Raw genomic sequence first — 72,089 nt, 5'->3', positions numbered from 1 at the left:
ATACTGAACATTGAAAAAGTGTCAAATCATTTCATTTCGAGTTAAAACAAGCCGCAGCTACCTCGACAGGCGCGCTTTTCTGCGAGGTACAGAGGCTACCACTACAAGCACGTATCTGATTTCTATCAAGAAGCCTCCGTCCCGTGGAAACGGCACCTTTCATGAATTTTATCGCAGAATGAAATCTATGAACAACTGATATCCAGTGTCTTGTGTATAGAGGGCGCTGAATTCATGCATTACCAATTGTATATAAGAGCATCACCATCGGCATAAAGATCTGTCAGCGTCCAGCCCCTGTCTCGTGTCAGTCCTTGTTCTGCGGCATTTCGGCCGCGTTCGCCGGTCTACACCAATTGGCTCAGTCAACAAAAGCACAACCTCGGCAGCAATCAACATGACAGCCGTTCTTCGCAACTAGTACACGAGGGGCGTTACCCATTAACGCAAGGATGAATACGTTCGGGCTGCCACCGTTAGCCCCGTTTTTAGAGGCGCCGGGAGACGCGGCAGTGCCATGGCGGCAATGGCGAGAGGACTTCGAGATCTTTCTGCAGGCGACGAAAATGGACGCGAAACCGCCAGCACAACGAAAGGCGATACTGCTACAGTGTTTGGGGGTGGAAGGTCGAAGAGTGTTTCGCACGTTGGTTCCAGAGCCTGCGGCTGCACCACCGATAACTGCTGCTGCAACTGGAAGTACGCCGGAGAAGATCACACCAAAAGGGGGTGAGCCGGACGACTACACCGATGCACTTCGGTTGTTGGAACGACATTTTACGAACACTCTGAATGTGCTTGTCGAACGACGGCGATTCATGTTGCGGCGACAGCTTCAAGACGAACCGATACGCGTGTACGTCAGTGCCCTGCGACACCTCGCGAGTACTTGCGACTTCGGTGACTTTCTTGAGGCAGCTCTGCGGGACAAAGTCGTCGACGGAGTACGGAGCGTGGAGCTAAGATAGAAGCTGCCATGAAGGGTTCACAGCTTACGTTGGGCCAGGCCATGGACATCCTACAGACGTTCGAGCAGGCAGCGGAAGGTGCCCGTGTCTACGAGGAGGGGCGTGACGCTGCCACGGTTCAGCAAATCGAGAGGGCAAGAAATCGTTCAGGAACAGGAGTCGACGGTTTTTCAACAGTTCCGGACCGCAGGTGTTACAGATGTGGTGCTTCAGGACACCTAGCCAGTGCACGGGAATGCAGAGCGCGAGATAAGCGGTGTTCAAGGTGTCACAAGGTAGGACATTTTCAAGCGCTATGTAGAAGTACCGGGCAAGAGCGGGTGCAAGCGGTTCAGGACACGGACGGAAACGAAGAGTTGGGTGTCCTAACAGTCACACAGAACGAGCGAACTACCCTGATAGTCGACGTTTGCGTCGAGGGCGAAGTGATTCAGCTTGTCGTGGACACAGGCTCGTCAGTGTCTATCTTGCCAGCAAACATATATCAAGAAAAATTTGCAAGACGGTTCGCCTTGGCTCCAGCAACGGTGACTCTGCGGGACTTTTCACAGCAAAGAATTCCAGTCTTGGGATGTTTTGTGGCTCAAGCTGCACGAGTAGGCGTGTCGTCAAACATCCGCTTCTATGTGGTGTCAAGGGGCATGGCGTTGCTGGGACTGGATGCGGTGCAACAACTACGACTGCATATCGTCGGCGCATCGCTGGCGTGCCTACAGACAACGGCGTGGCCACAACCTCTGCCCCCTGAACTTAGTGAATTTTCATTCCTTTTTGCGGGGAAACTAGGACTTGCTAAAAACGTGGTACACGAAGTTAAACTCCGCCCCAACGTCAAACCAGTATCAGCCAAAGCTAGGCGGTTACCGTTGATGTTGCGAGAACAAGTCTCTGCTGAGTTGTTAAGATTAGAGCCTGAAGGCAATATTGAACGGGTAAACGCTTCTGAGTGGGTGTCTCCAATAGTGGTGGTAAAAAAAAAAAAGACGGGAGCATCCGACTCTGCGTAGATTTACGGGAGCCAAACAAGGCCATTGTCGTTGACGGCTTCCCGTTGCCGCACACGGAGGAACTTTTGCACGCTTTGAATGGAGCAGCATGGTTCTCTAAACTGGACCTGGTGTCAGCCTTCACCAGGTCGAGTTGTCAGAAGACAGCCGGGCACTGACGACGTTTGCCACACATGAGGGACTGTTTCAGTTCCGTAGAGTCTGTTTTGGCCTTGCTTCGGCGCCCGCCGCGTTTCAGCGGATGATGGAAGAAATATTGAAAGGTTGCAAGGGCGTCCTATTGTACATTGACGTTATTATTGTCTTTGGCAAAAATAAGGAAGAACACAACCGTCATCTGCGCGAGGTCCTGCAGCGAATAGCAACCGCTGGTCTACAACTGAACACGAAATGTGTCTTCGGGGTAGAGGAATTGTCGTTCTTGGGTCACTATAAGAGCGCAAGGGGTCTCGCACCCCTCAAATCAAAAATGGACGCGATTGTCAATGCACAGACGCCAACCGATTTGGTGGGTTGCGTTCTTTTCTTGGGCTCATGGGATACTACTCTCATTTCCTTCCTCATTATTCAGAAGTGGGGGAGCCACTGCGGCGCCTTCTTCGCAAGGGCCAAAAGTTCATCTGGGACCAGCTTCGGCAAGGCTAAGAACCTACTGGCGTCGTGCAGCGCGGTATCCATGTTTGACCGGTCCTTACCTGTACAGGTAACAACTGATGCATCGGCATATGGGCTGGGTGTGGTACCGCAACAGGTAATCGACGGTGAGACGCGTGCAGTAGGATTTGCATCAAGGACGTTGACGCCACAGGAACGCAAATACTCTATGGGAGAACGAGAAGCCCTGGCATGCCTGTGAGCTTGCGAGCACTGGCATGTGTACTTGTGGGGCAGAAGTTTTGTGTTGCGAACAGATCACCAGGCATTGGTTACATTTCTCTCTACTGATGGCACCGGAAGACGGCCACTTCGGATAGAGCGATGGTGTGCAAGACTGATGAGGTACAATCTTACTGTACAATACACGAAAGGAGAAGATAATGTAGCCGCTGACGCACTCTCCCGGTTGCCCTTGCTGTCCACAGAGTACGACCCAGTAGAGGAGGTCATTGCTGTGGTGTCAAGCGTGGCAACAGAGAACCAATTGCAAGTGGAGACAGAGAAGGACGGCGTGTTAAGGTAGGTGATGCAGTATGTCGCATCTAGGTGGCCACAAAAGAAATGTCTGCCAGGAAAGCTGCCATCATTTTGGCGGATTTAAGAAGAGCTTTCTGTTCTGGAGGGGGTGCTGTTTCGTGCAGAGCGGGTGGTGCCTCCATCGACATTGGTGTCCAGATTCATCATGATGGCCCACGAATCGCATCCGGGCATCGCCAGGACAAAGCAGCGACTCCGGGAGCAGTATTGGTGGCCTGGGATGGACGAAGACGTGGAAAACTGCATTAGAAGCTGCACTGTGTGCAAGGCATCAGACAAGTCTGCAAAGACTGCGGTGGCCCCTTACAACCAGTGCAATGGCCCGAAAAGCCCTGGGAAAAGCTGGGCATGGATATTCTGGGCCCGATGGAACGAGCCCCTCCAGAGTGCAGATTTGCAGTAACTTTGATTGATTATCACAGTAAGTGGCCGGAGGTGTTTTTTGTGTCGTCGATAACTTCTCAGTCTGTGACAAAAGTGTTACTGAAGCTATTCGCGAGGGAAGGATACCCAAAGAGTGTTGTCACCGACAACGGCAGACAATTTATGTCGACACATTTTGAAGGGTTCCTACAATACAGTGGAATTGAACACTGTGTGGCCTCGCTGTACTACCCGCAGTGCAACGGTCAAATAGAACGATTTAACCGCGTCTTAAAAGAGTGTATTCAGGTGGCGGCACTGGAGCGGAGACCACTTAAGGAGGCGACTCCGGAGTACCTGAGCATTTACAGGGGAACTCCCCATGCGATGACCGGCATGTCTCCGGCGTTTTCTGCTACACGGAAGGCGGCCACGAACAAGACTGGACGTCGTGGGACTACCGGAGAGAGGGTTTTTCGATGAGCCGCGGCCTCACGTCGCCGAACTGTAACGCCGTGTCAAAGAGCGACAGCAGAGAACAAAGAAATACACCGATGAAAGACGGGGTGCCAGGCAATCCATCATTGAACCCGGCGACTTTCTAAAAATAAAGAGGTGGAAGGACCAAAAGGACAGCGGAGGTTTTCTTTGCCAATAGAAGTGAAAAACGCGTGGGAAAAAATTCCTTCCTGCTAGACAATGGGAAGAAATGGAACGCTGCCAAGTTGACAGTAGTGGCCAAAGGAGGAGCACCAGGTGCCCGGAACTTGGTAGAAAAAGTTATGGAACGACGTTGGGCGTTAATGGACCAGTTATGTGACCTGGATTCGCCCACTGAAGAGGGGGAATCACAACCGCCATCACCACGGGACGTCGCAACTGCCGGATCCCCAGAGACATTATCGCCAGGGGACGACAGCGCTACCGTCGCTACACACAAAGTGGAAGCTGCACGTGGTGCTGAGATACTTCCAGACGCTACACTTCAGGAGACTGAAATCTTGTCGACACCATCAGAGTCGGCGCCAGCTCCAGAGCAAGTCGAAGCGCAGGACATCTCCGGCCAACAGGAGTTGTTGACCACGGCACCGTCGTACAGCAGGCCTCAGCGACAAAGAAGAATGCCCGGAAGATTCAATGACTATGTTTTACACTAGAGTTATCTGTTATAGTACTTCCAGAGCTATGTGAATAACTGTATATTATTGGTGAAATGTATGTTCTAGTTACTGAATTTTTTTGTTTCGAGGGGGGAATTATGTTGTGTATAGAGGAGGCATACAGTGCATAGCGAGAACTTGGCCGATGTCTTAAAGAGTCGTTCGTCCGTCGGCGATGAACTGTGCGAATAGGCTTAGCGGTGAGCAGATGATGGAATTTTGTGCCCATCAAGGATGAGGGCATAAGAGAGAACATACCACAAAAAGGCGGATTGACCAATTAGAAGATGGCATAAGATGTCAAACCAACTTGCAAAAACAACCACCTCTGTTGGGCAGATCGCAGCGCTGGCGCACATTGCGAGCGGTGAATATTTTCACTGTGCACTCCTTCAGCTGCATGGCGACGTGATTCGACCGCTGCAGGTCCCGGAAAAAATTGACGAGCTGAACACCACGCAAATTCACGTAACACAAAACTTTGAGAGCACCACTTGCCGCTGCTGCGCCACTCGAGGTAGCCGCGATCTTGAAACTGGCGCTCTCGTTGGAGCCCCAGATCTCTCGAGAGCTTCCCGGGAAGCCGGCTAGCCCGGAACGCAAGATTACCAGCGTTGCGTGCGTACGCAATACGCTAGCCCTTCAATTACGTTCTGCTCGTGCGCACTCACGACCCGCAATTTCCTAGCATTTGCAAAGCCCTAGCGTACGGTCCACTAAATTTGTCTAGTGTTCGCATATCGTTTCGCTGTGTGCATGTACGGCGCCTACGCCGTCGCCGGGTGACGTATACGTTCCTGAAACTCTATGACGCAGGCGTCTCTGAGTCCCTTCACACAGTTTGAATGGGGGAGTACCGAGAATTCTAATCTAGTTGTCTATCATCACGCCAATCGGAGACTACAGCCGATTTCGCGGGACTCTGAGGAAAGAGGGCATGGGGATGAAAGCCAATGCAGCACCGCACGTTGATTCGAAGCAAACCCCACCAGCGGTACCGCTGCGGGGGAGGCTAACGACTCGACACAGGTAGCCTTCTGGAGACGCGAAATCTGAGGTGACCAGACGCCCGAGGCAGCACGGCCCCCAAATCCCGTGGAGTGACGAACAACGTGAGCGCCAACGCCCAGACAGTAGGCGATACCGCTCACTGTCTGGGCGTCGGCCCAGGCAGTAAGCGATATCCACATTCAAGGAGTGCAGAAACCCATCCACTGGCAATTAAATAGTGAAGGCGTTAAATGCTAAAATTATGAAAAGACAATGCAAAACTTAGGTTAGCTGGGCCCCAGACCTCCCGTGAATAAATGGGAACAAAATAGCACACGATACAACACGGTGTATTCTTTCATCGCCCCATAATACCCTCGGCTATAGTGGCACCTCCCAGTGCTCCTCAAAAGAATAAGACCCATTAGCACTTAAAGACGCTCAGTGTAAAGCACGCCGGCCGCGTCTCTGAGCCCTGCTCAAGAACGACTCTCAATCAATACCAGAATAAACGTACGACCGCTCTGATGCCTTAGGAGATAGCTATGGTTACAAAAAGATTGGCTAAATACGAGTGTACCAAAAGTGAGAGAGCGGCCCGTGTAACTGCGTTCCGGCGAAAAAACAGCACGGGCTCTGTCTATGCAACAAATACCGGAATTTGCGAACAGTGCTAAGCAGAGGTCAAAGAAGAACGCATCTACTGGAAATTCAAGCACACCTCCACCAAGAGAACTGAAGTCTTCGGTCGAGTAGCAGCGAACCATGGTCCAAGAAGTTGGGAGAATTGAGCAGGGCCCTCCGGGTATTTTCCAAGCACCTCAAGGAAATTCTCGACGCCTCCTGTGCGTAGTAGATGAGGCTCACCTCACTCACTTTATCTAGATCCCATCACCCGCCCAGTAGGTCACCATTGGTTTAAGCGCAGCCTCCAATTCCTTTTTCCTTATTGTTTCAATGTATATGTTAAACAAAACAACGTCCCAATGTGGAGACGGCGAAGTGATCGTCGGCAGAACAAGAAAGCATAAACGATAGTGAATGCGCTCCTAGCTAAAAGACAAGAATACGTAACAAACAATTCTTGGTTTTTAATATGCCATTTATAAAGCTCAATAAGCTCGCAGAGGTAAGGAGTTCCACCAATAATTGCCACAAGAAAAAGCAACGGCCAAGTTTAAATTAAATCCGTATTCTCCGAACAACAGATGATCTGTGAAAAGAGTAGCGGAACGACGAACCTTTCAATCATTTTTTTTATAGAAGGTATAAAGTTAACGAAGAGGCACATATGTCGTACACATTACAATTATCTGACCAATAACCTTCTGTTTCAGGGCCGCGTGTTTACCACCGAAAGGACCACAGACCAGTCGGTTGTTCCAACTAAACACAAATCAATCGTATTGTTTTGGCGAGGGAGCATCGAAGAACAATTTCAGAACATCCGAACGTGAAGAACACACTTGCGTTGGCGTCGGACGTGCTATCGTGGCAAGGTATGGAGGGCGACAACTGAAAACACATTTAGTCGTGCCACATCTTTTGAAACTATGGTGGACAGCAGACAAACTTACTTTTTGTGGAAAGCATAGAATAAGGACAACAATCAAACCCGTCTCGAATGTCATCGTCCATCCGCGAGGAACGGCAAATTGACCAGTAGATGTGAAAGAAAAACTTGGAAGATGTGCTAAAATGCATGCAGCGCGATGCAGCCAGTTCCTACTGAACGAAGATTTATATGGTCTATGAATGGAAGCAACAGTGCCTGATCAAATCAAATCCTTGAGTCGGCCAGAAATTTAATTAGTCCGGATGTTTGGTGCGACATATATTATTATAGCAGCTGCAAGCGTTGTGAACGAAGCAGTTTTATATTCATGCACCTTTCTTGCAATGTTTAGATAATTCCATGAAGAACAGGATTTTAGTTATTCAGAAATTTAATAATAACACACAAAACAATCAGCGTACTCAAAGTATAGCGTCGTCGCCAATGTGCTTGCACCGATTTGACCGAACACTAAGCTCGTCGCGCACCTGAGTGCGCTAATGTAGCGTAGGCTATTTTCGAGAAATTTGTGCGTTCTCAAAAAATGTTTCCACTCCTCCATGGAGGATTCCCGATTCGCGGAAAAATGGCTAAATGCAGACGAGCGCGTTGAAAAAATGCCAGCTCCAAGGACCGCGGCTGCGACCGCTTAGGCGATGGTCGTGAGCGCGACGTCGCCGACAACATCATGACTGTGAGTTTTTACCAGAGGACGACATTGCATGCCTAAGAGAATGTGTTGTCGCAAACGGTTTGGAAAAACCAGCAAGCTGGCCAATGATCGATGACAAATATCTACTTGCGGCGAGGAAACATTTCCCAACGTAGGAACGGTATGCGATTCTCAGTACAGGAGACCACTCCTTCTGAGGCAACGCATGTTGACACTGCCAGTTGAACGCTCTAGTCCTATTCTTATATTCAAATTTAAATGCTACTCCTGACTGTTGGGAAGTGACGAGTAAGCGAATAGTCACGACGGATCAGACGTCATGACATCCGCGCCTTGACGCCGCTGACCACACAAGTTTGTGTGATCTTGTTGCTTTTTATCTTCGGTATTTTAGTTCGATGTATTAATGGTTCCGTTTCTGCCATGCTGTCACACGGCCGGTTGCTTGCACTTTGCTACAGTGGTGACGAGGATGTGATTTACAAACCGCAGGCACTTGTCCATCGAGAAGCACGCATAAAAAAGGCTATTTTACGACGACCGCCGACGTTGTCTACGCCGTTTCATCCTTCAGCGACGAAACATATAAGTGGTTCCCCTACTACATCCGAATTGAAGCCGTTTTTGAGAATAACTCTGTGATCGACTCGGAGTACAAGCGAGCTTTGCTTGTCTTGGCTCTAAGCAGAAGAACAATAAAAGTGTTGGAAGTGTCCTGCGCACCGAACACCGTAAACAAGCTATCGTACGAGGAATTGGTGAAGGCGCTAGGCTACGACATTTTACCGACTTGTAGCGAAATTGACGAACAATTCAAATTCTACAAGAAACATCAGGAGGAAGGTGAAACCGCACAGCTACTACTTGTGGAACTTTGACGACAGATAGAGAAATACAATTTCCGCAATATGCTGAATTCAATCCCTCATGATCGGTCGGTTGGCGGAGTTTTCAATGAAAACGTTTAGAAGGCTTTTTGTTTCAATGTGAAGTGTCGCTCAAGAAAACATAGTCTATCGCTGTTGCAGCCAAAGCGGCCACCAATCATTTTCCGCCATGAAGTCGTCAGGGACTGAAGCTACCGATATTTCAACCAGTCACTACAGATGGATGGCACAAAGAGAGGCACAAAAATGTTTTACACAAAAAAATAAACTCAAGCTTTACAGACACCCCTATTAAGCTATGTAGATAAAGGTCGCATGCAGTGGACTCGTGCAAGTTCAGATCGCTCGAATGCTTTCGCTGGTGGAGACAAAGTCATTTGTCGCTAAAGTGCAACGGCCGAGAAACTGGGGACTCGACCAAGGGAGGCACTCGAGCGACCTACGAGAAGGCGCGTAATGCACTAAAAAAATGGCAAGCTCATCAAACATCGGCGAAGGCCACGTGCTAACTCTGGATTGCAAAAACACGGAAGACGCCAATAATGTCTGGTTCGTTAACTCATGCGCAGTGAGTCCGTGTGGGGAAGAGTACCTTTCATAATGCAATTTGACACCAGTTCACCACTCAGCGTCGCGCTGCAGGACGTCTACGATAAGTAGGGGAAATCATGGACTAAGCCGAAGAACTTCGCGATACGTATTGTCTTCTCGAGAAAGTACCGGTGCGTATGGAACCTATCAGTGTGTAATAAGTAGAAAATATTCCGTGCCCCTATTTAGCAATTCTACTGGACACAACCTAGGAGTGCATTGGGGCAGTTGTGGAATACTTTAAAAATGGTGCGCCCAAGTTTTAAATGCAGGGCACTAAGAATTCGCATGTTTATGCATGAACCGTTCCATGTCGTGGTGGGGCTGTTTCCACATCTTATGTGGTGTTATTAGTCACATACTAACACCCCCTTGTTGTCACTGAAGGGCACTTCCAAAATCGAGCACTCAAGTTTCAATCACGTAGCTCCACTTAATTTCACGACCGTGGTTTCCTCGGCCTAACAGAAACCTAGATTTTTTTTTTGTTTTTATCGCCCAAAAACCTTTCAAACATAATTGGCAAAAACGTATTGTTTAATCGTTTTTATTATCAACAGTCCCATGTTTTTGTTTTAACGTGACCTCATGGTGTGACGTGACGACCCGCTCTCACGTGACGACACAGTGTCAAGTGATGTCATGACATCATGTGACTGATGGTGTAATTTGACGTCATTAACTCGCGTAACGTCACAACGTGAAGTGGGCAAGGCAGCAGCCGAACCTTGCGGCCACGGACAAACATGTTCCTAATTTTGACACAAGTTCTTGCTGCTGGTATTGACCAAGTCACCTACGAAGATGTCACCGGCGCGAGCGATATCTGCTGCTGCAAGTCGCAAGCTCAATTGCTGGGGATAACCCGCTAGAACGCTGACAAGACATCACTGAACGGAACTTACGACCATGGCCATGAGCGGTTTTCGGTCCTGCACGGAATTCATCGGGCAACATTGGTAACTGGGCTAACGGGCACAGCCCCTCAAGTGTTCTTCGTCACTGGGGATGGAAGCAGCCGAACCATGTGGCCACGACTAAACTTGTTCGTCTTTCTGATACAGGTTCCTGCTGCTGGTATTGACCCAGTCGTCTACGAAGATAGCATACGGCGCGAGCAATATCTGCTGCTGCAAGTCGCAAACTCAATTTCTGGGCATAACCCGCGACGACGCTGACAAGACATCACTGAATGGAACTTACGACCGTGGCCATGAGCATTTTTCGGTCCTGCACGGAATTCATCGGGCAACATTGGTAATTGGTCTAACGGGCACAGCCCCTCAAGTGTTCTTCGTCACTGGGCATGAAAGCAGCCGAACCATGTGGCCACGGTTAAGCTTGTTCGTCTTTTTGATACAGGTTGTTGCTGCTGGTATTGACCCAGTCACCTACAAAGATGTCATCGGCGCGAGCGATATTTCCTGCTGCAAGTCGCAAGCTCAATTGCTGGGGATAACCCGCGACAACGCTGACAAGACATCACTGAACGGAACTTACGACCGTGGCCATGAGCAGTTTTCGGTCCTGCACGGAATTCATCGGGCAACATTGGTAACTGGTCTAACGGGCACAGCCCCTCAAGTGTTCTTCGTCACTGGGCATGGAAGCAGCCGAACCATGTGGCCACGGCTAAACTTGTTCGTCTTTTTGATACAGGTTCTTGCTGCTGGTATTGACCCAGTCACCTATGAAGATGTCATCAGCGCGAGCGATATCTGCTGCTGCAAGTCGCAAGGTCAATTGCTGGTAATAACCCGCGACGACGCTGACCAGACATCGCTGAACGAAACCTACGACCGTGGCCATGAGCATTTTTCGGTCCTGCATGGAATTCATCGGGCAACATTGGTAACTGGTCTAACGGGCACCGCCCCTCAAGTGTTCTTCGTCAGTGGGCATGGAAGCAGTCGAACCACGTGGCCACGGCTAAACTTGTTCGTCTTTCTGATACAGGTTCCTACCGCTGGTATTGACCCAGTCATTTACGAAGATGTCATACGGCGCGAGCAATATCTGTTGCTGCAAGTCGCAAGCTCAATTGCTGGAGATAACCCACGACGACGCTGACAAGGTATCACTGAACGGAACTTACGACCGTGGCCATTAGCATTTTTCGGTCCTGCATGGAATTCATCGGGCAACATTGGTAACTGGTCTAACGGGCACCGCCCCTCAAGTGTTCTTCGTCAGTGGGCATGGAAGCAGTCGAATCATGTGGCCACGGCTAAAATCGTTCGTCTTTCTGATACAGGTTCCTGCTGCTGGTATCGACCCAGTCATCTGCGAAGATGTCATACGGCGGGAGCAATATCTGCTGCTGCAAGTCGCAAGCTCAATTGCTGGGGATAACCCACGACGACGCTGACAAGACATCACTGAAGGGAACCTACGAACGTGCCCATGAGCAGTTTTCGGTCCTGCACGGAATTCATCGGGCAACATTGGTAACTGGTCTAAGGGGCACAGCCCCTCAAGTGTTCTTCGTCACTGGGCATGGAAGCAGCCGAACCATGTGGCCACGGCTAAACATGTTCGTCTTTCTGATACAAGTTCTTGCTGCTGGTATTGACCCAGTCACCTACGAAGATGTCATCGGCGCAAGCGATATCTGCTGCTGCAAGTCGCAAGCTAAATTTCTAGGGATAATGCTGTAATGTTTGGAGGTGGGCTAGTCGGTGATGCATTGTAAACATAAAAATAAAACAGCGCAAACGAACACAAGGACAAGTAGAAGAAGGGACACAGACACTGCGCTGACTCACGACATCCTCTCTGTCATATGCCATCTGGGGAATTTTTTCCAGAAACTATACATTATATACCATTACAAAAAAAAAGTAAATTGTAGGAAAAGATATAACTATACATCATTCCACCTCAGGTCTGAGCAAAGCCAAAAACCACAGCGCGAGCCCTAATGCTCTGTGCGTACCTGTCTTGCACGCGGCCTCTTGGTATGTCGGCACCCCTTTCTGGCTGCATGTAGGCACGCGCCTGTGGTTATATGATCCCTCCCATGGAAGCAGAAAGAAAGTATTAAACAAACGTGCCCAAATTCCGAAGAAACTCGAACTCTTCACTGTATAACGTCACTGACTCTGAGCTGACGCATAGATCGGGACCGTGTCGTCGAATGTAAAACGCTTCATGATTTTCCCTTGCCATTTTTTGTGAACGTTTAACCGAAATTTCAATGTCACTTAACCGAGGGGAACAACCACACCTATCACAATGAATGGCTAGGTGACCCTAAGGTGAAGACCTCAAAGACAAATAATGCTCCCGACCTCGAACATTAATACATCTGCCCCTGTGCCCAATATACACTTTACCACATGAAAATTGTATTTTATAAACGACCCCCACAGCACAAGCTGCATATTTGATGCGATGGTTTATTCCACACCCTACACACTGAAGTCCTGCTCTCACCTTCGGGTCACCTAGCCATTCATTGTGATAGGTGTGGTTGTTCCCCTCGGTTAAGTGACATTGAAATTTTGGCTAAACATTCACAAAAAATGGCAAGGAAAATTCATGAAGCGTTTTACATTCGACAACACGGTCCCGATCTATGCGTCAGTTCAAAGTCGGTGACGTTATACAGTGAAGAGTCCGAGTTTCTTCGGAGTTTGGGCACGTTTGTTTAATACTTTCTTTCTGCTTCCATGGGAGTGATCCTATAACCACAGGCGCGTGCCTACATGCAGCCAGAAAAGGGTGCCGGCATACCAAGAGGCCGCGTGCAAGACAGGTACCCACAGAGCATTAGGGCTCGCGCTGTGGTTTTTGGCTTTGCCCAGACCTGAGGTGGAATGATGTATAGTTATATCTTTTCCTACCATTTACTTCCGTCTTTTTTTCAATTTGTTTTTTTTTTTTGTAATGGTATATAATGTATAGTTTCTGTAAAAAATTCCTCAGAAGGCATATGACAGAGAGGATGTGCTACATGCTGGATTCTTCTTCTTTTATTTTTCATTTCTTGTTTTCTTATGTTGATATGTTTTAAAAAGATGAGAAAGAACGTAAGTCGTGAGTCAGCGCTGTGTCTGTGTCCCTTCTTCTACGTGTCCTTGTGTTTGTTTGCTCTGTTTCATTTCTATGTTTACAATACTGGGGATAACCCGCGACGACGCTGACAAGACATCACTAAACGGAACTTTCGACCGTGGCCATGAGCATTTTTCGGTCCTGCACGGACTTCATGGGGCCACATTGGTAACTGGACCAACGGGCACCGCCCCTCAACCTTTTTTCATGAGTGGGCAAGGCAGCAGCCGAACCATGCGGCCACGGTTGAACTTGTTCCTCTCTTTAATACAGGTTAGCAAAACGCAAACCGGTTGTGAATTGAAAAGCGATTTGATGTGTTGGTTGTGCTGCCTTGCCGAGGCGCGTTATGTGATTCTATTTTGAGTTGTTTTGTCGCATTCTGCATTATTGTTTTTTTCTTTAGTGGTGATGTGGAAATGAACCCGGACCGGAGATAGCTTATTAACTGTCAGCGATTCATGAAAAAAAGTAGGCGGACATTAGAGACCTAAAGGCCATCCAAGACAAGTTAGACTCTCACAAATCCGATACAAACAGAATAATGGCTTCAATCCAAGGGAAAATTGAGTCATTCGCACAAACCGCTCAGACAAAAGAAAATTGTGAGCGTTCGGTTAGTGTGTTTGAAGAGGAAATTGCATCTCTAAAGTGAACAGTTTATTATCGAAAAAACCACAGTCGAAGTAAAGTGATTGCTTACGGCGTCAATGAAAATGAAACGGAAGAAAACAATATACCCAAGGAAGATGCTTTAACAGAAATATTTGAACAAAAGCTTGGAATCAAAGTGAACAGCCACGAACTTATGCATCTTTTGGGGAAAAAAGTGTGAACAAGACACGGCCTGTCATTATACGATTGTTCTATTTTAATGAAAAAAATGGAGCTGCTAAGGAACGTATACGAACTAAAGGGTACTAGATTATTATTATCGGAAGACTTCTCGCCTAAAGTTCGTGAATACAAAAGTTGTTATGGTTGGCTGTGAAGGATCATAGGAAACCTGAAGATTAAGTGTATCTTAATTCTGATAAGTTGGCAATCAAACAGGAGACGTAGGTGTGGGGCCAGGCAAAACAAATCGAAATCTACACTAACTGGTCGTGAGCGGGATGACGGGGCCGAGTTGTACGACATGGTTATACTTCATTTTTCTAGAAGAGATAAAAGCGGGAGCAAAGGGAAAAGAACTAATGCGATACCGGCTTGACAAGCACGACCGCTTCAGCAACTACGTCTACTTTGTTTTAAGGCTCAAAGTATTTTAAATAAAGTGACTGATTTTGAAACACTTCTTATTCCTCTTGACCCCCACGTTACGTTACTGACTGAAACATGGTGGCATGCAGAAGTGTTGAACAATGAACTTATTCCACCCTCGTGCAGAATCCTCAGGTGTGATGAACAATCCCGCGGAGGTGGAGTGCCCATAGTAATTAGAGAAGATGTGAACGTAATTTTGCTATCAGGCATCTCTAATCACAAAAGTGTGTTCTGTGAAATAGAATTCTACGGTAACGCGATGGTAATGGGGGTGATATATCGGCCGCCAAATGCAAATGTAGTTTTTCTTGAGGATTTGTATGATTACTTACAAAGTTTTTGGGGTGACCAAGTGAAACTTATATTAGTTGGTGACTTCAATTTACCGCATATTGACTGGTTGAATATGAGTGTCATGGGTAGTAATGTAAAGCATTCCGAACTCCTTATTAACACTGCCTTCTCATGTGACTTAGCAGAAATCGTTCCTACACCTGCCAGAATCGGTGCTTCATCAAGCCATATTCTTGATTTGCTTTTTGTTAGCTCTGCAATTAATTGCACCCGACTTAATGTCATGACCGGCTTATTCGACCACAAACGTGTGTTTGCCACATTTTCTTTTTCGAAGAGCGCTGATAAGAATAGATGTCCACTGTTGTACACGGTTTTAATAAAACAGATAGCGTGAGTCTTTTAGACTACTTGGAAATGCGTTTGGATGATTTCTCTGTACATTAAACTGTAAATGTTTTGTGGGGTAAATAAAAAAAAAGTATTTTTGATTGCATATCGAGGTTCGTTCCAAATAAGATAAAGATAAAGAGAAATATTATAGTGATTATCAAAGAAATATTTACCTTCAAGCGAAAGTTAAAACGGATGCGACGATCACCATGGCGCCCGGAAATGAAAATTAATCAATAAGCAGTGAGCTTAGGTGTACAGTTAGAAACGCTAAAGAGGTCGTTTTTTTTCTGTGGGTCTCGGTAACGTTCTGAGGGATGCACCATCTAAATTCTGGAGGTTTCTGTCTGGAAGCAAGTTCAATCTTATGTCTTTTACTATTGACGACTCACAGGTCACGGACGCTAAAGCTATTGTCGATCAATTTAATAAATACTTCCACTCAGTTTTACAAAAAAGACTCGAATCATATTCTTTAGCTTGAGAGTTGTGCTTCATCAATGACGGACTTGATAATATCTCAAGAAGGAATATTTCATTTACTACTTAACCTTGACGTCAAAAAAGCCAAGTGGTCCAGATGGCATTCACAGTGCTTTCCTTCTTCGCTATGGTAAATTGGTCTCGCATTACTTGTATGACGTCTTTACTGCATCATTATCGCAATGTGAGTTTCCCTTTGACTGGAGAAATGCTCGCATCATTCCCATTTTTAAAGCAAAGGACCTTTGGAGCACGTCGAACTATCCTGCAATATGGCTGACGTTGACAAGTTGCAAATTTTTAGAGCACGGGGTCTGTCGGCATCTCACGCAACTCTTAGAAGAAAACAAGTTGTTACCAGACGCTCAACACTGCTTTCGGCGCGGAGCATCAACTATAACGCAGCTGATTACGACGTGTAACAACTTTGCATTTGCAATCAATTCCAGAGATCAGGTTACCGCAGCGTTCTTAGACTTTGCCAAGGCCTTTGACAAAGTGCCGCACAATAAACTCTTGTAAAAGTTAAAGAGATTGAAATTAACATTAAACTTATCGATTTTATTAGATCTTAGCTAGACACTCGCATTCGGTATATGTATCCCAAGGATCAGTTCTTGACCGATTTTGTTCTTACTACGTGTCAGGGGTGGCCAACCTGCGGCTCCCTCCCCAACCCCCCCCCCCCTCCCTCCCCTGCCTTCCTCTCGGTCACACGAGCACTTCCCCAAAAAGAGAAATGGAACGCGTTTTAAATCGAAAGACAGGTTGCGGTTTGCTAGTCTTGTGCTACTGCTACCTTACGTACAGCTGGACTGCTTTAGAATTGGATAGAAAAAAAAATTGGGTTGTGTGTGTGTTTATACAGCCTAGAACTTGGTCTGCCTCACAGGGGCGACGAGTGTCCCAGCTGTAGATGAGAAATTTAGCCAGTGCGATACAGCCGCTAGCCTGGGGTCTTTAACGTGCATCACGCAGTAGTGATACACGACCGCACGCCGGTACGATGCTCATCCAGATCGAAACGGGCAGGGGTGGGGCTCGAATCCAGGATCCCTGGGTTCTGCAGCGCGAGCTTTCGCTCCACGTGCTCCGAGCTGGTGTGCGCTAGACCACTCGGCCACCGATCCCCCATAGAATTGGATAGACTGAAAGTGGTTCGAGTTTCGATCATTGCATTGTCACCCCCCCCCCCCCCCCCCCCCACCCCCGTTCCCCGCGGCTCTTGGAAGTTTCGTGCTTATGTTTGCGGCTCTTAGGCCGGGTCAACCTGGCCACCCCTCCTATATGTCAACGACATAGTAGGCGCTCTCGACCCTGAAATTAAAGTTAAACTTTTCGCTGATGACTGCGTTTTATAAACCCCAATGAAATCACAAGTTGATCAAACTACACTCAACGACAATTTAGAAAATATTCTAAGTAGGTGTGTCAACTGGGGAATGGTTCAAAATGTAAATAAGTGTTCCGTCTTACGCGTATGTAACAAAAGACGACTTGAACTGTTCATAAGTCATTGGAGTGGAAGTAATTACAAAAATTATCTGCAGTTAAATACTTAGGTGTTATGATTAGAGAAGACTTGAGTTTGAACGAGCACATCGATAATGCTTGCTCAAGTGCTCTTAGAGCCCTATGGGCCCTTTGACGTAAGCTCTCAGGCGCCCCTACGCAGGTGACGCTTGCAGCGTACAAAGTTTGGGCAGACCTTGTCTAGAGTATGCGTCAAACTTGAAAGAGAACAGAGGACTGCAGTCCGATTTATTTACAACCGGTATAAAAGAACGGACAGCGTGAACGAAATGATCATTTTTTTTTAACTCGAAACGCTTCGAACCCGGCTCTTAGAAAGAGTTTAAAACTTTTGTACTTAACATATAATTATTTAGATCACCTAAAACATTGCCCTTACGTAACCCAAGTATCGCGCGCAAAAGACTCGTTTTAACAACAACAAAATGAATCGGGAGTTTCGTGGGCATGAAAGTACGTTTAAATTTTGATCTTACCCAGGAAAATAACCGCATGAAGCCAGCTGCCAGAAAAAAAGCATAGTAGACAGTGTCAGTGTCGAAGAATTTAGTTTAAATTTGAAAGTTGCGCTCATGCGATTGTTTTGTAATGTTTTTTGTTGTTGATGTTTTTTTCGAGATGACTTTGTCGCTAGGTCTTGCCGCTGGTATTGATGTCTTCTCGGTGTGGTATATCATGTTTATATTTGCGATGCTCACTCCTGTGTCGACTGTAACATGAGTCTGCAGTATTTATGAATAAATAACTTGACATGAAAATGTCACGTGAGGATGTCAACTGAAACAAGGCTACGTGTGACCTGATGCGCGGCTTGACTTCAAGGTGATGGCGAACGGAAAGACGTCATTAGCGTGTCGTCGGTGTGGAATCTGATGGCGAAGTGTCAAAAAGTTCCAACATTTGATGAGGAGCTTGGGATACGGTGCGAAGCCAGAGGAGTATCCCACTAACTGGCATCACAGTACAACAACTAGCTTCAAATCACTGCGCTTGTGCAAGCGGTCAACGCCACGTTTTCCGTATTATGCTTTTCTTTTTAAAGAACACATTGACATAACTGAGGTGTTTGTTCGAGCCTTCAAAACGGACAAAATCACTTTATTCACATTATGTAGACATAGCCTATGAAAAGGACCAAGAAAAATGTTAAACACTTTTTTCAATAATATAAAGGAACATCTGCGTTTTCAATACTACCTGTTATATTAAAGAATTATCAAGTTTATATGAAGTCATCCATTAAAAGTGTTCAACCTATATATAATATTAATAATATTAATAATAATAATAATAATAATAATAAGGTTTATTTTTCCACGTTGCATGCTTGCATCCTAAAATAAAGGCACCAGGAACATATTTCGCGAATCTACACAAAAATCAAATTTCGGTCAGCAAAATGAAACCATTTGGTCTTCAACGACGATTCTCTTATCACAGGCGTGCGAGTATCACAGCGATCTATCGGGCAATTATACTTCGGGTCCTGCGCACACAAGGCTCGGCATTGATAGTAACGCCAAAACTGCAATCACTTATGACGGTCCTGACGAAATTGAGTGGAAGGTAAGAAGACATTTGTAATCATTTCATAGCGTTCTGCAAACCGCATTGTAAGTAGCACAGCGAGCTATATTCTACTCTAGAGACGTCATAAGGAGATGGAGTGTAAATCGGCATACAGTCACAAGGTAGAAAGATACTTTGTTACGGGCTTAAGCTGAGCAAGTCGGCGTATTGCTTGTACATGGGGCCAGCTGAACATAAAAAAAGAATACTGCAAAAAAAAAATTGAGCATTTGGAACGCTGGACTACAACATTTAATAATACGTCTTTTTCCTTTTCCGCTAATCTTTGATTTTGCTTTTTTTTTTAGATCGGGGTTAAAGAAGGTGGCCATGAGTTCAGGGGGTAATTTGTAAAGATGAGACTTTTTAGGTGAAAAATGAGCAGTGCTTGTCTGACGATAGTACGGTACAGCGAGAGCAATAGCTATCATATGTCAAGGCGAATTTGTTGGGCATCGGTGTCTCGTTCCCACAGCGTGGGGCCGTTACGGCGAAGACACAATTGGCTTTGTTTTCATGAGAATGCAGCTCACGTTTCTCCCTGCGACGAACGGCGAGACACTTCAGCGTCGACGCCATTGCGTCTTTCAGCGTTTCACAACAAGGGCGACGCAAGCACGTGGCGACGCCAAGACGAACGCGTCCGCCGCTTTGCGCCATGTTCTTGCAAAGCATCAACTCATTTCCGCTTGGGACCGCTCAGGAACCAACTAACGACTTCCCCATTCGCAGATCTTGTCTTCAGATTTGGGCTATGGATACCGCTGAAAACTTTGATTCGCGAGGCGGCAGCTTGTGCGGCATAAAAGAAGCTATTATTTAAAAACTTAAATTTTGAAATATTTGAGAATAATAATTCAAAACAAATATATCGGGACGACAGGGAGAATGTGGCCGTCAAGCGCAGGATATAATGAGGCATAGGCAGTAGTGTGCTTATTAAACTCCGAACACAAATACTGTCAATGCTGCGCCGTAGCTCTGCGGCTGGGTGTAAGATCGTGACGCACGGGGTTTAGCACATATACAAGTTTGAAACGATTGACTCCTTTCGCTTCCGCCCAAAAAGGTTGCTTAAAAAGCACAGGAAAAACTGTGTTACATGTGCTACTTGATTCACATGTGCTACTGGATTTCCTTTGATTGGGGTCTGCGCTATATAGGTCAAACGAAGGGTTGTCTTAATGAAAGACTAGGCGAACATGAACGATGTGTCAAAAACTAGGATCAGTGTTCCCAGGTATCCAAGCATATTCAGGAATGTAGCAATTGCGTGCCAATACGGAACTCGACAACCACAACTGTAGCAGAAACAAATGTCCACAACTGCCTGCTGAAAGAGTGAATCTCGATATCTAAGCATGGGAATGCAGTGAACAAGCCCTCTTTCTTGGTTGAAGCAGAATGGAAGCGGCCTCTAAATCTCTAGTAAAATGTTTAGACTAAAAAGGTTTTTTCCTTACTTAGTTTTTGCGATGACCTTTTTTGCCTCCTATGTGTAGACTTATAGCTGACTCCCTCAGTAAAGGATTCAGTGGAGTTTGAACCTCTGCCAACGTTGTTTTTTTTTTGTGGTCGATATGTCTTTTTTGGTGCGATCAGGTGGTTTGTTATTTTGACGCCATTGTCAGAGGTCCGGTGTCGTATCGTTTTCTTGAGAGAGGTGATGTGAAGAAGGGTCCCCTTTCTTTGCTTCTTTTTCAACTTTACATAAAGGGTTCTGTCCTCAGTAAATTCTTAGCTGTGTTTGAGACATGCTCCTTCTCTTCCTTCTCTTCCTTGTCGTCGTCTGTCAATAGATCAGTCTCGGGTTTTTCACAAAAATGTTTTATATACACCAGCTCAACTGCGCCCTTACGTTCTCTTCGTGAGATAAAGCGTGGATGGCCTGTGGAATGTGTCCGCTCCCGCAAATACAGGAAGATCGGGTATTTTCACCGCGTGATTTCAAAACATTATAACAGGATGTTTATTGATCTCGCCATTGATAGTGTTAAACTTTTAAATAAGGTACGATTCTTTTTAGAGCGCATCTCTTAGGGGCCCGTTTCCGGCTTGAGCGGCGTCGGCGTCGCCGTCGCCGTCGGCGTAACCGCCAGGTCACGTGACCCCCCGAGGTCACGTGACCCACCCAGGTCACGTGACACCCCTAGGTCACGTGCCCCCCAGAAGTCACGTGACCTAAGGGGGTCACGTGACCCACCCAGGTCACGTGACCCCCCGAGGTCACGTGACCCCCTGACGTCACGTGACCCCCTGAAGTCACGTGACCCCCTGAGGTCACGTGAACCCCTTGAAGTCACGTGACCCCCTGAGGTCACGTGACCCAATGAAGTCACGTGACCCCCTTGAGGTCACGTGACCCCCTATGGTCGTGACCCCTTCAGGTCACGTGACCCCCGAGGTCACGTGACCTCCTGAAGTCACGTGACCCCCTTGAGGTCACGTGACCTCAAGGAGTCGCCTATCCCTCAGTACGCCTCCATCTTCCTCCTCAAGAGCTGCGCTCTAACCGGCGTTACAGGGAATTATAAACGGCTTTCATTTTTTTTCCCGATCTTGGTTGCTTTTGAAGCCAGACTGTAAAAATATAATGTCGAGCTTTTCGAATGAGTGTTTTAAATTGCTAACATGTTTTGAAACGAAGAGGGGGGGAGGTTGATTTTGCGTCCGCTCTGTGATTAATAAACTGCAATCGGAAAGGGCTCTCTGTCTTGCCTACGTACTGCGCGTCCCAAGTGGATTCTAAACCGTATACTAAATTATTGGTGTCGCAATTCAAGTTGCCATAAAGTTTGTAGGTAAAGTTGTAGTTTGTACTTTCTACGGAGTTTCTCGGTGTTACGTGTGGGCACAACCCCACATCCCGACTTTCCGCAGGGCCGACTCCCAGTTCCCTCGTAACAGTTGTCTTGGACCTGACTATTCGCGACACCAATTCACTGTAGACACAGCGACCCTTTTTTTTTTTTAATGACAGGTCTAGTGGGGGTGGAGATCCGTGCAGCTGCTGAGCCTCTTTGTTGTGTTGGCTTTATTGAGTGACACAAAGAGTTTCTCGTATTACGAGGAAGCTAAATAAATATAGGCGTTGGTAACCTCTTTATCCTAAAAACAATAACGGTGTTTAACGTAATATTTACGCCAGGAGGTACACTCGTGTGCGATATGAAGGTGAACAGTCCTCTTCTTTTTTGGACGCTCCTGCAAGTTTTGTATCAAGCTCTGTTCCAGGAAAGGGCTAGAACGCAAAGTTTAGACCCCCAAGCCACGTACCATTTGAGACGTTGAGAGTTAATATAGCTTTAGCGAGCCGTAAAACAGGCAAGAAATCAGGTAAGGTTTTCACCTTCATATTGCCAGCGGGTGTGCATTTTAAATTCGGAGCGAAATTGAAAGTAACATCTATCTTGGATTTATTTTTTCTCGTTATAGGCCTTAATTTCGGATGCTTTCACAGCTCAAGATGTGTCTCACAGCGTAGTTATTGAGCTAAAAAAGTTGTTCGCGGAAACCTTATTTTGTGACATAAGTGTCCGATCCAGGCACTTCAAAATATTTTGGAGATTTCCGTGTCCCTTTAAAGATAGGCTCTTTCAAACACCTTAGGCCTCACGCACACAGCCGGCGCTTCTCCCATCCCGGCACCGTCACGGGAGCACGCCGGGGCGGGGACGCGACGGCAGGGTGTACGAACAGGCCGCGCAAGCAAAGCGACGGAGGCCGCGACGGCAGGATTGGATTGGATCGGATTGCGACAACTGATGAGTGCTGAAGCACTCGATGAGTGCTTCGGCATCAAAGTAACGTCGCTCGGCTCGCTCGGCAATGGGGGCTGCCATTTTGGCGTATGCTATTAGCAATTCCCACCGAAAAGAAACAACAAGAACAACACAACAAGCGTTGGTTGACTTTTGGCCACCGAACGAAGAAAAATCTTCCAAACTTAGTGAAACTATTCTATTTTTTTTTATTGGTCGGTTTTCGATGGGAGCGGGACGCCGTCATTCGCCTGGTCGCGGGGACGCTGGTGCCGTAGAGCAGCTCCCTACGTCGCCCAGCACGGGGTGCGGCAGAGCTCTCCGGCGAAAACCGGGCCGAAAAGGCTCTCCCCTGCAGGAAACGACCATCACAACGGTGCTGGGATGGGACAAACGCCGGCTGTGTGAATGAGGACTCAGAGGGAACAGATTATTGCATTTGTTGAAGAAGTCAGGGCTGAAATGGGGACGTTCTCGCTGCATTTTCTCGCTCGGATTATTGTCATGCGAAATAATAAACTGCGAGCCTTCTAATGGGTTTGGCGTATTAGATGACTAATTGCGTTAACACTCCCAGCACGATAGTATGAAAAAAAAATCGCATTTTTACAGTATCTTCCCAAAATATAAATTAAGAAACGCTGTTCTCACTACAAAAACACAAAGATGGAATCTGAGACAGACAGCAGAAGGATGTGTTCTTTAAAGCAACACGTGACGCATAGGACTTTGTATCGCATCCAGTGTTTGACTGTCTGCCTATCTTGATAACGATGTAAGAGTTTTTCATATCCTCAAAACGAAAACAAAATGATACGGTAATGGAAAAACTACTACGGTTGAATTGCGTTTTTTTGTGATCGTCGCATTAATTGAGGGCGGGGCATACATTGCCGCGAAGTAGTAGTAAATATGTACTGATTTGGCCACCTGTCGCTCAACGCCCAGGAGGGCTGAGCCAAACCCGATCCAACCAATCACAGCGCAGCAAAGAGGGGCCAACCCCAATCCGACCAATCACAGAGCAGTGGGGCGGGGCCCCTTCCCTCTCTTCCATCCCAGTAAACAATGTCATCGATGGCCCCGCCCACAGGGAATTAGCCAGTGACCAATCGGAGCTAATCGATGTCCCGCCCTCTAGTCACGTACGCGGCACGTGCCTCGTACGCGTAACCACCAGGTGTTAACAGCCGATGTTATCAGTCACGTACGCGGCGCGTGTCAGAAGCGTGGAAAAGACACGTACAGAGATGTCGTCACCACCACGTGATTTTCCCCGGGTTCGAGTTGCGTCCGACAGAGAGCGCTCACATGATGTCACACAGGGTTCGAGTTGCGTCCGACAGAGGGCCCCACGTTATTTTACACAGGGTTCGTGTTGCATCCGACAGAGGCGCTCACGTGATGTCACATGATGGTCACGTGATATTATTTGAATCGCTGCGCGGTAAGCGACTTTTATTCGCTAAGAAAGGCTCTGCGGCGGCTGGGAACCGACCTCGCTACCTTGTGCACAGTAGCCCGACACTCTAACCCCTACGCTAGAAGCACATTGCTTCCCAAAGCGGTTAGCTCGTCCTAGTTGTCCGTGTATGTGTGTGTGCAAATCAGATCACGTGTTATCCTGATACCTGACTTTTGCTACACGGTTAAAAACCAGGATACGTCATTTTCGCAGGTCATGTGACGATGGTCATGTAATATTGTTTGCATCGCTGGGCGCTAGCGTTGCTCGTCTTCTTATCACGTGATTTCGCGCGATTCAAACGGGGCTTGCGGACTCGTAGCCTCATGGCGCCCCCTTAGCTGATGCATTTGGGGTCTTCGACCCGCTAAATTTGGGCATCATGTGACGGTCCCAAATAGCAGCAGCTGGGTCCTGCTAAAGGGGGGGGGGGTGGTTGAGGTGACGGTAAAAGTTTGGAGCTCGCGGATCGTGATATATATTGATCCAGCGTAAAGCTTTAAAGTAGCCCTGCTAAAACTTGGGGCCAGCTCGTAAAACATTGCAAAAAAAAAAAACTCCAGCGGATCTTGGGAATAGGCGCCATCTAGTGCTCAAATAGTGAAGTGGTCGTCGTCAAAATGTGGTGCCATCTGGTGGTAAAAGCTTTGACCCGCTATAAACTTTGGACGTCATGTGACGCTCCAATTATCATGAGCTAGGTGCCGCTAAATTGGGGGTGAGGTGACGGTAAAACTTTGTAACTGGCGGACCGTGTTAAGTTTTGGTCCAGCGTAAAGCTTTGAAGTGGACCTGTTGGGGACAAAGTCTTGAAACTCACAGACCGTACTGCTGGACCCAGTGATTTGTTTTAAATAGACACCATCTAGCGTTAGAACTTTGCAGTGCTCATTGCTAAAATTGCTGACATCTGGTGGTAAAAGCTTCGACCGGCTAAATTTGGGCGTCATCTGAAGATTGCCTTAGCACCAGCTGGGTGCCGCTAAATTTGTAGCTGGGGTCACGGTAAAACTTTGAAGTTCACAGGCTGTGCTACATCTTCGCCCCAGCGTAAAGCATTCAAGGGGCCCTGCTAAATATTGGGTTCCAGCGTAAACTTTGAAAAGCTCACAGACCGTGCTGGACCCAGTGAATTTTGGGATAGCAGTCATCTAGATTTAGAAATTTGAAGCGCTCATTGCTAAAATTGCTCACCTCTGCTGGTAGAAGCTTCGACCCGGTAAATTTGGGCGTTACGTGATGGGTCCTTAACACATGTGGCAAGCTGTATCCATCTAATTTTGAGGGGTGACGGTAAAATGTTAAAGCTCACGGACCGTGCTAAGTTCAGACCCAGCGTTGTGAAAGGTGCGGGCTGTGCGTGCGACGGCTATGCACAGATCATAGGCGCTCGCGCGCCACACACCGTGCCGGGCACGGAGTTCATGCGGGACAATGCGATGGGACAGCAGAGCGTGCGCCAGGCCGGACACGAGCGAGAAGAAGGAAGTTAGGACTCAAATGGTTGGAAAATAGCTCGGTGGAGTGAATTTATGTAGAATAAACCCCTAGACCCTAAAAAGTGGGGGCCCGTCCTAAGGAATTACGAGTTGACATGGCAGCCAACGGAAATGTAAGCGCGCTTTCCGGACAAACGACGCCAGGCAATGTTGTTCAGGAACTCCTAGCCCTGACAAGCGGGTCCACAATGGAGCGCGAACGGATGGCTGTACACTGTACAAGTACAGGATTTGCTCATGAACACGCCGGTAGCATCTCCAGAAGATCGTGCTTCCCAGCAATGGTCCATGCCGTGGAAGTGCCTAAATTTATTACTCTCGAAATTCATCGGCTACGAAGATACGCAAACGCCTAAAGAATTCCTGGAGAAGCTAGAGACGTTTTGTTCGCTAACTGGGGTACCTCAGGACAAGCGCCTGCGCCAAGTGCTGCCCGCTGCACTCGAGGGAACTGCCAAGTTATGGTGGAAATTCACGGGTGGATTCGACAACTGGGAGTCTTTTGTCCAAGAGTCCCAGTCGGAGAAGCATAGACTGAAAGAAGAGCTTGAGAGACGAACCCAACACCCGAAAGAAAATCTGCAGCACTTCATTCATGTGATTGCAGAATTTTATGATCGCATTGGAGAGCCAGTGCCCGATTGTGAAAAGGTGGAAAGAGTACGCAGACAAATGCATTCAAAGTTTCAAGATCTCTCAGAACACATGGTCTTCGCAGATCTCCAAGAAATGGCAAAAGCGGCAGGATCTATCATGGAGCGCGCTTGGCATCGCCTCCGGTACGTTCCGCCACCAACCAATGGAGATCAGGTTGCCAAGGACCTGGCTTTCGCAGAACACCATGACCCTTCCACCAAAGTTTCAGCAGTACACTGTACACAGACTGCTGTAACCGCAACACCGGGTGCCCAACAAGAATGGCCCCTTCACCCCACAGCAGTACTCGGATCATACCGAGATCAGGCAGTACTGACAGCCCCGACATTAAACCCATGGTCAACTCAGTGGTCTCCGCCTGTGGAGCCAGTACCCACGTGGCCACATTCCGCCGGGCAAGGATGCCAGCGCTCCGGCGGCGTCGGGCATGCCGCACGTCACTGCGCCACAGGAAGACCTCGTAACCAGCGCCGGTGCTACAGATGTAACCAGATGGGCCACATACAAGCTAACTGTCCGGGAAACGGACAATCGTAGAGGTTGCCCCGGCCAATCTCTACAAAACCACGCTGCACGTTGCAGCAACCGCCGGAGGGAAGGAGCCACTGCTTGAAGTCACCATCGGTGACAAGGTGTTTTACGCCCTCCTGGATACTGGGTCTAGCACAAGTCAGCTGGGAGATACAGCAATGGGAGCTGCCAAATCAACAGTGGTTTCAACACGTGAAGCGACTCATTCCCTTCGGCTGGCCACGGGATGGTCACAAACAACCGCGTCTGTGAGATGCAGAGTACGTTGGTCTGGTGGGTCCCGCAAACAGCGCATCCTGCACATGTCGGGTTTGTGCCGAGACGTTGTACTGGGCCGGGACTTTCTGACGGCTACGGGCATCTCTGTTCATGTGGGCTTGGGTGGCTGAACAGTAGGAGTGGAACGACAAGAGGTAGTTCGATTCGACAGGGTGCCACGAAAGAGCCTATTGAACAAGACAAATGACCTATCCACCTATTCGTTGGAGGCCCTGTTTGCCGAACCACCTGACAGCAACACTTTAGACATGACTAGTCTCCGTCATAGACACACCTGGGAATATGTTTGAAAGGACCCACGCATAGCAAGCTTGCTCGACAGTTATAAGCACATTTTTGTGCAGAGCCTGGTTGCACTTCCTTGACGGAGCAGAAAATAAACACTGGCACCAACTCTCCAGTTCGCTGTAAACTGAGGCCAACGAATGCTCAGAAGAGAGCGATAATCGATCAATGTGTAGACGATCTTCTAAACCAAAGCCTGTTAGAACCATGTCAAAGCTCGTGGGCCAGTGCACTTGTACTGTTGGCCAAGAAAACTGGAGGGTATCGCTTAGCCATTGATTGTCGACCTTTGAACTTTCGGACAGACATTCCAGTGTATCCCATGACTCAGACGGACTGGGTACTGGCTCAGCTGGGCAAGGCTGGGTGGTTCACTAGCTTGGATTTATCGCAAGGGTTCTTTGAAATCCCACTGGCAAAAGAAGACATCCACAAAACGGCATTTATTTGCCATAAAGGTATGTTCCAGTTCAAGCGTATGCCCTTTGGCGTGGCAGGAGGTCCGGCCACATTCCAGGCCTTAATGGACAAGGTGCTGGAAGGGGTAAAGCACACATACTGCATGGCTTTTCTAGACGACGTCCTCATCTACTCTGAGTCCTTTGATGAACATATCGAGCACATGAGAGAGGTTCTGAACCGAATCTCTAATGCAGGTCTCACAATCAACCCCACCAAAGTACAGCTGTGTAAGCGTTCCCTGAAGTTTCTAGGCCACATCATTGCTCCCGGGGAGTGTCGCCCAGATCCCGAAAAGGTAAAAGCTGTGACAGAATTCCCAGAGCCAACTTCAGTGAAGCAGCTTCAGGCCTTTCTTGGACTGGTGGGATATTACCGGACATTTATTCCTCGATTCTCGGATACGGCAAAGCCCCTTACGTTGCTGCTGAGAAAGGATGTCCGCTGGAGTTGGAAATTCCCTCAACAGGCCGCCTTTGACTGCCTAAACGCCCAGCTGACAGCCAATGCAGTCGTTGCCCTTCCGGGCCTGAACAAGTTCTTTGTGATTGAGACAGATGCCAGTGGTGTGGGAATTGGCGCGGTGTTACTTCAAGAAACTGAAGGACAGCTCAGACCCGTCTCATTCATTAGCCGGACTTTGACCCATGCAGAGCAAAACTACACAGTCCAAGAGTGGGAGTGCTTAGCAGTCGTCTGGGCACTTGATAGGTTTCGTCCATATATAGAGATTTACTGCGACCTTTTTTGCCTTTTTTGCCCTCTTCGAGATTTACTGCGACCACGCATCACTTTCATGGATGTTCAGCTTTGAGCAGACATCTAGTCGGGTGAGAAGATGGGTTCTTCGGCTCCAGGGTTTTAACTGCACTATCAAGCACCGCCGAGGAAAGGCCAATATTCCTGCCGATGCACTGAGCCGATTCCCCGTGGTCACCGCCAGTTCGTCCTCCCAATGTGTCGCCGAAGACTGCTTTCCTATCGACGCAGAAGAACCGGAGCAGTCGATCCATTTCGAAGAGACTGCAGTGACCGAAGAGGATGACATCTCCCAACTAAGCGACGGCACCAGATTGGTTGCTGAGCAAATGCAAAACCCGTTATTGAGTAACATATTCTTGTACCTGAAAAACAACTGTTTACCGGCTGACGCCGGTGAAGCACGTCAGGTGCAAGACCTTGCTGGTGACAATGAGATCGACAACGCCGGGGTACTCATGTACGTCAAAGGAGAAAAGAGAGTGCCATGGCTGCCTACGCATTTGCGTAATCTGGTTTTAAGGTTATCTCACGACATCCTCTATGCGCCCACGCCGTCTTTTTTAAAACAATGCGACGTACCCAAGACCAATTTTTCTGGTTGGGGATGAGAGCAGATATCTCTCGGTACGTTCACTCCTGCCGCCAGTGCCAAACTCTGAAGCCACGGCGACAAAAACCGAAAGGCATAATGGAGAGTACTTGGGCTACAGAGCCCATGCAGCCACTTAGTGTCGACCTGATCGGACCCCTACCACCAACAGCCAAGAAAACAGGCATATTCTAGCTGTGATCGACAAATTTACAAAGTACATAGAGTTATTCCCCATCCGTGCCCCAACGTCGAGGACTATAGTAGACAAAATGGTGGAAGTTTTTTGTCGGCACGGAGTTCCACAGAGCATCTCGAGTGACAACGGCAAAACCTTCGTGAGTGCCCTGTGGAAAGGTGTTTTACGTCACTGGGGTATCGTTGACCGGCACACAACGCCATACCGACCATCTGGACAATTGGTAGAACGCCACAATGCCACCGTCAAGCAAGCCATAATGGCATACTGTGCGGCGGATCGTGACTGGGATAAACGACTTCCCGAAATAGCTTCTGCCATGAGAACCAGCGAAAGTGTTGTGACAGGTTACACGCCAGCCTTCTTATGCTATGGTCGAGAGCTCCACACTCCGTGGGACTCAACATCTGCCCAGGACACAGAGGCCTCATCCTCTGCACCCCACGCCTTTGCAGCGGAACTGGACCAGCGCCTACAGGATGCCCTGGCCTTTGCGAGAGCGCACCAAAACAAAGCCCAGGAAATTCAGCGACGACAATACAACTCAACCCGACAACCAGGCCACTTTGATGGGGATGATTTGGTCCTAAAAGGCTTGCATACTCTGAGCAATGCTAGCAAGGGAATCGCCGCAAAGCTTGCTCCTAAGCGATCTGGACCCTTCACTTTTACAGCTCGAGTCGGCCAGAATGTCTATAAGCTGAAAAACACATCCACAGGAAGAGCATGCGGTTTGGCTAATGCAGACCAACTTGCCATCTTCCACAAGCCTTGGGTCTCCTTCACAGAATAAGGAGGGGGGTGTTGTGATGGCTGCGGGCTGTGCGTGCGACGGCTATGCACAGAACATAGGCGCTCGCGCGCCACACACCGTGCTGGGCACGGAGTTCATGCGGGACAATGCGATGGGACAGCAGAGCGTGCGCCAGGCCGGACACGAGCGAGAAGAAGGAAGTTAGGACTCAAACGGTTGGAAAATAGCTTGGTGGAGTGAATTTATGTAGAATAAACCCCTAGACCCTAACAGCGTAATGTTTTATAGCAGCACTGGCCATATTTTGGGGGCTAGCGGCGTGGGGGTGCGACCTTGCGACATCTTTTGCGGAAAAGGTGAATTGCTTGTATTTCTAAGGTGTGCTCATCCGTATTTCCACGCTCGCGCAAGTCCGGGCTTTGTGCGGCTAAGTTCCCAATTCCGTTTGTACATGGTGAACGTTAGCAATATCGCGCGATATCTCTCGTTAATTTTAGCGTCAGCTTGGTAGATGACGTCAACTCTCTCTCGCGCGCGCGTGAAATCTCTCGCTAATTTTAGCGTCATCTGTCTGCTGAACGGAGCAGTGTTGAAATGGAACGGAGCGTGGTCGCACCCATACGTGCTAAAGAAGAGGCTGATATGGTGTTTCATTTTTTTTTATGCTCGTTCGCTCTTAGAACACGCACACTTATAAATTTAAATACGGCGTTTAAATTCAATCTACGCAACAAAGACATCATTGGAAATACTTTACACAAACAATGTATACAAAAGAAGCAGTTTCAAGACAAATCCGAGGCAAAAAAAGTCTGAAACGGCATCTCACGAGCAACGCGCGATACAGTCCAAAATATTTACGAGGTGAGGATCTTCGACGAGGAGAAAAATCGCTCGCTTCCGTACACTATCGGATTGTACAGAAAAAAATGTACAACAATACAAGATGTTTCAAGACATGCTGACGACGAAAAGTTTGGGAAATGAGATGTCGCGAGCAAGGCGGTATACAGTCTAAACAAATATTTACAAAGTCAGGGCGTGCGATGAGGATATGAAGATCGCTTGGTTCCGGAAACGCTCTTTTGGCAGGCGCAGCTTTGTGGGGGATCCTCTCCAGCCTGGACCGACAGATGGCATACCGAAAGCTGTAAAGAAAATCCGATAGGGCGTGCAAGTTGATCGGCTTTTCTTTGACCCACCGAACGCATTGACATTTTTCCGCCCTTTTTCCAACCAATGTCGCGAACGCGTTTCTGCCAAGTCATCCTTTAGGTACAACAGCATAACGTTCTACACGGATTTCTCACCGATGAGGAGATGACACGAAGTATCAGCTGTCATTCGCTGTCCACATAGTCATCCTCCACACCACTATCGTCATCTGAAAAAAGAAAAAGAAAAGTGGATGAAGCTATCAAGCTGTACATACGTGACACTCCAGTCCGCACTGGCAGCAGGTGCTCAGCCGCTATCAGATGATCTCGCACAAATTCGCGCACCTGCTGCGTCGCCTCGGCCGCCCCGGCAGCCCCGCGGGATTCACTTAACCCAGCCCAAAGCTGTAGAGTCCGGAAGCGGGCTATCAATTGTTGTACAAGGTCAGAGGGTGAAAATACGATAGAAGCATCCCACAAGGGCAGATATGCTCACCGAAGGCGACCGCTAGGATTGCCAACATTTGCATCGCCAAGTATGCAAATAGAGGTGGTTGTATATCTCTCCCGGGATCAACGTCTTCCTCGTCCCAGTTTTCTCCTTTACCCGAGCCGTAGTCGTGGAGGAGTTGCGGATTGACAAACGCAATGATCTCCTCCAAAGACCGAGGGTTTCTTTGCCGGAAACGCTTGATGAAGTGAGAACGTACAACATCAAAGACTCGCTGTCCCTCCTCTGCCATCTTTAAAACGACGGGGTAGTTATCGGTCTGCCTTTGGGTAGTGCGACAGCGAGTCAGTTTCTACCCCTATTTTATACAAACCTTTTCCTCATGTGCAACTATATTTAATTTCAGATATGCGTGCGTACAGCGCTTATATTAATCTTTGCTAGCCCGCGGTTTTAAACGGAGTTATGAAATATGCACAAACAAATTTGTTTTTCGACGTCCTTCTTGGAAGTACCTGCAAATCAGATCGAGATAGTTAACGTTGCATGAAGGTGGTTAACGTCTCACACGTCTGCTAGAAGCGTCCATCGAGAAAGCCAGCGCGCGGCATATCTCGAAATAGCGACCTCGAAGCGGTCTGACTGTCTTTTTGCTTCTTTCCAGCCACTGTCTCGTTTAAGCTGGTTAATGGCTGCGTCGGCGGGCGTCCGCATCCCGCAGTAATTGCTTTTAGGAAAATATGCGTTAACCATTGCGACTTCACCGTTTTCTGTGATTGCACAGCATATGTTTCTTTGTGTGTACACCAGCTTTGGGACTCTATAACACTGATTCGCAACCGAAATACCCGACTCACGCATCGTTTTCCCCCTGATTTTCGCACTGCAGTGTGAGCAGACTAAAAGCCTCGCGTTTTCCTTGCTAATAAGACATTTTGTAATGTAAGTGCCGTCGTATGTGCACATCCTACAGTAATTGCCTAGAGGAAAATCTGCGTTAAGCATTACCACTTCACCGTTTACTGCGATTGCACAGAATAGGACTTCCTGGGCGTACTCCAGCTTTCGGACTGTATAAAACTGCCTCGCACTCGAACAACCCGACTCGAACATCGTTTTTCTCCTGATCTTCGCGCTGCAGGGTGAGCAGACGGAAAGCGTCACGTTTTTCTTGCTAATAAGAAAGTTTTCTTTAGAGTTTGGACATCAACAGGAAGAAAAATTACCTCGGTCCGGCATCACACCGTTCTTGCACAGCAATGTGAGCAGTCTAAAATCCTGGCGGTATCCTGGTTAATAGGACTTTTTTTTTTCGATATCTGAAAGGCTCACACATGCATTCCGCTTTACGAAAGTGTGTGGAATGCAAGGATTGGTGTTCCACGCGCTGCACGCGCTGGCCGCAGCTGTAGTAACTTTTCTAAATCAAATTCCCAAAACAAATGGCATCCTGCACGTGCGTTCGTCAACGCTTTACTTTGGTCATTTACTTCAAATTTTTTACACGGGGAAGGCGTGCACGTATTGCATGTGTAACATTAGTCCCTTTCTCTTTAATGTTTGGGTAATTTAGCAATTTGTCTTGTGAACAAAGGCTAAGTGAACTTGCAGCGCTTTCGTGAGGCGGAATGCATGGCGATGGAGTCACGTTGTGAACTAAGGCTAACTGAATTTGCAGCGAGTCTGCACTGCGGGTCCAAACCGCGTTTGTGGACGGTCAAATCAGTAGTTTGATGCAGCGAGTCTGCACTGTAATAATGCTGTGATTATTACAGTGCAAGAGGTGGTTAACGTGTGAGACGTTAACCACCTTCATGCAGCGTTAACTATCTCGATATGATTTGCATGTACTTCCAAGAAGGACGTCGAAAAACAAATTTGTTTGTGCACATTTCATAACTCCGTTTAAAACCGCGGGCTAACAAAGATTAATTTGCGCGCCTTACGAACGCATATCTGAAGTTAAATATAGTTGCGCATGAGGAAAAGGTTTTGTATAAGATAGGGGTAGAAACTGACTCGCTGTCGCACTACCCAAAGGCAGCCCGATAACTACCCCGTCGTTTTAAAGATGGCAGAGGAGGGACAGCGAGCCTTTGATGTTGTACGTTCTCACTTCATCGAGCGTTTTCCGCAAAGAAACCCTCGGTCTTTGGGGGAGATCATTGCGTTGGTCAATCCGCAACTCCTCCACGACTACGGCTCGGGTGAAGGAGAAAACTGGGACGAGGAAGACGTTGATCCCGGGAGAGATATACAACCACCTCTATTCGCATACTTGGCGATGCAAATGTCGGCGATCCTTGCGGTCGCCTTCGGTGGGCATATCTGCCCTTGTGGGATGCTTCTATCATATTTTCACCCTCTGACCTTGAACAACAATTGACGGCCCGCTTCCGGACTCTACAGCTTTGGGCTGGGTTAAGTGAATCCCGCGGGGCTGCCGGGGCGGCCGAGGCGACGCAGCAGGTGCGCGAATTTGTGCGAGATCTTCTGATAGCGGCTGAGCACCTGCTGCCAGTGCGAACTGGTGAGTCACGTGTGTACAGCTTGATAGCTTCATCCACTTTTCTTTTTCTTTTTTCAGATGACGATAGTGGTGTGGAGGATGACTATGTGGACAGCGAATGACAGCTGATACTTCGTGTCATCTCCTCATCGGTGAGAAATCCGTGTAGAACGTTATGCTGTTGTACCTAAAGAATGACTTGGCAGAAACGCGTTCGCCGACATTGGTTGGAAAAAGGGCGGAAAAATGTCAATGCGTTCGGTGGGTAAAAGAAAAGCCGATCAACTTGCACGCCCTATCGGATTTTCTTTACAGCTTTCGGTATGCCATCTGTCGGTCCAGGCTGGAGAGGATCCCCCGAAAAACTACGCCTGCCAAAAGAGCGTTTCCGGAACCAAGCGATCTTCATATCCTCATCGCACGCCCGGACTTTGTAAATATTTTTTTAGGCTGTATACCGCGTTGCTCGCGAGATGTCATTTCCCAAACTTTTCGCCGTCGGCATGTCTTGAAACATCTTGTATTGTTGTACATTTTTTTTTCTGTATTATCCGATAGTGTACGGAAGCGAGCGATCTTTCTCCTCGTCGAAGATCCTGACCTCGTAAATATTTTGGACTGTATCGCGCGTTGCTCGTGAGACGCCGTTTCAAACCTTTTTTGCCTCGGATTTGTCTTGAAACTGCTTCTTTTGTAAACATTTTTTGTGTAAAGTATTTCCAATGATGTCTTTGTTGCGTAGATTGAATTTAAACGCCGTATCTAAATTTATAAGTGTGTTCTAAGAGCGACCGAGCATAAAAAAAAGCTGAAACACCATATCAGTCTCTTCTTTAGCGCGTATGGATGCGACCACGCTCCGTTCCATTTCAACACTGCTCCGTTCAGCAGACAGATGACGCTAAAATTAGCGAGAGATGTTACGCGCGCGAGAGAGAGTGTTAACGTCATCTACCAAGCTGCCGCTAAAATTATCGAGAGATGTCGCGCGATATTGCTAACGTTCACCATGTACAAACGGAATTGGAAACTTACCCGCAAAAAGCCCGGACTTGTGCGAGCGTGAAAATATGGATGAGCACACCTTAGAAATACGAGCAATTTATCTTTTCCGCAAAAGATGTCGCAAGATCACACCCACGCCGCTAGCCCCCAAAATATGGCAGTGCTACTTTAAAACTTTACGCTGGGTCTAAAATTAGCATGGTCCGTGAGCTTCAACATTTTACCGTCACCCCTCAAAATTAGATAGATACAGCTTGCCACATGTGCTAAGGACCCATCACGTAACGCCCTAATTTACCGGGTCGAAGCTTCTACCACCAGAGGTGAGCAATTTTAATGATGAGCGCCTCAAATGTCTAACTCTAGATGACTCCTATCCCAAAATTCATTGGTTCCAGCATGGTCTGTGAGCTTTTGAAAGTTTACGCTGAAACCCAATATTTAGCAGGGCCACTTGAATGCTTTACGCTGGGGCGAAGATGTAGCACAGCCAGTGAAGTTCAAAGTTTTACCGTGACCCCAGCTAAAACTTTAGCGGCACCCAGCTGGTGCTAATGGAATCTTCAGATGACGCCCAAATTTAGCGGGTCGAAGCTTTTACCACCAGATGTGAGCAATTTGAACGATGAGCGCTGCAAAGTTCTAACGCTAGATGGTGTCTATTCAGAACAAATCACTAGGTCCAGCAGCACGGTCTGTCAGTTTCAAGACTTTGTCCCCAACAGGTCCACTTCAAAGCTTTACGCTGGACCAAAACTTAACACGGTCCGCCAGTTACAAAGTTTTACCGTCACCTCACCCCCAATTTAGCGGCACCTAGCTCATGCTAATTGGACCGTCACAGGACGTCCAAAGTTTATAGCGGGTCGAAGCTTTTACCACCAGATGGCACCACATTTTGACGACGACCACTTCACTATTTGAATACTAGATGGCGCCTATTCCCAAGATTCGCTGGGTTTCTTTGCTAAGTTTTACGAGCTGGCCCCATATTTTACCAGGGCTACTTTAAAGCTTTACGCTGGATCGATAAATATAACGATCCGCGAGCTCCAAACTTTTACCGTCACCTCAACCCCCCCCCCCCCCCATTTAGCGGCACCCAGCTGCTGCTATATAGGACCGTCACATGATGCCCAAAATTAGCAGGTCGAAGACCCCAAATGCGTCAGCTAAGGGGGCGCCATGAGGCTACGAGTCCGCAAGCACCGTTTGAATCGCGCGAAATCACGTGATAAGAAGACGAGCAACGCTAGCGCCCAGCGATGCAAACAATATTACACGACCATCGTCACATGACCTGCGACAATGACGTATCCTGGTTTTTAACCGTGTCGCAAAAGTCAGGTATCAGGAAAACACGTGATCTCATTTGCGTACACACACACGGACAACTAGGACGAGCAAACCGCTTTGGGAAGCAATGTGCTTCTAGCGTAGGGGGTAGAGTGTCGGGCTACTGTGCACAAGGTAGCGAAGTTGGTTCCCAGCCGCCGCAGAGCCTTTTTTAGCGAATAAAAGTCGTTTACCGCGCAGCGATTCAAGTAATATCACGTGACCGTCATGTGACATCACGTGAGCGCCTTCTGTCGGATGCAACTCGAACCCTATGTAAAATCACGTGAGCGCCCTCTGTCGCAAGCAACTCGAACCCTGTGTGACATCATGTGAGCGCCCTCTGTAAGACGCAACTCGAACCCGGGGAAAATCACGTGGTGGTGACGACATCTCTGTACGTGTCTCCCACGCTTCTGACACGCGCCGCGTACGTGACTGATAACATCGGCTGTTAACACCTGGTAATTGCGTACACGGCACGTGCCGCGTACGTGACCTTACACCTTACACTAGAGGGCGGGACCTCGATTAGCTCCGATTGGTCACTGGCTAATTCCCTGTGGGCGGGCCCATCGATGACATTGGTCACTGGGATGGGAGAGAGGGAAAGGGCCCCGCCCCACTGCTCTGTGATTGGTCGGATTGGGGTTGGCCCCTCCCTGCTGCGCTGAGATTGGTCGGATCGGGTTTGGCTCCGCCCTCCTGGGCGCTGGGGGAGAGGTGGCCAAATTCGTACATGTTTACTACTACTCCGCGATGTGTATTAATAATAATATGACAATCAAAATATTTGAATACGTAATTTTCCAAGCAGTAATATAATTTGTTGCTTATGATCTAATTTCAAACGCGCGAACAAGTATGACAATCAAAAGTGTGCTAATTATTATCACTGGTACCAATTGGAGCATTTTTAAATACCAGGTTATAAAATAAAATAGTCTACAATCAATGGAAACATTCTAGCTCATTCCCGATATTCATGTAAAATTGCATTAATTGTGGGTCAAGCATACGGTGCTAAAAAAGTCGCGGCTTTTGACAACCGGCAAAACTTCCGCAGTCGCCGCCAATATTTTTCAAGACCAAATACCCTCCCCCCCAAAAAAAAACAATAACAACAACAAACAAACAAAAAAAAAATCATTTTAAATATTAATCTTTTTATACCATTTTGTCACTTTCATTTTATGCGCGCCGTTTCTTTCCCGATCTCAGCCTTTCCGGCTCTAAGGAACGTCTTGTAGGGACTGGACGCACCGTCAAGCGAGTGCAGTCTCGGCACAAGAAAAGAGAAAAAGACGCGAGCGCTAGCTTTACGCTCTCGCGCTCACGAAGGGCAGTTCCTGAAGAGACACCACTGCAAGGAGCAAGGAGACCACAGTCTCCTTGCTTCCACGTCTGCTCACTCAAGCGCGTTTCGTTGGCTTTGGAGCCGGTGAAAGAGCAGTGAGCTTTAGTGTTGCGTATACGAGCGAACGCGAGCGCTGTGTGTTTGTGAAAGCGTTGAGTGTTCCACACTGCTCGTGCGCCTAGCCCTGAATCGCGGTCTTGGATTGCCCCATGGCGATGACGCCCATGCACAGAATGGAGCACGCACCTCTTACGCAAACGCGCAGCGCTTTCTTTTGTACGCAGTACTAAAACTCTCTAATAAGGTACAATTTCATACCGCCTGCCGCACTACGTTGGGACTGGGAAGAGTGTTGTTTTGCATTCGGAAATGACATTTCGCGAGCCATGATCGCGAAAACTTTCGCCGGGCCCACTGAGCAGGAGAATCGGGGCACCCTCCCTAGAGCGCTTCCGGTTCCCGCCGCGGGAGGGCCAGCAACGAGATGGAGTTGCTAATAGAGCCCTTAATGTTGCCTCGAGCGTCTGTACACCACACGTGGGAGGGTAGTAAAATGTTTTCGAGGCGTTCACTTTGTTGTAAAATATCAAACTCTTTCCTTAATATGGCGGTGACCATCGTAGACTTGTTGGTGAAGGTCAGCACGAAGGTGACCTGCCGGCTTGTTTCCGCCTGGGAACGCTGTAGCCTAACAAAAGGCCGCACTCAAGGCCGCCCGCCTTATTTTTTTGTATCATTTATTATTTCTTTTCTGGGTACTTCTGTTCTTTTAAAACCTTGCGTAAATATTAGTCAAAATCATCATTATTTTACCATACACGCTTAATCATGTGAACCTGGCTGTACGGAATACTGGTTCTGGTCGAGGATGACAACGGTCGAAGCGCAAATACTTTTGGCTCTTCAGGAGCTTTCGATACAGTTGACGTACCAGAGTTGTGACCTTAATTATTGCACTAACGTAAAACAAAAATTCAATTTCCGAGTAACTGTTTGAACCGAATGGAAGGGTGCGTCGTTTAAAAATCCGTAATAAACTTGAAAAGCTAATTTTCTGCGTATGACCAGATAAAAAAAAAACACGTCATCAGTAGACCTTCTGTAGAACATCGGTTCGAGCGGGCAGGACGCGAGAAAAGTCGAGTTTAGGCCGCCCATAAATATAATTGCAAAGTTCGGGGCCAGTTTTGAGCCCATTGAGGTATCTCTCTTTTGAAGGAAAACTTTGCTGGGCGATTCAAAGCTATTTAGCTCAAGGACCAGTCTCGAAATCGTAGCCAGAACGTGGCACTCCGAGAAGTCATCCTTCCTGAGGGCTTCATATGCCCTCACAAGCGCCTCTATGCCGTCTTAATGTGGAATATCGGAGTACAGAACAGTTACATCCATTGTCCCTAGAGAAGCGTCCTTGCGTATTTTAATTTTAAAAATTTGTTTGAGGAAGTGAGTCGTGTCACGAATGTACCTTGGGGAGGTAAACGGAATGTGTCAGACGACGTTTGTTTTGTTTTTTTATTTATATATGCTGCACGCGAGAAATGGCCCAAAAGGAAGGGGAACACGCAGGTGAAAAAACACTCAATATAAACACAAAAGCTGCTATAACTGATCACGTCATATGATTCAGACAAATTGCACGCATGAGCGCACTTGGCACTCGCACTGTACCATTTCTGCCACAAGAGACACACACATTCACGATTTGCATGAACATTGTACGTCACACACTCACATCAGTTTTCGAAGATAACTATCTGGCACGGCTGGATATCAGCTCGGTGAGCTGATATTCATCCTCATCATCTTGGTGAGTGTTCCTTAGCCCGATATAATGGGGTGGCCGGGATTCCCTTTTTTGTGAATTTTAGGTAACATATAGAAGCGGGCGTGTTTAGCAGTTAGTCCCCGTAAAGTGTTTTCGGTAATTTTGCCTCGTTACTCTAGCTGGATAAGTTGCTCGTGTATATTGTAACGAGTGAAGAGTGATAAGGCGATCATAACTGATGAAACTAAACGTTTATTGCGGCGAGGTTGTGCCCAAAAATAACAGGGGAAAAGAACAAAGCAGAGCGTCGTGGGCGTCAAAGTCGGCCTGACAGCACAGTCGAACGCTGGGGCGAAACTGGCTCCGGCTTGCCACGCAGAGCCCCTTTTGTACACGCGCGGGCTTTTGTAACAATAGGCGTAGAAGGTTGGTCGTGTCGAGTATTCTAACCTCGAATCAGCAACGCGGTTCTCGAATTTACAAGAACATTACGTTAGAATCATCAAAAGTGCGTCTTCGCCTCCAGGAATCGAACCCTGGTTTTCTGCGCGGAAGGAACGCGCAAAAACCGTTAAGGCCATGAGCGCGCCGCCTGCTTGGCAACCTGCGCTCGCGGCATTACTCCCCTCTTTAAAAATTGCGTCACCCCGATGCAACGCAAAACAAAACAAGGCACATAAAAAAACCGGCGAACTAAGGAGTCTTTTGGCCCACATAAGGTCGAGAGTCCTATCGACCGTAGTACAGCTTCAGACAAATGACGTGGACAACTTCAGGTCGTGGTGGGCGGCGTAATGATGTTCGTCCGTCGGGTATCACCTCGTAGCTCAGCTCCCCGAGGCGACGAAGTACCTTGTACGGTCCACAGTATCGTTTCAGCGATTTCTCACTGAGGCCGCGGCAACGGATGGACGTCCACGCCCACACCCTCTCTGCGGGCTGGAAGTGGACGTCCCTGCGACAAAGGTTGTAGCGGCCTCCGTCGACGCATTGCTGGTCTTTAATCAGGAGTCGGGCGAGCTGGCGGACTTCTTTGGCCTGTTGAGGAACTACGTGGGCGTCGTCGCTCTAACTGTTAGCTGGCTCATGTAGTTGTTTCTTGAACCGCCGTATTGTACGCGAACGTGACGTAGGGTAACACCTCGTCCCACGTCTTGTGCTCCACGTCGAAGTACATGGAGATCATGCCGGCGATTGTCTTGTTGAGTCGCTCCGTCAGCCCGTTGGTTTGCGGGTGGCACGCAGTTGTACGAAGATGGCTGGTGGGACTGAGTCGGAGAATTCCTTGGGTCAGATGTGCCATGAACGATGATCCGCGATCTGTAAACAGAACTTCTGGAACCCCGTGCCAGAGGACGATGGCCTCAATGAAAAACTTTGCGACTTCCACAGAAGTCCCTGAAGGAAGAGCTTTCGTTTCGGCGTACCGCGTGAGATAATCTGTGGCAACGATGATCCAGCGCTTCCCCGACGTGGACGGCGAAAAAGGACCAAGTGGATTCATTCCGATCTGCTAGAAGGGTGCATTTGGAAGAGAAATTGGCTCCAGGAGTCCGACCGGCTTGGTCGGAGGTTTCTTGCGTCGCTGGCACTCGTGGCATGATCGTGTGTATAGGTGGACGGTCTTGGGGAGCTTGGCCAGTAATACTTTTCACGAATACGGGCCTGTGTCCGGACGTCGGGTCGTCGTGGCAGGCTCGGAAGATCATCTCTCGAAGGTCGGACAACATTATCACCAGCCACGACAAGTTGTTGTCCCTGAAGTTCTCTTTGTAGAGCAGACCATGTCGCATGACGAAGGTCGAGAGTTCTCATGAGAAAATACGTGGCACGGCACTCCCGCGCCCTTCCAGGTGCTCTATTAGTGCGCGCAGCTCAGGATCGTCTCATTGATGTCGTGTCATCTCGTCAGTGTTCACCGCGCCTAGAAAGCACACGTCTTTATCGTCGTCGCTGCTGCCGGAAGGTGTTTCGGCGGGCACTCGAAGCAGGCAGTAGGCGTCGCTGTGTTTGCTGCCTGACTTGTAGACCACAGTCATGTTGAACTCTTGTAGTTGGAGACTCCATCGAGCAAGGCGTTGTGACGGGTCCTTGAGGTTGGCAAGCCAGCAGAGCGAATGGTGGTCCGTGACTACGTGGAACGGGCTCCCGGACAGGTACGGACGAAACTTTATGATTGCCCAGACGACCGCAAGGCATTCTTTCTCAGTCGTGGAGTAATTTTTTTTCGCCTTGGATAGTGTCAGACTTGCGTAGGCAATGACTCGCTCGGTGCGTTGTTGTAGTTGAACCAGTACCGCACCAAGTCATGAGTTACTTGCGTCGATGTGTATCTCGGTTTCCGTATCCTGATCAAAATGTCCAAGAACAGGAGGAGGCTGGAGTTGTCGCTTCAGCTCGTCGGATGCCTGGTGCTGCTCTTCGGCTCACTCGAACCTTTCGGCGTCTTTCGTGATGTTTGTGAGCGGTGCCAAAACCCTAGCGAAATCCCGAAAGAAGCGCCGATAGTACGCAGATAGTCCCAGGAATTTTCGCACGGCCTTCTTGTCTGTCGGGGCTGGAGGTGCCGTGACGGCGCGAATCTTCTCTGGATCTGGGCGAACGCCATCATGGCTAACCACGTGTCCTAGGAACTTCAGTTTGTCATAGGCGAACCGATACTTCGATGGCTTAATGGTGAGCCCGGCGGTCTGAATGGCCTGGAGAAGAGCTCGGAGTCGTCGCATGTGCTCGTCAAAGTCCCTCGAAAGCACTACGACATTGTCAAGGTAGACGAGACAGCTCTACCATTTCAGCACAGCCAGTACGGTGTGCATGACACGCTGGAAAGTTGCTGGCGCCGTGCATACTCTAAGAAGAAGAATTTTGAACTCATACAGTGTGTCTGACATGACGAAAGCTGTCTTTTCTCAGTCCCGTTCGTCGACTTCAATCTGCCAGTAGCCGCTCTTCAGGTTCATAGATGAAAAATATCGAGAGTAGCGCAGCCTGTCTAGCTTGTCGTCTATGCGGGGGAGTTGGTAGACGCCTTTCTTCGTCACAGCTTCCAGCTTTCGATAGTCCGCGCAAAACCTAAGCGTTCCGTCCTTCTTCTTAACCAGTACGACCGGAGAGACCCATGGACTGATGGAATGCTGAATTATGTCGTCGTTCAGCATTTCTTGCACTTGCTCCTGTAGACCTCCCTTCCCCTATACTGAGACTCGGTATGGCGATAGATACACAGGGAGCGCGTCGTCCTCGGTAACAATGTGAGGCTTCGCAGCGGCGGTCTGGCGCACCTTCGACGACGTCGCAAAGCAGTCGCTCTATTCGGCGAAGAGGTCACTCAGCTGCTGTCGTTTTAGGCCCGGAAACTTGGGGTCAATCTCGAGCTGCGCTGGCGACGTAGATTTGCTGAGGCGGCGATGATTCTTCAGCAATTGCGGCGACTTCGGCGGTGTTTCGGAGTTCCTCGACATGGCCCACAGCTGCCCAATTCGTGAGGTGTTGCGTTTCTTGCCGGAAATTCGTCACGAGGACCACAGTGCGCCCATTCTGAAGTTCACCTACTCCTCTTGCGACGCCTATTCCTCTTCCCAGGAGCAGTTGAAGGTTACCCACCAGAAGAACTTCGCCGCGGATAGCTGCATCGGTCACGACGGGTATGACAACACTTGATCGCGGCTGAGATTCACGTGGTCAGCAGCGACTCGGACGGCGGCTGACGCAGTTTGGAATTTCTCTGAGGGCGCAACAGGTGTCCGCAGCGTCAATCCGTTTTCTTCAAGGTCGATGACGGCGCCGTATTCGCACACAAAATCCATGCCAAGAATAACGTCTCTAGAACTGTCTCCTAGAATGACGACTTTCACAGGACACATCTCGGCGTGAATTTCGACGCGAGTGGTGCACCTTCCGACAGGTGTGATGAGGTGTCCTCCGGCGGTTCGTATCTGCCGTCCACCCCACGGCGTCGTGACTTTTCGAAGGCGGCGGGAGAGCCTCCCACTCAAGACTGAGTAGTCTGCTCCGGTATCCACGAGTGTGGATGGGTCGCGGCCGTCGATGACGACGTTTAGGTTGTTGGACACCACTGCAAGGGCGTCGTTTCTGTCTCTGGTAGCGTTCGAGTGGGGGCCCTCTTGACGTTCGTGAAGGATCTTGGGGTCGGTCGTCTTCGGCAACTCCACCTCCAGGGGTTGCCGCGCCTAGTTTCCCCGGCGTGGAGCGAGGGGTGACAGGCTTTCACGTCGGGGTCGGTGCATCGGCGAAGCTGTACGCCGCGGCGAAGGCGACTGGAACTCTCGCTTGGCCGGGATGTCTTCGAAGGGGTTCTCTTACGCTTATGGGGTACTACAGAAAAAAAAGGGAAGCAACAAGAATGAAACAAAACTAAATTGCAAGAACCCGTGGTGTGTGTGTCATTAACGCTTCGCTGATAGAACTTTGCGTCGTGCAATCATATCCGTTACATTCCTCCCGCCTAAGAAGAAGAAACATCGCATGCAACAGTAGCGAAAATAAAAAAACGACACGTAACGCTCAACACGGAAACTTCTTATCCCAGCGAAAAGAATCATAAAAAATATATAAATATGTGAAAAAAGATACCGTAGGCATTGCTCGTGAATCAGCCATATACTAAGCCGAAAATGAAACACAAAAGCAACAACAAAATATTTGAAACTAAATGTTCAACAGCAAAGTCATTGCAACAAAAACCAACACAAGCAGCGGCTATGAATCAGTAATAAGCAGAGAAGCGACAAAATTGTTTCAGATGAGTGACAAGGCGAGATCATGGATAAAATATTAGGGCACACTTCCTAATTCAATTCGACCTGCTTTGACACCATTCAATATTACTTTTTTATTGTACGACTGCTTTTCGTGCAAATTGCCAGGAAGTTCATTAAAGAGATTTGGAACATAATATTTTTTATTGTGTTCCATAATTCGTATATACTCTAGGAATATCATATTTCTCGGTCCTCCTAAGCTGTTTTTGTATGGTTGACTTTATCTGTAATCAGATGTGTTACCCCGCACCTCCATCAAAATGGGCTTCTGAAACAATCGGCGTAGAAGGTTCGGCGTGTCGAACATTCAAACCTCGAATCATCAACACGGTTTTCGAATTTACGAGAACATTACGTTAGAATCAACAAAAATGCGTCTTCGCGGCGGGGAATCAAGCCCTGGCTTTACCTCGTACTTCCATCAAAACAACACGAATGAAGAGCGATGAGGCGATTGTAACTAAAGAAACTAAACGTTTAATGGGGCGAACTTGTGCCCAAAAATAAAAAGGGAACAGAAGAAGGCAGAGCGCCGCAGGGGTCGAAGTCGGCGTGACAGCAGAGTCGAACGCTGGGGCGAAACTGACTCCGGCTTGCCACGCGGAGCCCCTTTTCTACACCCGTGGGCTTCTGGAACAATCGGCGTAGAAGGTTCGGCGTGTCGAACATTGGAACCTCGAATCATCAACACGGTTTCCAAATTTACAATAACATTACGTTAGAATCAACAAAAATGCGTCTTCGCGGCCGGGAATCGAACACTGGTTTTCTGCGCGGAAGGCACGCGCAATAACCGTTAGGCCACGAGCGCGCTGCCAGCTTGGCCACCTGCGCGCGCGTCAATATATACTCGACATGTTGACTAGTTGGATAGTTGTTTAGACGACGGCAGAGTCTGGCATCGTTTAGTTATTTGGTTTTTTTTTATGCAATCCGCGATGTTTAGTATAAATATGGCGCCCCCTTCTGAGCTGGTTAGATTATTATATCTCTTGGTGCTACCTAGATCCTTGAGCGTTTTGAGTTCGGTAAGCGAGAGTTTATAGCGCTGCTCTTGCTGTTTTATATAAGCTGACACAATGCCTTTCGTGACTGCCTGAATATCGAGGTGTAGTGCTTATCTCTGTTGGGACCGGGAGTCCAGCAGGACGATGTCGAAGGCAGCGGAGATGCGCTTTGGTTGGGCTTTTCAAAGAAGAAGTACTGAAGCCGAAGGCTGTGTGCGAAATTATCGAGATCCTGGAGGAGCGTGAAATCGTCGTACTGGCCTGTGGTCGGGCAGAAGTTAAGGCCTTTTGAGAAGAGCGGCTCTTCGTCCAAAGTTAGTTCAACAATGGATAACTTAACTATGTTGCTACGACCAATAGCGTTATTCTGCCTCTCCTGTGCACTCACCATCTTCAGGGAATATTTAACATTACCTCTAGCTAGTTTACTATTCTTCACCTCCCTGGTGATCCCCCGTTTCTTTACTTCTAATAATTTCAGTGCTGCGGTGTCATGCAGTGACCGTTCGTTAGCGCAAAGCAAATTACTTTTAACCCTTTGAACATTCCCCCAAGTGGTCCGACGGTGGTTTTAACTAGTTTTGCTAAATCGAGAAAACCATTCGTGAGCACCGCATTCCATGATTTTTTTTTTCAATCGCTTTTGGAAAGTTATTTTATATTAGGCGGAAAAAAATTGTAAATCCCTGGGAGCAATGCGCCCGTCAAAGGAAGTCTCAAGTTGTGCGGCATGTGACTCGTGGCGTAAACTTTTTTTCGGTAACTTCCTAATTTCTGAAACAACTATGGGGAAAAGTTGACAAGTATCTCACACAAAACAGTTGGAGCTTGTGATGTTCGAGGGGAGACCGCCAATCCTGCTGCGAGGAGAGAGCCTCGCTGTAAGGTTTGCGCAGATTGTAGTGCGCTTGAGGGGCAGGCTTGGCGATCTGGCTCATCTGTCCGGCAGAGCGTCTGCCGGCGTCAGGGGCGGATCCAGACCTCCATTTTACGGGGGGCGGTTCCTCGGTGTAAAACGGCGGGGGGGGGGGGGGGGGGGGAGTGTTTATATTTTTTGTGGAGTTATGGTTTTTGCTAAACTCTGATAACATAACATAGATCTTGAGACGTTTTGTATCGGTTTACCTGTCGGGGATGAACTCTTTAAATTAAAACCTTTCGGGTGACCACGCTAGAGGTAAGCATCTAGAAAATTGTGGTGGCATTATCCTTTCTGAACACCATAACGCAAGGAATTTTGTAGTTTATAGGAAACAGGATTATTCCATTCGCGTGGCAGCGCGCTAGAAATAGAAAAAGAAGTTGAACTACTGCGGATGAATGTTTGGTGCTATAGCGGCTGTGACAATTGCAGAGAGTGTAACTTGATGGCTCAGATATTCCCGGCGGGGCTACAACTTTTGGGCTCCTTTTGCTTGAATATTTATATATTTTCGTTAAACCCGCAGAGCATGTAAGGAGAGCCAGCCTTTGACAACTATACGGAGGAAGCTCATGCAGCTAATGACAATGCGAAAAACGTTTTAATCTAAAACTCGGCTGTTTTTTTAGATTAAGCTTGGCACAGTAGTCAGAACTTTATATTCAGTGCCAAAATGCAGAACGTGGTTTTAAAAGATACTTTTCATTGTCGCCGGTTGCTTCAGTGGAGCGAGTACGTTGCAAACAAGCGACAAAAATGGCCCGGCGGTTTCGACGCTGCTCGCGGCGTCAAAACGCTGTTGACGCAGCGAGCGAAACGAACGCTGCCAAGCAAGTTTGTCGGTTGTTCGCCGTATATTTGGAATGTCGAGAGCGCAGCACATGCGGCATTGCCAACCAAAACTCGTGTTTTCACGTGTTCTGCAACTCGAGGGAACGAAAGCGAATAATTTTTGAATATTTTTGAAAGCATGTTGCAGTTCGGCAACTATAACTTTTAAACTTAGACAAGACCTTAAACCAGCAATGGATCCTTCCAAATTATATTCAGTTTCACTTCTTCTGGATATTTTTCTGTATGAAAGCAACACTTACTTGTTTCTGGAAAGTTAGCTCATTCGTCACGGTCGAGAGGACAAATGCAGAGATATGAAGGGGCAGAGCGATTTTGCGGTCGGCGAATCTCAACTGGGCTAAAGGCCGATCACGACTGCAGCATGGATGTTTGAAAGTCGGTGTTCACTAAAACGGGCACAGGCACTCTCTATTTAATTTATGTATAGCCGCATCTTTGAAAGGGCTCGTTTTCCCCAAGTTCATAGGTAGGAAATTCGAAGCCGCAGTTGCAAACCAGCAAGCCCCGCCTCTGTTCCGTTCGACACAAACACAATCGCTCCTGCAAAGCCGCGCGAAAGCTCTGCCGTCAATCCACAGAAGCCGCGTTTAACACGAAAAGTAAAGACGGCGCCAAGGGGAGACAAGGGGTAATGGCCGCCTTTCCTAAAATATGTCCCACCACCTTAAGTTGAAACGGCATTGTATACAAATAAATGTCTACGGCGTCGGCTTGAGGACCCCGTGTAAGCAGCCTCCAGCCTTCAGAGTGCTCGTACCGTTTATGCTTCTTTTATTAGCTTCCCACCACGAGAAGTCGTACCGCAGGCCGTATGAAGCCCATTAGAGGAAACATCGCCCCTTCTGCCGCTCGTCGGCTTCTTTCTGTTTTCCGCGCTGCGGCGCTGATTCTCAGTGAGGGATGGAGGCGAGGACGAAAGCGGGCTTATGTTTAAGCCAAGGTCGTGGGGAAGTCCGGAGCGTCTTCAGGAGAAACTCAGACCCAGACTACACTGTACCCAGAGCATTTGCTTCCTCTCTCAGTTGAGAAGAAAAGCAATTGTTCACCTGGTTGTACAAGCTGCATCCCCCCCCCCCCTGGAACGTCTCCTCCTGGTACGTCCCCTCCGCACTTCCCTTGGCAATGAGCACACCGTGCGTGCCAATAAGATACCTTTAGTGAGCCCGTGGGCGGCAGCATCTCGAAGCAAGCCAAAAAGGACATGCCAAAAGACAAACCCAGAACCACGAAGAGACCATCAAACAAAAAGTGATGAAAAGGCGGCCGCTAGAGAGGAATGATAATCCGCTGTGCATAGGATGTACCCTTGAGGAAAACTGCTTGGCGTCTGCGTTTGGGAGCTTTCAGGGCTCAATTTTTTTCGCAGACAACCTCCAAAGAGAGAGAGGGAGACAGAGAGAGAGAAAGGGGACTAGATATGTTGAAGGTATTTTTCCCCCGTGCTCGACGTGCTGGCCTTGTTTGGAAGTGTGCCTGCAGTCGAGGACCCTGATATTTTGTGCGCCTCCCCACTGTCTTTCCACTTCGAAACTCCTGGCGCCGTCCCTGTTGGGAAGACGTACCGTGACCTTGATGGAGATAAACCCCACTTTGGATGCGCCCAGCAGGCGCGTCCACCCACCCCTGTTTTAATTTTTTGTCCCTCGCGTCGATTGCTTACGGTTTTTCTTCGAGCTGACAAAGAAACCCGGGGGGGGGGGGGGGGGGTTTGCCTGGCGAGGCGTTGGGGGGGGGGGGGCGATCGCCCCCACCGCCCCCTCTTGGATCCGCCACTGGCCGGCGTCGTCTTCTAATCGCCGAGAGCTGAAGCGTCATGGTGGCCGAGCGGCCGTCGAGAAATCCAGGGTATGGCTGTTGCGTTGACTCAGGACATTGCGAATCAGGATTCTGCGTCTCCTGATCTTCCAAACAAGAGGCTTTCTGTTGAATATCCTTCAAGGTGATCGCGCCGCCGTCCCTCACCTGCTCCCGAGAAGCGACATGGTCATGCCAAACGTCAGTACTCCGGTGGCGTCAACGGGTGAGCAGGCGATGCACGTTCCAAGATAGGTAGGACGCGCCGACCAAGTTGGCGTGCACTCAATTGGCTGCCTTGACCAGACGTGCAGGACTATGGCAGAAAAAGAATGATCAAAAAAGAACGTGCCTCTCGCCTGATGGCACAACCCGAGGAGGTGGGGGGGGGGGGGGGGATTAAATCCGCCGAAGAACCTACAGTTAGAAGAGCTGCGGGGCTGATTGGGCGTGCGCGGCAGGACGAGGGTAGCATACACGCTTGTGATGTTGGAAAGCTGCTCTCGAATGTGCTCAAGAATGCCGTTGTCGTCGGCAAGCGCTTCCCGGTCACTGGCCGTTATAAGGTCATTGATGCCCAGATGAAAATCAGCCGGTGGAGTGCACGCCAGCTTCATCGGCGACTCCTACCTGCCTTCAAACGTGCATCGGCTGCTCTCCGGCTGCCGCCGCCGGAGTACTGACATTTGGCGTGACCATGCCGCTTCACGGGAGCACTTGAGGGACCCCGGCGTGATCACCATGGTGGATCTTCAACAGAGAGCCTCTTGTTTGGAACATCGGGAGACGCACACTGTGCATTCGCAATGTCCTGAGTCAACGCACCAGCCGGACCCTGGGTTTCTTGGCGGCTACTTGGCCTCGGTGACGCTAACCCCTCGGCGGAGAGACTCGCTCCTCGAGAAAATGACGCTGGGCCTACGTACCAGCCGGACCCCGTGTTTCCTGGCGGCCATCCGGCCACCGTGACGCTCCAGCCCCCGGTGGAGGCACCTACTTGCTTAGAAGACGACGCCGGCGCACGCTGTGCCGGACAGAGGAGCCAGATCGTCGAGCCTTCCTCTCAAGCGCGCTACAATTTGCGCAAGCCTTACAGCTAGGCTCTCTGCTCGCAGCAGGATTGAAGCTGTCCACCTAGCGTATCACAATCTCCTCCTCTTTTAAGTGAGATGCCTGTTAACATCTCACAACATTTTTTTGAGCAATTAGGAAGTTAGTGCACATAAGTATACTTCTCGAGTCACATGTCGCTTACGTTGAAACTGGCCTTGACGCGCTTATTTTTCCCAAGGGCTGAAAAATATTTTTTTTACCTAGCGTGACAAATCTCTCCGAAAGTGATGTTTAAAAATGAAATGCGGTGCTGATGAATGCTTCCCTCATTTTAGTAGTTTTAGTTTTAGCACGCTACTCTGTGGAATTACTCGGGCGCTTCCTTTCGAGTAAATGTCTGGCGGCAGTGCTCGAAAAATCACTGTGAGACAACTTCGACGACTGTTCAAAGCGCTGAAAGTAATGTGCTTCGCGCTAACGAACTGTCACTGCATAAAACCGCAGCACTAAAATCATCTGAAGAAAAGAAACGCGGAATCACCAGGGAGGTAAAAAAATGGTAAACTAGCTGGGGATAATATATAATATCTCCCGACGACGGTGATTGGACAGGACATGCAGAATAACGCTATTGGTCGTAGCAACAAAGTTAATTTATTCCTTGTAGAACTCACCCTAGACGGAGTCGCTCCTCAAAAAATCTTAACTTCTGCCCAACCACAGGCCAGTACGACAATTTCAACCTCCTCCAGGATCTCGCTACAGCCCCAACAAAGTGCATCTTTGCTGCCTTTGGCATCGGCCGGCTGGACTCCCGGTCCCAACAAAGATAAGCACCTAGACCTGTATATTCAGGAGGTCCAGAAAGACATTGTGTCAAATTATAGAAACCAGCAACCGCCACGCTATAAACTCTCGCTTCCCAAACGAAAGGCGCTCAAGGATCTAGGTAGCAGAACATATATAATAATCAAACCAGCTGAGAAAGGGAACCCCAGACTTATACTCAACATTGCAGATTACATAAAATAAGGCTATAGCCCAATAAACGATGCCAAAGTATGTCGTCATCTAAACAACAATATAGCTAGTCAGCACGCCGACCGTACAGACGAGCGACTTATCCAGCTGAAAAAAACAAGGTGAAATTACCGTAAAACCTTTACGGGGGCTAACTGCTAAACACGCCGTACCTGCGCGGTTCTATATGTTACCTAAAATCCACGAAGGGAATACCGGCCGCGCCGTTGTATCATTCCCACGAACGCAAACCGAGTCAATTTCTAGTTTCGTTGATAACCTCGTCAGACACATTCCGCCTACCTTCCCGTCGTACATTCGTGACATGACTCACTTTCGCAAAGACATTTCTAAAATTAAAATCCCCAAGGACGCTTTTCTAGCGTGCTTGGAGATTTAAACGTTGCTATGTAGACCAATTTTTCCCATAAGGACGGCGTAAAGGCGCTTGTGAGGGCATATGAAGCCCTCAGGAGGGATGACATCCCGGAGGGCACCGTTCTGGCTACCATTTCGAGACTGGTTCATGAACTAAATAGTATTAAATTTTATGGCACATGTTTCCTTCCTTCGAGCTAGAGGTACCGCAATGGGCATAAAAATTGGCCCCGAACTCTGCAAATATATTTATGAGTGACCTAGAATCCAACTTTCATGCATTCTGCACACTCCCACCGATGTTCTACAACGGGTATTTTGGTGACGTAGTTTTTATCTGATCAACGCAGAAAATGAGCTTCTCAGGTTTACCGCAGATTTTAACTCCGCGCACATTTCCATTCGCTTCACACACAGTTATTAAAAAATAAAATTAATTTCTTAGACGTTATAGTAATAATGAAGGACACAACTCTGGTCACTCAACTGTATCGAAAGCCCAAGAACAGCCAGAAATATTTGCTCATCGACCTTTGTCATCCTTGACCTTGCAGACTCAGTATTCTGCACACCAAGGCTCACACGTTTAAACGCGTATGTTCTAATAACGATGATTTTAACTCCAGCACTAATCAAGTATTCGAGGTTTCAAAAGAACAGATGTAGCCAGAAAAAAATTATCATTGCCGTAATTAGTAAGGCGCGCACCCTTGATCAAAACCTCTTCTTAGGGGACAGCGGTCCCCAGGTGGATACAAGCCGACAGGCCAACCTCGTGCTCACCCTCAGCAATAAGACTGCGAATGCCACCACGATATTAAGGAAGCATTTTAATAGTGTACAACAAAATGAACGCCTCCCGACATGTATTAGCACCGCCCCTCGCGTGGTGTGCACACGCTCGCGGAACATTAAGGATTCCATATTAGGTCCGAAACAACTCTTACTGAGAGCAGTGGGAGTCGGCAATGCGGAAAATCGTGTTGGAGGTCTCTCACACGTAACACCGAGAGAATCCATAGAAAGTGCAAATTCCAACTTCACTTACAAAATTTATGGCAACTTGAATTGCGACACCAGCAATTTAGTATGCCTTCTACAATGTAGCACTTTCGGCGCGCTGTACGTGGGCAAGACAGAGACGCCTTTCGAATTGCGGTTCAGTATTGACAGAGCACACGCAAAATCAATCCTCGAACTCTCTATATCAAAACATGTTAGCAATCCAAAACAATTTTTCGATAAGCTCGAAGTCATCTTTTTACAGTCTGGTTTCAAAAGCAACCAAAATTGCGAACGAAAAGAATCGTACCTTATTCAGAGGTTTAACTCTACCAAAGACGGGATCAATAAACATCCCGATATTATGTCTTCCATTCACGCGGTAACATACCCGATCCTCCTGCATTTGCGTCTGCTTACACATCCCATATTGGCACGCGACCCATTCAAGCTTTATTTTTCGTAGAGGCGCGTTCTAATTTTTTGAACTAAAAAGGCTGTTGGCGGCGTGTTTTTTTTTTTTTTTTTTTGACAAAAGTTGTATTTTATTATAGATTTTATGGCTTTGCGTTTTCTGACCTTAAGCTTCGCCGAGCATTTTGTGCCTGCTGTTTTGTGCCTGCCTCTCCGTTTTTGTTCACTCAGATTTCCCTGTGCTGTACGGGTCTTTTTCTCCCTGGCTACGTCTCAGCTGGGAGTTATCTTTCGGCCTTGGCCCCAAATGGTCGACGTTTGTGGCGATAACTGTGTAGAGTCTGTCGTGGGGCTCTTGGAGGAGCCAGGTACTTTGAATTAACATAATCCGTTGACGTCAGGGGCCGCGTGATGTAGCCAAGGTTTGTCAATATTTCGTCTAATGTAACCAGTCTTGAAAATTGCCTGTCGCAGGCAGAAACGACGACGAGCTTTTCGAATATGTTATAGAACTTCAAACACCCGTTTCAAGTACGTTTCTCTGCGGTATATATATATGCATAGCTGAGGAGTGGGGTGGGCGATATGTATGTATGTATATACATATTTGAGGACATAGAGCACGGAGAACGTTGCGACGTGATTGACAAGATGAAGGTTCATTGGCACGCGCAGCAGCAGCCTCAGCCGACAGCGTCTCTGTCGTCCAGACGGTGAAACATTCCAAAAACAAAATGATATCTGGAGTTCACGGCACCGCGGCGCGAGCTCTCTCCTTTCAAGGCGTCTGCTTTTATCTTGAAGGACGCAGGCTTGAACACCGTGTCAGATATCTCCCCACTTTAATGCGTTCAAAAACGGTTGTTTGCGACGTTGAGGCCCAAACTAATATCTGTAACAAACCAGTGCATGAGCAACACGTGTAGGCCAAGATGAAAGTTTTAAATAACCTAGCATGCCAAGAAAATAACTTAAGAACAGGCCTTTCTCCCATAGGAAAACATAGCAAACCGGGCCCGCGACAGGCTTCCGGTTACTTGGTTGCAAACGGCGCCCACAGATGTGTCATCTGGGGGCGCCGTTTGCAGCCAAGTCGACAAGAGGATTTCTTCCGCCTGCTTCGCGCGGCGTCTTTACACGTATATAGATCTTACGCTGTGCTCTGTGGTAACGCGCCCCCTTTTCTGGCATAGGAAACAGGTTCCATTTATGGGACCGCCGACTGGGGTAGGGGATTCTTTTTTTCAGACACTTATCGGGATCGACGACAGGCGTAACAAATAATTTTCCATTACTTCTTTTTGCCAGGCGTAAATCTTTACGACTGGTGACCACGGCAGAGAAAAGACATGTGTAAGATGCGGTGTAGAAACATTAGCCAGAAAATTTGAGTTTTTAAACGAACTCTAAATGTTCTGTTCCGTCTGCTTTGTAAGGTGTTGCTTGAATAACAAGAATAGTTAAAAAGTGACTCAATGTTGAAAAGTCTGTATTTCTATTATGGTATATTCATATTAAGAATCTGGTATACTCTCGCCGTATTCTAGAATAGGCCGAATTTTTTCGATATTCTCACTTTTTCTAACGTTTGGAGCCTAACGAAGATAATGATTTGAGTAATACAGAGGTCTATTACAATACTACGAGACGGTTAGTTACGCTATAACTACGATATATATGTCCACATGAAGACTAATATTTTGTTTACAGGAGGAAACATAGTATATACAGCTGGAGTCCGACTGTAGGAGCAGCTAAAAATATGTCGCGTTCTTAACAAAATATGCTTGCAACTAGAGAGAATAAGCTTCAGAAAACAACACATGATCACAATTTTTTATTGATATTTTTGGTAGATTGATATAATCAGTTATTCTTTAAATAGTTGCTGATAGAACATCCAACCTTCTAAAAAATACGACTGCAGCAAGATACACAAGATTGCTGAATAATAATGCAAATCAGGAAAAGTAGAGGACCAGTGACAGAGCTCCGTCGAGAAACTAAAAAGGAAAAATAGTTCATAATTCACTAGAATTTCCGACAGTGTATTGGGTTCCGCCTGAAAGCCAATTTTTCCTCCAAAGAATGCTCTCATACAATTTTGAATGAATGAGTTCATGAAGCCCACGCTTTTGTCGTACGCGGTCAAACGCTTTCAAAAAGTCAAGAGACGCAGCGTCATTTAAAGAACCACTGTTTATCATACGTGAATGTCATTTTCAGAGCCTAAGCGATTAGTTTTACGTAAATTTTCCTTGGGAAATCCATGTTTGTGACTCCAGCTCGGACAGTTCTCCTGTATAAACCGCTTGCGCTTTGAATAATTGTGTACGAGCTTTTTGGAAGCTATTAATGTAGTTAGTAAAGGCCAATAGCTTAAAGGGGACTTTCGATCATGTGGATTAAAAGGGCAGAACTATTGTGCCGACCTTCCAGTGAGTAGGGGTTAATATGCAGCCATTGATTGTAAACAGATCTTCGACAAAATTAACGCTCCTGACGACTGTGAAAGTTGCAGGAAAACCACTTCGAATGAAACTTTACATAGAAGCCAGCGTCTCCACTATCGGACAAAGAGGTTTCAAGACCAATAGACTACTTCCGTAAAGCCCTGCATGCAACACGGCGCGCGTTGCACCCTGGGAACTAGTTGGCCATGGAGGAGAGTGGCATGGTTTCGGTTTCGGTCGACACGTCGACAAGAGATTATACCCAGAGCGTGGGCCATTACGCCCGTTATCATATGTTTTCTGGTTCCGAGAGCGTCATTTGTGGTCTCTAAACTAACCTAAATGGCCAGACCTTTAAGTTTTAGCACGAGCCTGAGACGTATAGCTTGTCTTAACACATGCTTGTTGTATTTTTGTACTTGAGCCTTCCTGTTAGCGTTCCAATCGAGGTACATGTTGACGAGCCAGTGCTGGGAATCTCGACGCTGCGAAGCTCGGGGATCTTGCTCATGTACGAATCAACAAGCTGTAGCAACCAATAAGTATGCATACATCGAGCTCGCGCCTTTACTTTAGAGTTGTTGATCAAGAAGTGTTTGTCTCGTGCTTCCATAGACGAAATATTACTTTTTGCAATTACTGTTTTTCTTCATCTGCCTGAGTATGCAAGGTAAAACTCGGAGGCGCCATTGAAAAGCTCAATTTTAACACACTTCAAATCTCTTATCTGTACTGACCCGCAGCACTGCACGATGTGAAGTCCCCGCCCGCTTACATTCCCCTGATATTCAACATCGCGTATGCGCATAAAGTTATCCTGCAATCATATAAGCAAATTCGCACATACAGGCCGTTTTAAGAAAGCAAAAGTCGAGCACTTGTGTGAAGAATGTCGCACCGTGCGCCAGAAGTGCGCCGGACGGGCATGAACCCCTATGCGGTGCGCCAAACGAACGAATTCAAAGCGCGTTCGACGATTGCTAATGGCCATAATATTTGTTATGTGTTAGCTTTCTTCCTGCCTGAGTATGCCGAGATAATTTCAGACACAGCGTTCAGGCACAGATCTTGGGCGTCAGTAAAAGCTCCTCCAAAAAGGCTTAGCGAGGAGTAGGGGACGCTTTGGGCCTCCGACGTAGCTAGCCGATCTCAGCGTTTGCGAAAAGTTAATCTTCTATCAGCATAAAATTTGAGTGGGAGATATATGATGACACGAGGAAGACATCATAGTAACGTTTGTACAGTAGTGAGGTCGAATTTATTGCGTTTCCTTAAAAGTTCATGCGTAAACGCTGGGCTCAACTTTGATACCCTGTGAGGATGCGGCTTGCTTTTCGCCCAATCAAGTAACAATACGCGGCCGTTTGGCAAACAAAATACGTGAAAGGCTCCAGATGAACAAATTTCAGTTGTAGTTCACTGGTACTAGACGGGATTATCGAAATTGAGCTCAAACATGCACTCGTGGAGTGAGGTGACTAAGCCACGACTTACTACGTTTGCATACGTTTGCACAATATCCGGTGTTTCGGGAACGAAGGAAAGTGCCCCGGTCTTTGTTTTGTATCGCTTGAGAATTAGTGTATCGTACGTTCGTGAAAAGTCAGATAATCGAAAACGCAAGCAGCGCGTTCGGTCGCGGCGTGATAGCATGAGATGCAGCTGCTCAGTCGAAACCAAAACTGAGTAGCCAACTAGTTCCCAGAGTGCACTGCGTGGTATTTCGCCGCGATTGGGCGCGTCGGTTTTGAAAGAAGTCCATTTCCCGAGCTTCAGCGCGAGCCTTCTGGCGTCGTCTTAAGAACTTAGAGCGGTGATTTTTCTAGGGTTCAAAGAAAGGTATTCGTGTCCGTCCGATTCCCGAACGAAGTACGTAAGCTGCTTTTGCACGTGCACGTGATCAGACGTTTAGACAATTAGGAAACGAATGAATCAACGCCCTTGAAATGAGCTTAGGCTGGGTCAAGGAGCTTACTTATGCAGCCGTGATGAACTCTATGCCAGAAAATCACAAAGAAGCCGTTGCTAACCCACTTGGTACGCACAAAGGTGTGAAAACAAATATCACCTTTCAAGATGGTAAAAAACACGTCTTTCTTTCAAACCGGGCGCAATGGCGTTTGCGGTACTGGACAAGGTAGCTGAAGAACTGCAGCGACTCCAACGCGATCTAATTATCTGTCCTGAAAGAACATTCAAGTGGGCCGCACTTATCTTGACTCTTCTAAGGCTGAACGGGCGCGTAAGGATTTGTGGAGATTTTAAGGTAACTGTAAATCCTGCAGCTATTTTGGAGAAATACCCAGTACCCGAATCGAGGGATATGTGAGAAAAACGTTCGGGTTCCGTCAAGTTCGCTTAACTGGCAAAATCCTCTTGACTGGACTCGACTACAAAGACAGTCTGAAAAGAAACTTTAAAGAATTCGACAGCGTCTAGAGGAAGTCGGCCTCAAATTCTAACTAGAAAAATGTGCAATCATGGCCTCTGAATTTGAATACCTCGGTCATGTGATATAAGTGAAATTACTAAATCCAACGCTACAAAACTTACAAGCTGTCGTAAATCCTCCACGACCAGTTGATTGAAGCAGCTTCAAGTTACCTTGGGCTCATCAACTACTACCGGCATTTTCTTATCAACTTGTCCCTAATTCTTCAACCGTTTTGTTACCTCCGCGTTCTTAATACAACATGGCGATGACAAAAACAAACGGAAAACGCTTCTCAGAAGAGCAAAGGGCTGTCCCCTTCAGTCCAAACGCTTCAGCACTTCGATCCTAGCAAACAGATCATCTTCAGCTGCGATGCATCACAATATAGAGTCGGATCCGTACTCGCCCATCGAAATTCAAAGTGAAAGGAACGTCCAATAGCCTTCGCCTAATTGTTTCTCATTATCACGTGTAAATCGGGCATGGGAAACGAAAGAACAGCATCATGCAAAGCCTGTTGCAGTATGTGCAGAAACACGTCGACAATTAATTCATGTTACTGGAGCAGCCAGCAGCCTTGCTTCCAGCCTTACAAAATTGTTAATTCGCGTGGTTCTATATATCAAAATTACGCGATTAAGCCAATATATTTTTCCTCTACACATATTAGACGAAGCTGAAGTCAGTTAAAGGCTATGAACTCTGTAGATGAATCCCATCCAACAAGACATTTTTGGCTTTGATAGCACGCTTTTCCCGGCGCAGCTAAAACCCGGTGGAACGACTCGCCCACGAACTGGAGGCAGAGCTTCTGCACGGCTCTTAACCTGTTGGTGACTACAAGGCTTCTTTATATCCGACGTTGAAACTACGTGAATACCACAGAATAAAACAATTGAAGTATACTGTTTCCTGCATTGATTCAAAACATTTTTGATTATACTTATAAACCTTTTAAACATGCCACGCACAAATGCTACGAATATATAGGCTCATTTTTGCATACAATAATATCGTTTTTTTGTATCTGACTCTACAGATCTGCAGTGCAACGAAGAGATTCCCAAATATCACATTTGGGATGGCTCTGTTTAACATGGAAGCCGAAGACACCACAAAGAAATGCAGTTCGAGCAAACACAGCTATTTCAGAAATGTGGCCGGTTACTGGCGATTTTCTCGGGTGACAGATTACTTCAGAAAAACTGTGATGCATCCGAACTTTATGCAGACTGGTGCAGCATGCAAAACACCGTACACTGTTGAGTAACTGTTTCAAATCGCAATAAAAAGCATTTGACTGCTAGTGTTCATTATATATGCTCAACTTTCACTCAGGTGTGGGATGCGTTTAGACCAAAGATGTTTGGTCATTTGGCGAATTGGTAAATATATTCCGCGAAAATCTCTATTATACTAGTTGAATCTGCTAGTGCTGTCTTAATTTTTTGTTTAATTTCAGAGACCCTCTTGTTCAAATCAAACAAAGAACAGAAAAACGGTGAATGGAACAGATAACCAAAGAAAACGAATCACAATACGAGTTCGCTGCCGTAGATGCTTTCGTTTACCTGTGTTGCACTGTGTTCAAGATTTGACCAGTAATATTTTGTTTCGCAACACAACTAAATTATATTGATATTGCTTTTGTTGTTGTCATCTGTTGTTACCGTTGTCACGAATGACAACGGATGACGCGATGATAACTGAAAAAACTAGACGTTCAATGGGGCGAACTTCAGCCCAAAAATAAAAAGAGGAGACAGAAGATAACAAATGAGCGTTTCGGGCGTCGAAGTCGGCGTAACAGCTGAGTCGAACGCTGGGGCGAGACTGACTCCGCTCGCCTTGCGGAGTCCTTTATGTACCCTCGTTTGTTTCTGGATCATTCGGCGTAGACCTTTCGGTACGTAGAACAATGGGAACACGATGAGGCGAGAATGTCCTCGAACTTACGAGAAGGCGAGTTAAAAGAATAAATAAAATGACAGTCCGCTAACTGGAATCGAACCTACACCTTCCGCGCGGCAGTCAAGCGCGGTAACCGCTCGGCCACGCACGCGCTTGCTCGCCAACGTGCGCGGCATTACTCCCCCCCCCCCCCCCTTTAAAAGCGCATCGTCTTGATGCGACGTGCCAGGAAACAAAAACAGCAAAAGAAACAAAAATAATGGCAAACTACGTAAACTTTCTGCAGCACAATCCTGTCGAGCATATTACAAAACACAATTCACAGCCCTCGATCGTAGTACGGCTTGAGGCGCACGACGTAAACGACTTCCAGTCGTGGAGGGTGGCGTGATGAAGTCCGTGTCCTTTCGGGCATCACCTCGTAGTTAAGATCTCCAAGTCGACGAAGCGCTTTGTAGGGCCCCAAGTAGCTATTCAGGAGTTCCTCGTTTAGGCCGCGTCATCGTATCAGGGTCCACACCCACACACGTCCTCCGGGTTTGAAACGAACGTCGTTCCGGCGAAGGTTGTACCGGGTAGCGTCGACACCTTGTTGATCTTGAATTCGGAGTCGGGCGAGCTAGCGAAATTTCTCGGTTCGTTGTGCAACAATCTGGGCGTCGGGGCTTCCATCATCAGCTTGTCCGTGGGGTAGCATCGCACCAAAATGAGTTGCTGGGCGAGTTGGATAGACATCTTGACGTAAACAGCGCAAATAAGTTACGTAAGGAAGAGACAACAGGAAGGAAAGAGCGCTGACTCACAACTGAGGTTTTAATAATGATGTAGTGAAAGAGAAGGAAGGTGTCAAGTGCGGTAATATTATTAAATTAAAGAAGGTTTCAATTATTAACCTCGTTCTAAGGGCCATATTAACGGAATGACAATTTACATTTTTAAGCAACCCAAGTGGATATATCTACGTAAAAATATTCTGATATTATCTACAAAGTTGACGGTGACCCAACGGTTACTGGTTGTCACAGCCAGAAAAAAAAGAAGAAGAACCACGATGTCGACGGTGGTCCCATGGGGGGTTGGCTTCCACAGAAATGAAAATTGAGAAAAAATAATTTAGGGGCTAAAATTCAAAAATTGGAGCTCTTTCGCCGTCAGAGCAATCGAAGGCGTACTTATGCAGGCTAGGCTCTTATTCGCGATCTTGCACGCCTCGTACACCTCTCCAGTCTTTTGTTCCTTAAAATGTTTAAGCACCTTAGTCTCAAAAAACCTTGGTGTGCACCCGCAATCTCTTACATGCACAGCAAGATGGCCCGCTGGCGTTGAGTTTAGAGAAAGTGCATGTCCCCTGAGTCTCACATTGATGCACCTTCCAGATTGTCCCAGATACACCTTCCCATATGACAACGGTATCTCGTATATGATGCCGCTGTGACATTCCACGAACTTGCTTGCATGGTTGATTTTACATAGGTCGTGTGTATTCTGTTGTTCGTTGATTTTTGGACATAATCTTTTAAGTTTGTCCGGCGCCGTGAGGAGGATAGGAACCTCAAACTTTGCGGCTACTCTTTTTAGGTTATGGGAGAGACGGTGAAGGTAGGGCATTACCAGAGGTCGGGTCTTTGTTCGGTTTGGACTTTCTCTTTGACGTTGTTTTAATATGCTCTCCACGATGGTGGTAATAACTGAAGTCGGGTACCCTGATGCGCGAAGTCTCTGTCACTGGATGTTGAAGCTCTCTCTTGCTGTGTGGTCGTAGGACTTCCTCAGAGCCGCCCCCAACGTACTGGCAACAATTCCTCTCTTGACCAGCTTAGTGTGTGCGGAGTCAAAATGCAAAGGACTTTTCTTTGTTCGTGGGGCGTACATCCAGCGTACACTGTCGTCGTGGAATGTTATTCTGAGATCTAAGAATTGGAGTGACTGGTTTTCCGGCCATTCATGTGTGATCTTAAGCCCCCCGGCATGTTCTTCGAATGTCGTCTGAACGGAATCCATGAACTGTGTCTCACATTTTGGTCGGGCATTGAGGAGGATAAGATAGTCGTCTACGTATATGAATATACGACTAACCTGGGGAATGTTAAGGTTGTCATCAATGGCTCTTTTACATTTCGAGAGGTAAACATCAGTCAAAGCAGGAGCTACACAGGATCCTATGCAGATTCCCCTCTTCTGTATGTAGTGTTCTCCATTGAGCGTTACCACAGTTGAGTTCAAGTAAAAGCGTAGAAGCTCAAGGAAGGAATCCACTGCCATTCCGCAGTTGTTCTGAAATGCTACTTCTCAATTGGCTTCCATGTGTTCTCTCAAAGCAGTAAACATCCCTTCGTGAGGTATGGAGTAAAATAAGTCTTCTACATCGAGGGATAGGCCATATTTAACAGATAAGATGTTGTTTCCCAGACAGTCAATCACTTTCTCAGAATTAGAGACCAGAAAAGGGTCATTCAGTCGTAGGGTTGCCAATTGCGTTTGGAGGAACCTTAAAGTGGCTCCTTGCCACGATCCTTTTTCTGTAACGACCACACGGAAAGGAAACGCTTCTTTGTGTGTTTTCCCGGTGAAGAATAAGCCCAGTTGCCCTATTGGAAAAACGTTCAACAAACAAACCTGCTGCTTGTGCAGTTCTCGTATGACACCAAAATAATTTCTTTGTGTTACGCATGCAGCTAGTTTGGTCTGGCGTTCTGCATATCTGGAGATACCGGCACCGCTATGGCTCCGGGTTTGTCTATACTGGCAGCCAGTTTGCTTGCCGATATGATTCGGTGTGGCTGATATGATTTTGCGTCCGATGACGTAGGCGACCACTTCTTTCCACCAAAAACACTTATACCACAGGACCACCGGTATAACCAAATCATACATGCAGAAATACGACCGCCATCTTCCAACAAAAACGTCCATCGTTCACCACCGCTATCGTTACATACACCATACATGTCAAAAAAAAACATAAGCCGCGCTTACACGAATGCGACTTAGTCGTATTGAATCCAGTTGCCGCATTCAATATGCTGTCATGTAAACGGCATAATACGCAAAGCGCATCGCATTTTGGAACGGGAAGGATTATCGGAAGGCGCTCGCTGCGGGAGCGAGTGAACAGCTGAGAACATGGCGGCGGCCAACCTCGGCGGCGGCGCGGAGGGCGGTCCCGCAATCTTTTTTTCCCGAGAACAAACGCAAGCTTTTATTGCGATCATAAGTAAGCGGAATATAGCGGAGCTGCTCGGTGAGGGCGGCCGCGTCCAAACCTTTGCGAAGTCCGACTTGCGCGTCCGAAGGTTTCACAAAGGCTTCAGTGCAAGCACGAATGACACCGAGAGCTCCGAGCACTGTATGGTAGCGCAGAACGAGCAGCTCCTACCTCGGTGCCGTTCCTGGCTGCGCAAGAGCCTCTCGGACTCGGGGTCCGGTTAGTCCGGTCGCGATCGGCGAGGTCTAGCGCGGCGAAACGAGGAGGCTTCCTCAAAGCGTGCACACACACGTCGCCTCTCGTTCAGAGTGAACCGGCGGCCCGGCCCGGAGTCCTAAACGCCTTGGTTTTGATGCTTCTTCCGTCTCCCAACTTCTTCCACAGCACCGAAGACAGCGGGCACGATCTTTACGTTCACTGAACGCGTCGAAAGGCCACCACGTTCGATGCACCGGAAAACGTGGTGCGGCTGGTGCCGGAACGGAACTGCATAACTTCGAGCTTTGATTCAACGTGCACGGCAACAAACCGATGGTGACACCAAGCCGCTGATACCGCATCGCCGGTCGACAGCGACAAACTGCCCGTTGCTCGTATCATGGGCCGTGACTCGTACTTGGCCAACTCGGCGTCTTTTCTTGGCCCCTCGCGTCGTCGCAACCAGCCGCAAAGCCACCAGCCCGCAGCCGTAGCCGGCGTCGGAGAAAAGCGAAACCGAAACGTAAAGCTTCCGCCCAGTGGCTTCCGCTGCCGCGCCTTTTCTAACTTCCCGGCTTGCACGCTTCCGGTCGTCGCGGAGATGGCGACGTAGCGGTTTTGGCGTCGCTGGCTCCTTCTGCGTTTTACGGGACACATGTTTTACGGTCCGTTTCTACTGCGTCTCTGGCTCTCAACTCGACGGCGCCTCTCATAGTTCAACCAGGCGTGGTCAGCGTGGGTCCGGCCGGCTTGATTCGTCCAATCGCCGGACCGCAGGCGACTTCCGATTTCGGCCGTTAGGCTTAGGATCCGAAGGCCTAGGATCCGTGAAGCGGTAAGCGAATCTCGTCCCGTTTTCGTTCTACTTTTAAATTACTTTAGGTGCGCTACAGTGTAAGCACGCGTGCCAAGTGTTCGTGACAATTTTGAACTAGAATTATTGTGCTTCATTGCGGTTTGTCATTTACCGAAAATGTAAATCGAGCAATGAACGAGGAGCCATGCTTGAAAACGATGCATGTACGATGTTAACTTCTACCTGTGCGGCTTTAAAAAAAGTCAAGACTGGTTACGGTTGGATGCGAGGCTGGTCCCAATGCAATGGTAAGCACTTAGAGCGCCTTTCTGAACGGCATGAAAGCTATGTAGCGATGAACGAGACGAGCGACGGCGAGAAGCTACGAGTGCCGGCGCTGGGCGACGAAGATTTCTCACCCGCGCTGCTTGCGCCGCTCGCTTCTTGGGCTTGTAGAAAACGTCGCTCATCGCCTTGGTCGCTCGCACCAATCGCTTTCATAATATGTCTCGTCGCGCGGCTGACTGCCGTGTATATTCGAATATAAGTCGACCTTTTTTTTTCTTTTTTTGGGAAATTGTGACCAAGGGATTTCGACACCTACATTCGCGACCAAATTTTGCGACCCTGCTGGAGGCATAAAGCTATCGAGTCACCGAGCCGGCGTTGCCGTAGAGCCGCGCCGCTTCTTGTTTCAAAAAGCTTTTGGTAACCGAAATGGCTCGCCGCCCGCGGTGGCCGGTGCCGATATCGCGTGCATCCCTCGGGCGTCGGATTTCGACATCGCGCCTCTAGCGTTCTCCTTGCTGGGCAACGGGGAACGAGAGGAACGCGATGCGCCATGCACTTTGCCCTCCATCCTCGCAAACGCGCACAAGAAAAGAAAAAAAAAAAGTTACTTTTGTTAGTTGCTTGAGGCGCCTCGGCTCGCGTGTTGCTCATGGCGACACGGCGGCTTTGCTTGCGTCTTTGTAGTTTGTCTTTTCTCGCTTCGCACCTTCTGTCATTTCTTGTCGTCATTTTACAACGGTGTCAGTGAAGTATTGTTGCGAATTTGCGAAAATGTCTACCCAGCTGACGACGCTTCGGACGACGATGACATGTCCAGAAGTTCTGACGGTGATTAAGTTTTTGGCATAGCCCCGTGATTTAGTTGAGAGTGATGTAAATAAAGGTTTGTTTCTTTTGTCCAAAATTTCCCCTGTTCTTAAAAATAAAAAAAGGTCGACCTATATTGGAATTTTTTTTATTCTCGGTTGGTCCAATAAATAGGGTTCGACCTATTTTCGAGTAAATACGGTAACTTTAATTTTTATTTTGGGTTACGTCGGACGCCACTCGAATGCTTGACAATTACGTTGGGCGTAACTTTAATTTTTATTTCGGGTTCCGTCGGACGTAACGTTAGACACTGCGTTACACTTAAGCAAAATAGGGGCTGCTGGTTCATCAAATAAACCAACCATTTGTGTTTAAAACGCATCACTCACCTAAAAAAAAATACTGCTATTGTAGAGTTTATGCTATAGGAATGTAGCACTTCAGATAAATTTGTTTATTTTTACATTTAGTCCCTGCCCCACCTGATAAAACATCTGGCCTAAAGCAGTGTTCCGAATCTCCTTCCAAAACATCAGGCGGGTCGTCATTCAATCCAGGAGTCGACGGCGTCTCATGGGCGTGTTGCTGGTGCTTCTTACTGGATGGTGCTACCGAGGGAAAAGTGGTCATGCTTGGGAAAGGCAAGTATGGCCGCTGTAAGTATAGTAATTGTCTTTACCTTTGCTCGAATCCACTTTTAAGAAATGCACAGTTCGCATGTGTGCATCTTTCAATGTTTCCACACTCGGCTGTTTTTTTTGGAGTGCTCCAACTGTGTCAGCGCTAGTTTCTCTAGATTATGCAAATGGGATGCAACAATAAACCACATATGCTCTCGCAACAAACAGTGCTGTGCCGAAGCACTGTGGAATTTACACTAGCTTTATGATGCAGCACAAAATAGTTGACGCCAATTATAGCTACTTTTGTGACTCCGTTTTACCAAAAGCTCTGCCGAAACAAACTTGCCGCCTTATAGGTAGTGCAAAAGAACCTCGCGTGCCTAACCTGGAGAAGGGCATTTTTTTTCATAGGTCAATTTTTTCTTAAACCAATACCTGCAGCCTCCTTGAAATGTTAACATCATGTGACACACTGAAGAACAGTAAACCCCTTAATGTTGGCGAACCTTTAATTTTTGCGGCCCTTAATTTTGCGGAATTCAGTGGCTGCGATTGTCCTCTGTGACCGATTCGCGAAGAAATAGGGGCCACAAAGGTAAGGGAATTTTACTGAACATCCGAGGAAAGAGGAAGTCACTTTTGTTTGTATGCAAGAGTAAAACCAACAACAACAATCATGGTGTCGACACTTTGTGAGCCTATCTGTGTCTATTGAATGATATCAATTTTGTTTTAGTTCGTTAAACATTGTTGCCTGTACATTGTGAGATGTCGTCTTCAACACGAGCAGTGGTTTTCCTCTGAAGCAGGCAGCATGGATGCCATGGCGCAGCACAACATAGTTCATTTGCAGGTGGTACCGCAGGTTGAAGGATGGTTGGCACAATATGGGGGAATCACAATTTAATGTTCTACCTCGGGCGTAGACAAGATTTGCTCAATCTAAATATTTTTGTCTAAAAATTGGGGATTTGCGACGAATGTACCCACGTGTTTGGAAGAGCCAGACACAAGCCTTGTGAGCGCTTTGTTTTCTAGCCTCTCAGTCCTGAACCCACTCACGCACCACATGTGTAGATGTTCCGATAGGTAGGAGCACTTATTTGGAAAATGGTGAATGGCAACTGCTATCTTTATCAGAATTCTGTATTATGGTCAAAGTTGAACTGCATATTTGCAATACTTTTTCTCACTTAAAAATATGTCATACTAAAAATATGTAGAATAGCCGATGACAAAAAGAGAATGGCTAGGCGTCCTCCAGCACGTGCTTGTGCTTTTCACCCCACTTTGGACAGATGTGCTCGCTCCAGGCTCATGAGGCGCTGAAACGTCATCGAAGGTAGCAGACGGGCTGGTGGTGGAACAACGGAGACTTCTCCCTGCCTTTCTCATGCTGTCAGTGAGCGTGTACCTCTAACTCTAACTTAGCTTAACCTGCACAGAGCTGAGGAGAATAGGCTTGGCGAGTGCCCTTGCCGCATATGCATTTGTACAGCTGAGGCACTTTCTGAATCAAGAACATTGTGTATCTTACCTTCAAAAACACATCATTTCGGGGGTGCAAAAGGAATTGTAAGGCATATTTTTGTTTGTATTGTCCTATTACGCTTCGCGGGCACGTAGCCAGGGGGAAGCCCATGTTGCCCGGGCACCCCCTTCCCCCTCCCTCTCCGAAATCTTCCATTTCGCATGTGTCCTCCTCTTCCCCCTCCCCCTCATACAGCATTTTGTCATGAGTGGGCCCCCCCTGAAACAAAATGCTGGCTACGTGCCTGACGCATGGACCCCTTCAACTTAATGCGGAGTCGACCCACCCTGTTGAAAAATTTAATGCCTGCCAGGTAATTGTTTTGCATTTAGTTAATATATCAGTATTCAGTTAGGTATCCCAAGTCATTAGTCGTTGAGATGCAGTCTCTCTGTAAGTCACTCATGATTAACATTCATAAAACTACTTGTCAAATAACGGCACTGTCGAGGACATGAACTGAGCTCGAAAAATCGCTGGGCGCAAGCTGGTCGTGTGGATACAGGCAGCAAGCATTCTCGGTTGGAACGTCCTACCTCGCAATGTAGCTGCAGACTAGGTCAGGGCCCCACTCACAAACGTCTATACTTTGCATCTCTTTAAGCTGGACCACTTTTGACACTAGAAGCCATTGCAGCAAAAACAGTGTGACACATGATTATAAGCTCGAGGTACCATAGCGTCCAACTTGAAGGTCACATGGCTTGCAGCTTCTGCCGTGGTTAACTATAAACTGAGATAGTTTGGAATAATGCTCTCAATTTTTAGTGTTTCCCGGCACGGTTAACAATTTGGTGATATAGTGCTGCATTGAAAAATCTGCATTCGTGACTGTATCACCTTATGAGTGCATACTAGCTATTAAACTCTCCATTCTACAGAGATATGAAATGCACTTTGCTTCCAATTGCAGCTACTTCTGGAACTTCATGGTATGACGCACCTTATGGCTGCAAGCTCTGACCGATCTTGTTCTGTGGTCTGCGCAGGCCCATTGCTGGGAGTAACTCTGAAAGCCTCACCAGAGGTTCCTGCCCGTGGTCGTTCTAAATTTTTTTGTTGTAGGTATGCATTCTTTTTGTCTTTCCCTTAATTGTACTCGGGCGTTTTTGTTTTTTTTTCATTGTCGCAGATTTGCCTCAAAATTGGTTCAGCACAGAAATGGACGCTGTACAACTGTATCCCACATATTTTGTTCAAGATAACTTTTCTTTGCGAATGTTAGATTTTTTATGACGGTTAGTCTTTTTTGTTTTTATATAGAAATTTATTTGAGTTTCCATGGGCAACACTAAAACGTTATGCCAGGGGCAAGGACAAGTTCACTGCTCTAACTTGTTCTCAACTCATTGCAAGAAATCTTGTTAATGTTGTGAAACCCCTTTCCAGCACTTCCTTTGCAGCATGAAAACAAATTATACATAGGACATACTCTTTTTTAGACTGCTTCCTCATTCTGCAGGTCTGCTTTCTATAAATGTCGTGCTACTGGAGAGCGGGCGAATTCGATTGTTTGTTTTGCCATTGCTTTTTTCTTAGCCGTTGTCTTAATAGTTCTTGTACATTTAAAAATTTTCCTAAAAAGCAAGTCGGGAAGAATATTTAGTTTGACTAGTTAGCTGAAAATAATGATCTAGTACCCTTTAGTCAGTAAAATAAATACTGTGTGCCGCTGTTAGTGTCAAGTAAAGGTCCACGCTTTTTAGGCTTTTTGCGCAGAGTAGTACCCATTTTTATTGGTTAGCCTCTTGGTGCGCCAACTAAACTCTTTCTATCCAGACACCTGCCCTTTCCTTTTATTTGGCAGGCTCTGGCAATAAAATAATATAGTGTTATTCCTCGATGGCTTAAAAACCTAAAGAAAAATGTTTCTGCATGTTTAAATGCAAACTTTTATTCAGGCAAAAATGAAATAATCCAGTAGCAGACGACGCGTAGCCTCAACAGTGCTCCGCGCCAACAGCGTTGCGTCAAAATGGCGGTCGTTTCCTCTTTGCTGCCTTCTCTCTCCCTCCTTCGGCGCTCTCCTAACTTTCCTCCTCTCCGGCACCTTCGTCACCACACCCACTGGCAAAACTCTCCCACTATACGGCTCTGCATTGCAGTAGTAGTTTTTTTTATAGTCTTTAGAGTTAATTATGAATATTTAACAGAAATCTCTCAGGTTGTGGTGAAAGAGGGTTAAATGAATGCATTTGATCATTCGCCTTAATTCGGCACCCATCATTTCAAGGCCTGTGTGGCCTTGGCCTGGGGTGTGACTATGACTGTGGCTGTGAAGGAGCAGTTTTTTAATAGGTACAAGTACAAAGTATAAAAACAAAAAGATCTATGTGCTGATCACGAAAGAATATGCTAGCCATTCTAATGTAGCTCTGCCAAGTACTTGATTGTGATTTGTTTTTATTTTTAGCTACTTGGGTGGCCTCAAGATCCGGAGATCCTAGTGGCCACAAGCTTGAACTCAATCTTCTTCTGTGGTCCGGCCAGGACCATGGGGGAGGTAATCCCAGCAACAAGAGCATCACAGTATCTCCCTGCCTGTGACTTTCGATTAGCATCATGACAAGGCAGTCCTCGTGCCACCAGGTGTTAGGTATGCTACTCGAAATAAGCATTCTTACCTATTCTTTAAGTGAAACAGCAGAAGCACTACTAAGCCTAAAGTTTAAAAAGCATATTCAAATCTTGGGTTGAATGGAGTTCCAATTACAAAAAGGAGTCTGCAGACATGATTCACATGTGAACTTAAAGCCCGCGGATGTAGGTTCGACGGAGTCACAGAAATAACTTCCCGCAGATGGCTTCGCTAGTGCTATACCAAACAAATTCTTAAAATAATCATTGTGTTACGTTGGTGTCATCAATCTTATGTACCTACCCTACCCAGCAGTCGGGAGATGTGAAATATAAAAAAAAAATGAACTTGCACATTGTCAGCTCTGCAAAGATAATATATTGAACCGAGCATAGCACGTTCAACTTAAGAAAGCAATTCAGTGCAGGCCTAGTTTTAAGGTTCACATATGTGTTATTGCCCTTCATAATGAAGTAAAAACTGCTTAAGTTGTGGCCCACTACAGGCTTTCTATTAGTGTTAAAAAGTGTTATGGCGTTTTAAACAGCTCGCTCCGAATATTTTCTTGAAATACGTAGGTTTATGGAAATTATTATGTGGATGTTTGCAGACAGTCATGGTGAGACCAATCTTTAGTGCCACGTGTTCCATTTACTCAGAGTTGGTTGAGTCTGTAAATATTGTAGGTCGCAGAAATATATTTTTATGGTATGCGATGGGCACAATCATCCGTAATGACTAGCTCTACCTAGGGGAACTTTATACGTTTACTACAGCAAGATGGTTCCGCAAAACTAAGTATTAAGTTTATTCAACTCCTGCACTAACCTTATCTCTAGAAACTTTTTATATTCTTTACGATGCTGAGATAGGATCCTGGAAGTAGTTTTTCTAGAACTACGCTAGACATATCCAGTTCATCATTTTTCTCGCAAAGCATTCGAGAGAGCCAAACCCTGTGATATACGGATGAAACTCACAGAATGATGCGACTGGCAGTTTGAAACATTCAGCACTGTAACTGTAATAATGACATGTCACTTGCCTATGTAATGCTCATTGTCGCAGATCAAACTGCTTTTTCCGTCTACACTCATTTTCAGTGGACTCGTTCAGCGAACTCACACCCGAGACTGCAGTGCTGGGTTCTGTGAAGTAATTTGCATGAATATAGATGCAACAGGTTTCTTTGAGTGTGCGTCTAACACATATTCTTCATATTGAATCTGCTAACTGTATTCATGACCATGTCCATAATTCTATCCACATTCCAGCTTATTTTTATTTTGACATTTGAGTTTTCTCAGTACTTTTCTCAACATCTGTGCTTGTTGAGCAGTACTCAAGTCCATACATCTGGTCTTTCGCTGTTACATTAATATATAAAACTGTTGATGCCAAGTGAGAATTCAAGGTACCGCATCTGTCTTGCGAGTTAAATAAGCACCAATAGAAAGCTTTACAAAGGAAATTTTGTTGAAGGAGGCTGTATGGTCATTAGAATAGCGCATGCCATGCTAAAAAAAATACAAATTCTTGTTAGGTATGCAAGGATGACAGTGCTGTGCTGTTTCTGATGTGTCACAAAAAAAAAAATCAGTGCCATACAGTCTTCCATATGGAAGTACAAACTGTTGAATTCGGAGCCCAGAAGTTTTATTCAAGAATATTCCTCAATACAAATGTATTTAGAGATCTGAGCCACTGACTTATACATGACTATGGGGCAAACATTTATTTTCATGTGCATTATAGTTTGCAAGGTCTAGTCTGCATTGATTTATTGCATTCATGCTGAAACTGGGAGGGGTTCTCTGGGTATGAATAAAAAGACATAAATTTCTTGAAATCAAAACATTTGAGAACAGACAAAGGGAAGGATCTCTGAACAGTATCTTAGATTCTCTTTTCTTTTTCTCACAGTATGTTCACTTTATTTCACCTGATGCATTTAGTTTTTAGCGCAGCTCTTAGCACCCGTTTCCACGTTTCACTGCGTCGCTGTCGGCCTAACCGCCCAACTAAACTTGGTAGGAAATTGAATTAATGTTGCGGTCATGTGACGTTAATATTTCCGCTAAGTCTAGCTGAGAAACTGACTTCTTTTATGGATGACGTGACACGGTCATGCGACGTCATTTTCCAAGCTACTTTTGGCGAGAAAACTGCATTTGTGTTGAGGTCATGTGACATGATTATCCGCGCTAAATTTAGTGGGAAACGTAACCCACT

The sequence above is a fragment of the Ixodes scapularis genome, unplaced genomic scaffold, assembly GCF_016920785.2.
Source record: "Ixodes scapularis isolate PalLabHiFi unplaced genomic scaffold, ASM1692078v2 ptg000323l_1__unscaffolded, whole genome shotgun sequence".
Lineage (NCBI taxonomy): Eukaryota > Metazoa > Arthropoda > Arachnida > Ixodida > Ixodidae > Ixodes > Ixodes scapularis.
The sequence above is the reverse complement of the archived record's forward strand: the minus strand, read 5'-3'. Positions refer to the sequence as shown.